At 36.2% G+C, this 63,034-nt stretch overlaps 2 protein-coding genes across 2 annotated transcripts; one reads left to right on the top strand and one right to left on the bottom strand.

The window, feature by feature from the left end:
- The first annotated feature begins 31,123 nt into the window (after positions 1-31,123).
- LOC132637982 (PHD finger-containing protein 1-like) lies at positions 31,124-43,778 on the top strand. Its single transcript, XM_060354982.1, has 6 exons — positions 31,124-31,225; positions 40,277-40,417; positions 40,524-40,609; positions 42,313-43,071; positions 43,167-43,388; positions 43,472-43,778. Exons 1-6 carry the CDS (start codon positions 31,124-31,126, stop codon positions 43,776-43,778), a joined length of 1,617 nt encoding a protein of 538 aa, XP_060210965.1.
- An 11,197-nt stretch (positions 43,779-54,975) lies between these two features.
- Positions 54,976-61,524, bottom strand: LOC132636821 (GDSL esterase/lipase At5g33370-like). Its single transcript, XM_060353853.1, has 5 exons — positions 61,217-61,524; positions 60,431-60,558; positions 59,527-59,769; positions 56,723-56,975; positions 54,976-55,435 (listed from the first exon to the last, which is right to left on the bottom strand). Exons 1-5 carry the CDS (start codon positions 61,467-61,469, stop codon positions 55,203-55,205), a joined length of 1,110 nt encoding a protein of 369 aa, XP_060209836.1. The 5' UTR covers positions 61,470-61,524; the 3' UTR covers positions 54,976-55,202.
- Positions 61,525-63,034: the final 1,510 nt, after the last annotated feature.

Raw genomic sequence — 63,034 nt, 5'->3', positions numbered from 1 at the left:
ATGGATAGCTTCAATGACAATATCAAGATAAGATAAGATTCACTGATTAAGTCTTAATTGAGCCTTGGTATGAAAAGATTCTGTTAGAGTTTAAATTAATTAGATGCAACAATAACAACTAATTAATTATATGCATTGCAAGAATTTTTTTTATTATCAAATCACTCAAATAATATTTATAAATAAGCTAGGTTCTTTAAATTGTAAAATTTGTAATCTAAGGTAGGTCAATTGTTAAAATAAGTATATATGACATGATGGTATATAATATAATTTCTAATAACACTACTAAAAAAACACGATTTTCCGACAAAAAAATGACAATTTCCGACCTCATGAGGTCAGTTTTGGGCAAAAACCGACCTCAAAACCAACCTCAAAATCAGGTCGGAAAATAGTGGGTCGGAATTATTACCGACCTCATGAGGTCGGTAATGTTTTTTTAGCCGGGTATTAATTAAATAAAATACCGACCTCATTAGATCGGTAAATTATATTAATAATATAACGGAAAAGGTCCAAAAATACCCTTAAACTATTGAAAAAGGCTCGTAAATACCCTCCTTCCATCGTTTGGTCTAAAAATACCCTTCCATCCACCTTTTAGGTCTAAAAATACCCTTAAGGTTTGTTTTTGGCTCAAATATACCCTTTAAACTAACAGAATATGTTTTTTTTGTTTTTTTTTATCAGAAAAGGTCCAAAAATACCCTTAATCTATTGAAAAAGGCTCATAAATACCCTCCTTCCACCTTTTGGTCTAAAAAAATATGAACGAAATATGTTTTTTTTTTTTGGGTTTTTTTTGCATTTCATGAATAAAAAAATGAAATAGGAAATTATAATTTTTTTTTTGCATTTCGTGTATTAAAAAACAAAATAGGAAATTATAATTTTTTTTTTTGCATTTCGTGTATTAAAAAACAAAATAGGATAAAAAAAAAATAATTTCGTTCATATAAAAACGAAATTGGAAAATATATATATATATTTTTTTTATTTATTTCGTTGGTATATATATTTTCCAAGTTCGTTTTTATATGAACGAAATTAATTTTTTTTATCCTATTTCGTTTTTTAATACACGAAATGAAAAAAAAAATTATAATTTCCTATTTTGTTTTTTAATACACGAAATGCAAAAAACAAAATTATAATTTCCTATTTCATTTTTTTATTCATGAAATGCAAAAAAAACATATTTCGTTCATATTTTTTTAGATCAAAAGGTGAAAGGAGGGTATTTATGAGTCTTTTTCAATAGATTAAGGGTATTTTTGGACCTTTTCCGATAAAAAAAACAAAAAAACATATTCTGTTAGTTTAAAGGGTATATTTGAGCCAAAAACAAACCTTAAAGGTATTTTTAGACCTAAAAGGTGGATGGAAGGGTATTTTTAGACCAAAAGATGGAAGGAGGGTATTTATGAGCCTTTTTCAATAGTTTAAGATAATTGATATGAATATATGATATATTGTTTTAGATAATTTGCAATTTCTAGATAATGTTGCAGAAAACCGACCTCATGAGGTCGGTAATTTGCAATTTCTGGGAATATTTTGCATAAAACTGACCTCATGAGGTCGGTAATTTGCAATTTCTGGGAATATTATGCATAAAACCAACCTCATGAGGTCGGTAATTTGCAATTTCTTGGAAAAATTTGCAGAAAACCGAGGTCGGTATTCTGTAAAAAAATTGGTAGGAACCAGCTGCTATTCCAGCCGCCCCCCTGTCAAGATGAAACAATTTTATATTCAACTAAAACCAGCTCAAATAGCTGCCAACAATTCACCAAAGTACTGAAAAACATAAAACATTAAGCTACTTCAACAAACACATATATTACAACCAATAATACGTCAAATTCAATTCGAAACTACTTCAAAGTTGAATCAAAACGTCATTCAAACATTCCGAAGAGACATTAAGCTACTTCAACATTCGCAAACATCTACACAACATTAAACTACTTCACAACCTTTGCAAACATCCACAAAACATTAAACTAGTAGATCTACACTAAGTTAGTCTACAACATTAGACTACTTCACCCCTCGCAAACATCCACAAAACACTTACACAATCCACAAATCCATTCTTCGGGTTCTTCACTGTTTTCTTCTTCTTCTTCTTCTTCTTCTTCTTCTTCTTCTTCTTCTTCTTCTTCTTCACATGAGTGATTCTGAATGTCTCATATTGAGGCAATATCCTCCCTTGTTTGAGTTCCTGCAAAAAGAATAATTGAGTAATTAATAAAGAAAATGAAATAAATTGATTATGCTATAATAGGACTTAAGGAGCTGCGCAGAAGGAATCAGGATAGATATTGTGTGTGTGAGTGTTAAAGAGAAGGACAAACAACCTGGTCACTGAAGCCTGAATTGCGTGACATAACAACAATCTGCATTTCCCTTTGCATAGAAAAAGACCCTCCACAACCATAGGCACCAAGCATCTACAAATCAACTCAATAGAATACTATAGAAACAGACACACCAAATACTAATGTGATTCCCACAGCGCACAATACCATCACTCGTCTCAAGCACATTTCCAGCATGTTAGAATACTATGTCAGGAACATCTATCTGTATCAGTCACCAAAATTACCAACTTTTTTTTTCTAATAAGCAATCAAGTTTATTTTATAACAAAATTACCAACTTTAAAATGTAAGGCAATTAAAGATATCTAGCTGTATTTTTGAAAGGTGGGTTAAAAGATCAAAACAAGCACAAAGAATTAACCTACAGCATGTTAAAGAGAACCCACCTTTTGACATTACTACTAAAGAGCTTCCATTGGTGGCACCAGCAAGAGAACTGATATAATAGTTCTTCTCCCACTGCTCCATAATCCACTCATGTAAATATGCATTAGAAAGATTAGATAATTACATCTGAAATGAAATAATTCACAGCAAAACAAATCAAAACAGCAAAAAGAACAAAAAAAAAAATCAATGATCATCTCTGCCAAATGCTAAAAAGTTGACATCCATGCAATCAAATGAACATCACAGGATGAAACTTCTTGAGAAGTGGTGTATACAATTGGCAAAATACAATACTACTGGTACCGCAACTTCCTCTGTCTCAAATTCGTTGTCATGTTTCACTTTTCGAGAGTCACATGAACTTTGACCAATATTTTAAAATGTATTTTTTCATCAAATCGACATAAGAGAAAAGTTGCAACTTGTAGTACTTTTCGTACATTCTTGAATCTAATCCAATTTTGGTTTGAAGATTAGTAGAATTAACACTCGAGAAGCCAATTTGGAATAGAGGGAGTAGAACACATGGATCAGAACTACTACTAATTACCTGTTTGTGGCGATTCAAGATGTCTGGATTAACCCCATGATCCAAGAGCACACAAGGCACCTATTCATAATCAAAACCAAGAAGCAATATGGAAATGAGTTATCAAACATCAAGAACCATTAACACCCCCACCTTTTTAAAAAAAAAAATAAAAAAAAATGTAAAGACTACATTTTTTTTTCAAAATTCTCAATCTAGTAATGTAATTTTCCATAGCTAAAATCAGCTCTCTCTCAACAAACAACCACAGTTCCACTCTGGTAAAAAAATCTCAAATTATGATAAGACAGAAAATATGTAACACCCACAACAAGAAAAACAAACAGATCTTTCAAAAGGGTAAGTAAGCAGCCAAGTTAAAACAAAAAATAAAGTAATATAAATCGAATTACCAGTAAGAAAATAGCTTGTAGCTACTCAACACAAGACTAACCTAAACATGTTTATACTTCTACAAATTCAGTGGAAAAAGAGAAAATATTCTTTTGCTTAGTTTAAAAACTAGATGTTTCCATTACCTAAATGCCATAGAGTTACGACTAAATGCTCGTTTGAACAAGATACAGGAGCTGGAAATAAATTACAGCCAAAATTATAACAGTAATCACTGGTCACTAATATTAATTTTGTTTAACTATAACCCAAAAAATAATCAACAAGACCCACAAAAAAGGGAGCAAAAAACCAATGCACATTAACGTTTCCAACTGTAATCAACCAAATACACTAACCCATAAAACCAAATCAGTGAGAAACTTACCAAAGAAGCAAAAAACTAAATGTGTCTTGAAGAACCCTAAACTAGAACCCAAGCAATTAAAAAACATACCTGGAATAGATGGTGGTGGCGACGAAGCCGGATCTAGCTGGCTGGCGGCGGAGCTGGCTATCGGCGAAGGTACGGCGATGTCGGTGAGGATACGGTGGTGGTGAAAGGAGGAGAGAGAGAGAGAGGAGTGGGCGGGGGAGGGGGTGGGGGTTTTAAATTTTGAGTGAAAAGTAAAAATGGGGGTAAAGGAACAAAGGGTTAATAAATTAAGTGATCAGATTTTTATTTTTTTTAATTATATTTATCGACCTCACGAGGTCGGTAACTTAAATAATTATTTTTTGACAAAATATACTGACCTCATGAGGTCGGTATATTTAATAATTTTATTTTTTATTTAAAATAATACCGACCTCACGAGGTCGGTATTATCATCAAATAAAGTTATAATATTTATCATCAAATAAATTTCCGACCTAGTGAGGTCGGTACATTATTTTTTCAAATTTTGGTACAATATTACCGACCTCATGAGGTCGGTTTATTTTTAAAAAAATTAAAAAATAAATATTACGACTTTACCGACCTCATGAGGTCGGTTTTTTTCCGACCTCAACTGAGGTCGGTTTTTTGAGGTCGGTAAAACCTGTTTTTTTACTTTTTATAAAAAGTATTCAGCTGACCACTCTTCAACCGATATAGCGATAATCATGCTACTATTCTTCAAATTGAGGAAGTTCCTATGGAATTGGAGCTGGTAAGAACTCCGACAAAATACTGTACCGTCTTCATTTTATGCTTTGACATTTGAATCATAGGTATATTTGATTAAACACAAAGTTTAAGAAAGAAAAATGATTATCTTATATATGCTATTAAATTTTTATGATCATAAAAGCATGTCATAGTTAAAAGTGAAATAAAAAGAGTTAAAGTTAACTAATTTTAAAAATAGAAAACTGCCCATTATTTGAAATAAGTTAGAAAAAAAGTGTCATACAAATAGAACAAATAAAATATTACGAAAAAAAATCATTTTTGAACATGAACTAGAATGTTAAATCTTATTCTAGAACTTTCTTAATTTGATAAACTCCATTTATTTAAAAATAAATTTAGTATACTTTAAAAATTATATATATACGTGATGATCATGAACATGTAACATGAATTTTAATAGCGTTTGGCCTAGTTGGCGACGGACTCGAAGGTGGTTTATGATTAATAGATTCCTGTAGGTGGTTTTGATGACTTTCTCATCCTCTTCTTGACACGTTGCTCTCAAATACGCAGAAGTACAAATTTCATACTGAAAATGGTTGTGAACATTTGATGTACAACTAGAAAATCACTATTTTCCCACCATGATTTTTCCACATAATTATATACCATGCAATCATCTTTCATTGAAAAACAATAACAGTTGGTGACGGCCATGGTTTTATTTCCTTTGAGGGTTTCTCACGTAAAATTGTATGTTGTTTCTTTTTGTTGTTATTGCTTTCATAATTGTTGTCTATCGCCTTAATTATGTGAAATTATGTGTTAATCACATTCGATTTGTCATTATTGAAGCATCCTGTTGGGACCGAAATAATCAGGGCGTCATGCGGAAGCTAATAATTGTAAACCTTGAATGACGATAAATTAGACAACATAGAAAAATATACTAAAAAGGCATAATATTATAATATGATTTGGTCAAGTGACCTACATATTGAAAAACTAGTATTAAAAAAAACTATAAAAATTGTAGAGAGAAAAAACTTCCCCCTAAACAAAACTCAACCCTAAAAGACTACATTGTGGATGCTATTGTGTTTGTTGTATGAGAGGGAGTTTTCAATATATAGAGGTCCAAAACCTTTTCCTCCCAGAAAAAGAATAGCAAAATATAAAAGAGAATTATATTTTCCTTTCCGGAGAAGTATATGAATTATGGTTATACTTTGACTTACCTTCAAGAGAAAAATAAAACTGAAATATGATAAGAAAATCAAGGCAAAACCCTAACACATCCAACATGACGATACAAGGGCGCGTAGATCACATGAGTTTACGTTAATGATTGATGTTTGAATGTTTGCTCGCTCGACGAGAATTGGATAGTCGAGTCAGTCATGAATTTCTCCCTAAATTCGAAGCGTGATACAATCCTCAGCATATTATATTCCTAAAAATAAAAATTAGAGATTTTTACATTCCATGTTAATTAGGAAAAAATAATTACCCAGTTTACCCTTTTTTTTTTACCCGCTTTAGCCGTCAGAGATTTATTTCCTTCATCTTCTCTGCTGAGAGCACGAGAACCAAATCACAGTTGAGCTCCATCCTTTGCCTTTCTTTCTCACCACCACTAAAGCACCATCTAAGAACCTCGTTTTCAGCTTCCAGATCCATCGTTTTTCACCCCAAAACACCTGTCAATATCACCACTGAAATCGAATCCACCACCATCAAAGCAGTGAGAACCTCATTTTTCAGCTTTATCGTTGAGCTATCCAGATCCATCATTACAACATCGAACTACCCCTACCACCGGATCTGCATCCATAAACCACAAATCTTTATCTTTATTTCGATTTACCCCGTCATTGATCTTGAGTTTGATTTGATCCGGTCTTAGCAAAAACAAGTTAACTGAGTAAAGTGTGTATAAACACTTCGCATACATTATTATACACTTTATACAGTGCAGAAATTAGGGCTGGGCGTTCGGTATTTGGTTCGGTATTTTTAAAGTTCGGTTTCGGTAATTCGGTATTCGGTAATTGAAAGTATATACCAAATACCGAACTTTCAAACCTCGGTTCGGTAATTCGGGAATCGGTAAATTAAATTTCGGTTCGGTTCGGTATTCGGTAATACCAAATTTTTTGCTAGCAGCTGCATTCATTCACCATTAAGCTTAGAGTTCACATCATAACTGCCAACTCCCAAAACTTAAAAAATAAAAGTCAGCACCACACAGTTCAGATATATAAGATCTTGACAAGGACATTCATAAGCATAAGAACACAAGAACTACAAACCATCATAAGATCACTCTCAGAATATTATTTTCACACAAGTGATGTAGACGGGACAATATATGAAACCGCCAATAACCAAAATTCTGCAGCACAATGTACAAAATTGGCTACTAAAACAAATTTAAGCAGACATTAGATAATGGTTGAAGGGAATGTTCTCTACAGCTCATTCCCATCATCATAAAATTATTTTACCTTATCATAAAGCAAATGTTCTCTAGAGCTCCTCTTGCTACAATAAATTGAAGATACAATTCACAACGTTGTAGGTACTTAAGAAAGGAAAGGATGTCAATGGCTCAAACCAAGATCACCCGAAAGTAGCAGCAAAGCGCATTAGCAGATTAGGGATTTTTTGTGTGTGGGTCGAAATTGAAGAACTGATGGGTATTGAAGAAAAAAAGACTTGAAAGTTGGAGCTGAGGTGAAGTAGAACTGATGGCCATGAAAGTGGTGAGACTGGTGGATGGTTGGACATGGGGAGAATTAATAGAGAAGGAGACTGGTGGATGGTGAGTGGTTTTTAGGGATTTGATTTAGTGTGAAGTGATTCAGTGAACTGATGGCATGGGCTATGGGTAATGGGTATAGATAGATTTAGGACTTTTACTCCTATAGTCTATTGGGTTTGGGCTAGACCGGAAATTTATTTACAATGGGCCTTTAGTCCTTTACTCCTTTAGGCCTTATTGGTATTAATTTCGGTATTCGGTAAATACCGAATACCGAACGGTATAATTATAAATACCGAATACCGAAACCGAAATATTAAATTTTATATTTCAGTCCCGAATACCGAACCGAATACCGAATTACCGAATCCCAAAATACCGAAATAGCCGGTTCGGTTCGGTAATTCGGTTTTCGGTATTTTATGCCCAGCCCTAGCAGAAATGCATATACACCTCTTATATGCTATGTATAAACACCTCTTGTATAAGTTTGTATAGTATTGTATAAAAGGGAAGAAGTGTGTATAAAAATCTCTTATACATTATTTTACACTTTTATACTAGGTTGATACATTGTCTACGGTAAGTGTATAATGTTGTATATCGTGTGTATAAATATTATTGCAAAAAAAAAAAAAAACTGGTTATGCGGATGTAAATTAAAATTTTGGCTACGTGGATGTAATAGTTATGTTGTATTGTATATTATTGAAAGAATCCCTAAAAATAAATTAATTAATGAACTTTGGGAGGAAAGGGTAAAAATGACATAAACTAAGCATAAATTATTAAATTTAACCTAGATACCCATGTGAATTTATTGAACTCCCCACATTTGGGCCATTGTGGCCAAAATCAGTGTGGCACAAAGACCTTTCATAATTAAAAAAAGGGAAAATGACTTAATAATACTACTTAAAACTCTATATTACAAAACATAAAGATATTTTTTCTTATTTACAAAACATACCGACAAAATTACATAGTATACCAAATAGAATACCAGATTTGGACTTAATGAGATATCCACGATTTTGGGCATTTTTTAAGGAAAATAATCTGATTTTAAATGTGAACTTAATTATAGGATAGTTACCAATCAACTTCTTCTCCCTTTTTAAAAGATTCTTCTCTCTCTCTCTCTCTCTCTCTCTCTCTCTCTCTCTCTCTCTCCCTCTATGATAGACACCATTTCTAGACCTAAAATTCATCTTCTCTCATTATTTAAATTTTCAAACCAATATTACAAAATATTTTTTTATTACTGACATGTGTATTAATTGTATATAAAAATTGTAACGTTTTGAGATATGTAAGATCATTGTGTGTTTGAAATCTGTATAAATATTGAAAACTAGTATATGTATGAAATGTGTATGGAATCTGCTATATACTATCATTTTTTAGATATATGTGGCATAGTGTGTATGGAATGCGAATAAATTCGATATAAATTTATCTAAAAAATGTTGAAAATTATACGGGTGTGGAATGTGGTTTGTATCAATCAAAAAACTTAATATACATATATACTTTCTCATAATCTATACATACTTTGATTAGATTTTATACAATTTATATGTACTTTATAATAATCAAAATATACATACAACTTTTATACATATTTCATACATAAATATTATAACGAATTTATACATTTATACATATTGCATACACAAATTTATTTTCTGGTGTATGAACTTTGTATGGAATATGGTTTGTATCAATTACAAATTTATTATACATATTTTCTCAAAATTTATACATACTTTGATTAAATTTTATACAATTTATATGCACTTTATCATTAAATTTTATACAATTTATATGCACTTTATCATAATTAAAATACACATAATTTTAATACATATTTCATATACAAAAATTATAACAAATTTATACAGTTATACATATTGCATATAGAAATTATACATATATGTTATCTGATGTATATAAAACATATATGTATAATTTCCTCTCTTGTTCTCCTCTCTTGAGCCGAGGGTCTTTCGGAAACAGCCGCCCTACCTTTCAAGGTGGGGGTTAGGTCTGCGTACACTCTACCCTCCCCAGACCCCACATGGTGGATTATACTGGGCTTGTTGTTGTTGTTGTTTTCTGATGTATATAAAAACTACCGATTAGTATTGACTTTTTGAAAAAAAGTTGAAGAAAATTAGAGAACAATATCTCTTAATTTTGAATGGGGAGATAAAAGTGGATGAAATAAGGGAGCATGGAGAAAATCAGGTAACAATATATTTTAATTTTGATTGGAGAGAGAAAATTGGATAAAATAATGAAAGCAATCTCCTTACCTTATTTAATGTGTTTTATTTAATTCTTTTTAATTTACCTGATTTGTATAGATTTTGTAACAAATCTATTGATATATTTTGTAAACGGAAAAGTATCGTCATATTTCGTAAATATAACCTCTTAGTATGTACATATATGTTTTTTGCCCTTAAAAAATAGTTATCTTAAATTATTTGTCATTTTAAAAGTCCAAGACAAAATTAATTATGTTTTTCTTGTTTTACTCTCAGTGGCTATTTTTTTCTAAGACTACAAACACCTCAATTATGGGGTGATGTTATGATTGTCTAAATATCAAGTAAAATAGCTAAACTCCCTCCTAATTATTACTATTTTTTAAGGGGCGTGTAAAAAGGAATCACGACAAATAATTTGAGACGGAGGGAGTAATTAACACCATATATAGTCAAACCTCTCTATAATTATGATTCGTTATAATAATATTTCACTGTAGCGGCCTGATTTTCTCCATAACTAATTTTTCATGTTATATTTACTTCTTTATAACAACATTGTACCTATAACAACAGTGACATTCATTATAGCGGTACATTCTTTGTAAAATTACCTCTCTATAATAGTCATGCTCAAATATTGTGTAAGAAATATTATGTAAATAAAATATTAAAATATTTATGGTAATCATCGTTAATTTCATGCACATAGTAACTATCAAATACGTATATCTAAAAGAAAAAAAAGTATTTTTTCAGACTAATCTAATCTAGTCTTGCAAAATTTCAAATTCACCTATTTCCTATCTACCGATTTTGTACAAATTTTATACTTATTTCCCTGATTTTTCTATTCGTAGTTAGTCTATTTTAAGTTTGAAAATTTGCAAGACTAAATCAGATTACTATGAGAAATATATTTTCTTCTTTTAATATATGCAAACAACAGAATCTTATGGTTTAATGTAGTCTTAATAATGAATTGGTATGTAATATCTCTGATTTTGCATTTGCAGAACTTTAATTTTGCTATCTTCCTTTTATGATGTGAATTAATTTTGAATTTTGTAACTATATACTGTTATGTTTCTTCTAGTCAAAAATAACATTATTCATCACATATTCTTTATTCACGCAATATGGGGCCTAGACTTGAAATATTTAATTTTCAACTAATTTTAAATGCATATGTTTCTTAGATTTTAATTCTTTATCTGTATGGTACAACTAGTTATGGATTTATTAGTAATTTAGTAATCTTTTCAATTTTAATTAATGAAATATGAAAATCAATTGATATTTTAAAATTAACAAGTATTTTGTTTTCTTTTATAACATAAAAAGTGCAGGAAAATAATTTTTTGTGTACTTTTGTTTATAATAGCTAAATGAGATCTAAACATCAAATGTCATATACATACATAACAACACTTCACAATAGCAGCAATAAAATTTTCAGACAAACAATGCTATTATAGAAAGGTTTGCCTATATATTAGGGTTACAAAGTAGGACATTAATGAGAAACAATTCAATAACAGAAATGTGTACTTCAGCGCCAGGTCCTCATTTTCAAGTATTCAAGTTTTTATTTCTATTTTCAAGTTTTATAATGTTAGACCTTTGCCTAGTATTTTAGAAGATCAAATTCAATTACTCAAATATCTAGATATGTTTAAAAGTTTTTTGCAATAAAAATCAAGGTTGTGTATTGAACCATATGTATAACATTTACTAACTTAAAAGAACCCTTGGAGATGGTTGTTTGTCAAGCTCACTTATATATAATAATAACAATAAAATTTCTATTTTATAATATTTTCTTCATTTCAATATAAATAAATTTCCGGCACTTTTTTTATGGTCCAATATGAATGAATTATTCAAAATCCAAAGATGTCTTAGTTGGCTTCCATTAAAAGCACACCATCTAATAAGTACCTGCCAAACGCGAATAGAAATCAAAGGTTAATTCGTGAGTGTTTATCTAAATTAAGAAACTTCCAAGAATTCTATATCTACATACTTCAAAATAGTTTTTGCGCTTTAACATTCCTCAATTAAGGTCATGTATCCAACTTCTTCCCCAAGTTGCACATCCATTTGTTCAGCAACATCACGAGATGTTTCCACTATCCTCCGTGGCTGGTACATGCTACCTGCCACCTCTACGTCTTCCTGCTCAAGAATGTATTGTGAGATCTGTAAAATAAAAAAAGAATGAATGTTGCACCATGACAAACTAATTAGGAAACTGAATTTACGACACAAACCTAAGTATTTCTGCCGCTTTCGGGCGGTGATACCAAAAGAAGTATTTGATTCTCACGGAAAGCACGGATGAAATCCATTTTCGTCTCCCATATGGGAAGCCTCTTCCTCTTTTCTGAGAGAATTTGCTATTTATGAGAAAAGATCTTTCAATCCACTTGTTTATATTCATACCTATAAGAAATAACTTTTGCACATTAGAGTTATAAAGACATGCCTTAATAAAGAAATTTGTCAATACTAAAAGAAATAACTTTTGCACATTTGTCTTTCATTTACAATTAAATATTGATTTTTATAACTTTGAATTAGAACTCTAATTCTTATAGAAATAAAACTCCTGAAGACTTACAACACTGTCAAGCTTTCACTACATTGATTTGCATATAATGGAGAACAAGATACAATATTTTTTAACAGATAAACTTTGATGGATTGGGTTTCAAAATTCTATGCTAGTGAAAAAATAACCAACAAACTCCAGAAATTCTAATTATAAGAGATAGAGAAACAAAGATAGAAACTTCACAAGTTGAAAAATCCTAATATGACATCTCTATGCTCCTCCCTCCGTCCCAAAAAAATTGTCCTAGTTTGACTTGACACGGAGATTAAGAAATAAAGAAAGACTTTTGAAATGTCTTGTCTTAAACAAACCTTAGATATTTGTGTGGCTGTAAATCATCTCATAAAGTTAAATTGTTTCTAAATATAGAAAGGTGACAATCTTTTTGGGACAAACTAATAAGGACAGTAGGACAATCTTTTTGGGACAAAGGGAGTATTTATTATCAGATATGAAGGTTACTACTATGTTTTCTCTGAACCTTAGCATTTTGATTCTTTTGTGTTGTTTGAGAATTTTGGATATTAACTACAATTTAGGTCATGCAGTATTTTTTTAGGGAGTTACAAAAAATACCCATCTTGATATTTTAGTTCTAGAATTCTGATGAATTGGGTTTCAGAGGAAAAAATTACCAACAAATTCTAATTACAAGAGGGAGAGAGACAAAGATTGAAACTTTACAAGTTTAATCCAATCTTGAAAAATCCTAATGTGGCATCTCTATGCTAGTATATTTATCAGGTTTATTTGGTTTTTGGGATTCTTAAGTTTCTCCAATAAGTCTATGTTCAAATATAGTTGTGTTCCAATGATGACAAAGGTATTTCAAGCAATGGTGTGTTGAGTGGAAAAAATGGAGTATCAGACGAAGATGATGAAAGAGGAAAAAGTCTTCTGAGTATACGAGGTGATGAAACTTCTTCAACACATACTGTAACGACCCGTTTGGTCGTTATAGTATTTTGACCCTCGACCCTTTCCCTGAGTCCCGTTAGTATGATCTATGACTTAATAAAGTCATTGAGTTGGGTTCCGCAAGGTTCGAGTGTAAATTGAGTCACTCATGGAGAAACTAGTTAAGTTGACGAGTTAGAGTTGACCATGGTCAACGTCGGGTTAGGATGACCCCGTTTCTATGTTTTGGAAGTTCCAATATGTTATTATGATGATTTTGAATTTGTCCACAAGTTTTGGTGAGGTTCCAAAGAGCTTCAGATGGGTTTGGGGTTTTGTCGCGCTCGTATTTGGTATTTTCGCCGGAGGTCTGTGGATATAAATGGCTCCATATTGATCATCCGACCTTTTTTTTAGTGAGGTTTGAACCATTAGATCTGTATCGACATTACGAAGCTATAGGAAAAAGAATCGACGCGTTTGGCCTCCGGATGAGGGAGTTATGCTCGTTTTCGTTCGGGCTGTTCCAGTTGGCCGCTGGCAGCGACCAGAGGACAGCTATAGCGGCCTAGTGACCACCACAGCGCCCCAACTGGGCAGTAGGTCCGTTTTTAATGTCTTTTTTTCAAGTTTTTCCCATCCTAGACCCAAAAACACTTCCTTAGAATGTGAGAGGCTATTTTCCTAGGGTTAGGGCGAAGTTCTTCCTTGAAGGTAAGTGCAAACCCTTATGTGATTGTTTATCATTCCTTCTTAAAATCCCATGACAAGCTTAAGCTCTATTAATGGTGGGTGCAAGATTAGAACCCAAGAATTGATGAAACCTTCAATAGTTGAAGGATTGGGAGATAACAATGGAAAATCATTCAAAAGTACTTTGGGGTAAGATTCTAACCTAGTATTCATTATTTATGTGTCGATTATCATCATCTTATAGTCATTCCTACACACTAATTGTGAAGAACTAATGGGTTAAGAACCCTAGGGCTAAAAATAGAAAAGATGAATTTGGATATCTTGTGATGAATAGAATTCCATGAATTTAAGATTGAAGGTTAACTAGATGATGGGTAACATAATTGTGCACTAAATTTCCCATCTTACCCTCATGAACCTGGATTCACATTGTCGGGGTATTTTAGACATTTTTTTAAAAGTATAGCAGTACTGGTATCGATGGACTCGTTTAGACCCGTAGAGTATTATTTTCACTATGTTGTATCTGAATTTTTAATATAATTCCAATTTTGCCCTTGTGGCTCGGGTTTAGCTATTTTGGGTCCATTTTGGGGGTTTCAGGTAAAACTATGGCAATATGGGTATCCTTAGATTCGTATTCTGACATAGAATTCATAATTGATAGACGTTATCGTTTTGAGGTCCTCCAAAGAGGAAGGCAAGGCTATGGTTTGGCAATTCGAGACTGTTGCTCGGCATTCCAGGCAGGCTATGGTTTACTTTAGTTAGACTTTGATTAGCGAAACGTATGTATTGTGTAGAATTGACGGGAGAAAGCATGATTAGGTATTCGGACATGGTGTTTTGGTTGGACATTAGCTAGGTTGGTATGACTTCTGATTTTTGTATGTTTGCTGAAACGGCTATTGTGGTATTAATATGATCATTGACTGAGTTAAATTGTGGATTAGTGGCTCTACCTAGGGAAGGAACTTGGACCTGTGATTATCAGGTGAGGTTATTGAAACTTGATAGACTTGTGGTTTAGAAGCTTCATCTTAGGTTGTGACTTCGTTATGGGATATTATGTGACTTGGATTTGAGTGTTAAGTGCCTATCTGTTTATCTTGTTGATTTTATACTTATATGAGTGAACTAATCTTAGTCGGCCTATGATGCTTACCGGTACATAATGTTTGTACTGATACTACCTTGCTGCACCCTTTTTTAGTGCAGATTGTGTTCCGGAGATTTCATCCAGACTACATCTCTAGCTTGAAGCTAGTTTGTTCGATCAGATCCGAGGGTGAGCTTCTATCCATGCCATGCCACCTGAAGATCTCTCTTCCCAGGTGACTATTTTTATTCCAGACATTCTTTGTTATTATATTTGAGATATACTTCATTCTTTAGACATTGTTAGTTAGAGTCCTTATACGATGACTTTCAGATCTTGGGGGTGTAATAGTTAAGACTTCCGCACTTATATTATCTATTAATTATGAATTATTTTATTTATTCATTCGTTCACTTATATATCGTTTGGTAATTGATTAAAGAAGTTGAAATTGGCTAATGATTAATGGATAAATGGGTAAGGGTTCGCTTACTAGTGATAATAAGGTAGGTGCCCGCACGATCGGTAATTAGGGTTGTCACACATACATAAAATTGGTATTGGCCCTTTGTAATAAGTTATGGGCTCAACATCAATCTTGGGTCATTTTCTGAAGCAACAAGGAGCGGCCCAATGCAATAGAACAACCCAAATGACAAAAGCACAACATATTTATAGTGTACATAGTCACATAGAAAAAATGGCACTTTGATTATTTTACGAGCTGTACAAAATTCATGATTAGTTAGTTACGTAGTCTAGGAATTTAGCATTTAGTCCCTAGAATAATTGTATAAATTAGCAGCTACACTGTACAGAATTTTTATTGAGAAATACAAGGAATTTCTAAATCTCATTCTTGAATATCCAACATGGTATCAGAGCAATAAGGCTCGATTCAATTCCTTTCATCTTAATCACCAAATCTTCTTTTTCTTCTCATTAAAACACCAGTTCTTCAAACCTCTAATTCACAATGACTGATGAAACCCCTTTTGCTGTTGGAGTCAGAGTTGTGACTGGAAAATAGAACAACACCATTGATCCAACTCACTCTTACTATCTTCAACCTTCAGACTCTCCTGGTATGACTCTTGTGCACTCCATTTTTTATGGAAAGGGTTTTCCATCTTGGAGAAGGTCCATTTTGATAGCACTATCTGCTAAAAGGAAACTGGGTTTCATCAATGGATCATACTGTGAACCAGATCTAGATTCAACTGACTTTCTTCAATGGAGTTGCTGTAATGATATGGTGACTGCATAGTTATTGAACTCAATTTCCAAGGACATTAGAGACAGTGTCATCTATTCAATATCAGCTAAAGATCTGTGGAACAATTTGGAGAATAGGTTTGGGAAATCTAATGGAGCAAAGCTCTAGCACCTGTAAAAAGAACTAAGCGGGTTAGTGCAAGGAAGTACAGACATTTCTGGTTACTTCACTAAGCTCAAAAAATTGTGGGATGAGCTAGATTCATTGAACTCAGATGTGATTTGCACATGTGATTGGATTTGTGAAGGAAAAAAAGAAGTTAACTAAATCTCTAGAGGATCAGAGAATGATTCAGTTTCTAATGGGATTGAATGATGTTTATGCATATGCCAGGGGAAATATTTTGATGCTCAACCCCTTACCCAACATGGGTCATACTTGCTCTTTGTTGTTACAGGATGAAAATCAAAGGGAGTTTCATGCTAATACACAAATACCATCTGATTCAAGTTTCTTCATGGTGGGAAACCAAGGAAGAAATATACAAAGAACAGGAAACCAACATGCATACAGAAATGGAAACACAAACACATGACAAAGGTTTGGAGGAGGATATCCCTAGAAACCAACATATGCACCTAAGAAATTTAAAAGAAGGAACAAATACAATCCAAATGTGTCTTGCACAAATTGCCACAAGTTAGGGCATGTTGAGGATGATTGCTATAGACTAATAGGGTATCCTGATGACTTTGAATTCACTAATCAAAAGGGAAGTGGATTTTCAACAAAAGCAAATACATGTATGATTGAGGAAATTCAGGGAAACAATGGGGTACAAAATGAACCATCCACACTTAACTAGCAGAATTTTAGCAAGGTATAGTGCACAAAAATTGCACAGATGATCTGCAAGCAACTGCAGATGGGAAAAACAGGAAACTCTAGTTCAGAAATCAATGTTAATGCATGTGCTGGTACAATTCTAAATTATTTTGGATCTTGTTTCTCTGTTTATAACTCTAAAACCTGGATTATAGATTCAGGGGCATCAGAACATATGTGTTTTGATTCATCTTCCTTTTTATCATTAATTGCACTTCCTGTTCCTGTTAATAGCAATTTTCCTAATTCTTTCAAAATAACTGTCACACATACAAGAAGTGTACCAATTCTACACAATCTTATTTTTAAGAATGTGCTCTATGTCCCAGATTTAAAGTATAATTTGCTTTTAGTCCATAGGTTGTGTGTTCAGCTTGTTTGCTCAGTATTTTTTACATCACTGAGTGTATATTGCAGGACCATTCTTTGAGGAGGGTCATTGTCACGCCCCGAACCATGGCCTGGACGTAACACGGCACTCGGTGCCTGACTGCATGTGACCGAGCGAACCACATGGCTTGCTTAATCATCATGATATATAACATAAGCGGAATACAACGTGAATGCATGATGAGCCTTTATAAAACGTAGTAAGTCATAATACTTAATAAAAATACTTGTTTAAACATGAGTGCGGAACTAACATGAATGAGCCAAAATGGCTATACGACTCTGAATATCTGACATGGCATAACTGACTTGTCTAGTCTATGAAACCTCTATCATGAGTCTGAACATAAAACGTACTTGCCGGGACAAGGCCCCCAACATACCTTAGATGCATAACTAAGCATAAAACAAAAGTTGACTAAACCTCGAATGAGATGGGGCTCACCAATAAGCTGATACGAATGCTGTCTTACTGAGCAGATGTGTCGTCCTGTATATCAGTACCTGCATCGTGAAATGCAGGCTCCCGGGCAATAAAAGGGGACGTCAGCACATTGAATGTACTGGTATGTAAAGCAACTAAAAGAAATAACATGGGACAAGGAATAACATGATGAGAACTGAAACTGAAAACCTGGACATGAACATGAGCATGAGTACATATATACATAAAATAAGTAAAACATGATAAGTAGGGAGAGCATTTCATAAACCGACACATGATATCACCACGTGGATACGTGGAGTCTGGTACCTTGCCGGACCAGCAGAGCCCCTATACCTTGCCAGGGTATAAGGTGGTAACGTGCCTGATGGATCCATTCAGTGTAAAATTAAGGTATCGTCCTAACTGGGCGGAGCGATCCTTGTCCTATGGTGGCTGCATAGTTTCAGGCTATCTGAGCCTTCTCGGTAATTCGTGCAACTCCCAAAACATGAACATGATATAGTTGGCTAAGAAGCCCATGATTTTCGTGAATTAACTTGTACTTGTCTTGTAATCATGACTTCACGAAAATAACTTGTAAACATGGTTTCATAAAATAGCTTGTAAACATGGTTTCATGAAATAGCTTGTAAACATAGTTTGATGACATAACTTGTAAAATAGTTTCATAAGATAACTTGTCATAGTCTTGCAAACATGTTCTTGATTCCTGAGTAATAAGAATAGTTCGTAATCATATATATAATTGACTTGAAAACATGCTTGTAACTTGCTAGATAAAATCATAAAGTTTCATGTAAACATAATGAGAACACATGAGGAAGAATTCATGATTCATGGATTAAGCTAGGGTTCCTGATAACCGTAATGGAAGATTAGGAATACAATGACAAATATAGATACAAAATTCATGTACATAAATACATACATACGGGCTACCAATATATTGGGTTTAATGCCCTAAGATTTGAACTTCATGAATATCAAGGAAACGAAACATGGGGAAGAACATAGAGATTCCCACATGTGGATGGAAGTTCTACATACCTTAACTTCCTGCTTTTAAGCGTATCAAAATTTCCTTCAATCCCTTCAACTTTAATCTATAGCAATACAGGTCATAGGGACTCTATATTAGCAACAATATTCATGCTTTGTTCATCTAAGCATTTTATCAAACACTTGGTGGGCATGAAGCTCCACAACCTTCATTAATGATGTTTTCTTCACCAAATCCCCACTCTATTACTTCTAGTTGATTCTACAATCTCAATTAGGTGTAATTAACATCATTCTTCATCACCCACATGAATACAACAATCCCAAGTCAATAATCCAAAATTCTAGCATAGTTCATATAATCCTCTTTATCAAACCCATTTACTATTCTCCTAAGAATTAATCAATTCACAACTATAAATGATTAGGGAGTAGAAACATTACCTTTTTGAAGTCCAATCCTCTTGAATTCGGGTTCTAGGGTTTCCACATCCAACAATAATATTCCAATCATAACCCTATGAATTTGAAGGGTTTTGGGGACTTGGATTCAACCTAGAATCATGATAAAACTTACCTTGGAAGGTTCTTGAGGTTTGGGATTTGTTGTCTCTGAGTTTAGAGAGAATTTTCATGAATGGGGGGCTGGGGAAATAAACCCCAAGTCCTAAATATAGCTTAAAACACGTAAACCCGACTTTTGACCCGAAACTAACCCTGTTATGCGATGGTCGCGCGACGCACATGAAGCGCACGACCATACTCAGATCATTAGTCAGAGTAGGGGTTTTTGTGCGATCGGCGTGCGGCGCGGGGCTAGGGCACGCGCCCTCACAAGCGGCAGGTGTCGGTTCTGCACAGCGTTCGGTAAAATAGGCATAACTCTTTGTACGAATCTCTGTTCAAGACCCATAATATACCGTTGGAAAGATATTTCAAAGGGATACAACTTTCATCAAGGAAGTTTTCCCAAATTCCAAATTAATAGAGGGGTTATGGTCGTTGGAAGTAAGATCTTCTACAAACTCACTTGCAAACATGCCCCGTAGAGTGGCTTCCAACTTTGCTTTGCCCAAAGACATTTCTTATGACTTAATTGGTTTTCAAAACACTTCCTATAACTCTCATATTGGTTCCATTATATTATCATCTTACGAGTCAAACCTTCGCCCGAAGCTACGAGGTGTTACAGTCATAGTTTTTGGTGAAGCAAAAGATGGGCTATATCTACTGTAGCATAGAGTTTCTAGCATTAAGTGTTCACCCAATGTCAATGTAGTTTCATTTCAAAAAGGAAGTCATTCCAATAGTCTTTCTAGTTTCTTTTCATTTCCAGTTTCTGCTAATGCTATTTCAAATGAAAAGCTTTGGCATGTTAGACTTGGGCATTTACCCTTTGCAGTAATGAAGAAGTTTCATTTCATTCACTTTCCTTCTAATTTTGAATATGTGTGTGACATATGCCCAAAAGCTAGACAAACTAGATCTTTCTTTCCTATCGGCCAAATAAAATCTAAAAGGATATTTGAACTAATTCACATTGATACAAGGGGACCTTATAAAACTTCAACTCACAATGGGTATAAGTATTTCCTTACTATAGTAGATGACTATAGTAGAGGAACATGGACTTTCTTATTGACAACCAAATCTAATGTTTTTCCAGTTTTAAAATCCTTTCTTTCTATGGTGGAAAGACAATTTGAAGTACAAGTGAAAAGCATCAGATCTGATAATGCTTTTGAATTGGGAAGAGGATCCCAAGAAGCACTTTTCTTACAAGAAAAAGGAATTTTACATCAAAGAAGTTGCACTGGTACCCCACAACAAAATGGGGTGGTTGAAAGGAAGCATAGGCATCTTTTAGAACTTACTACAAGATTATTTTTCAATCTAAAGTTCCTATATGCTATTGGGGTGAATGTTTATTAAGTGCAACTTATTTGATTAATAGACTGCCTTCTAAAGTTCTCAAAGGGAAGAGTCCTTTTCAAATTCTATTTGGCAGGAAACCTTGTTATACCTCTCTTAAATCATTTGGTTGCCTTTGTTATGTATCTACTTTATCACAAGAAGAGGGAAATTTGATAAAAGAGCAAGGGCATATGTTTTCCTAGGGTATCCTTCAGATCAAAAGGGGTATAAAGTGTTGGACCTTAATACCAAGAAAATATTTATCTCTAGAGATGTGAGTTTTCATGAGCATACTTACCCTTTCACTGTCAATCAATCTACCCCTCACACTCATTTTCCTCCTCCTGATATACCATTAGTGCTAGAAGATTTTCAACCTATTTCATCTACTTCTCCTTCACAATCTGCTTTTGATGACATTACCACTCCATCACACCTTGCATCACCACCACATTCACCAGTTCCTGATCCTATATCACCACCTCTAAGTCCATATCCTCTACCACAAAATCCTAATTCTCTTCCTACTAGGAAAAGTGACAGGATCTCTCATCAACCCTATTACCTAAAAGACTACATATGCAACAGTATCTATCTCACAGATATCACCAATTCTTGTCATCACAACCTCTCAGTCCCATTGTTTACTCTTTCACTGCTCTTTCTTCTAATAATCAAAATGTACTACAAACACTCTTCTCTCTTTCTGAACCTAGGAATTTTTCTGAAGCATCCCTTCACCCAGGTTAGCAGCAAGCCAAGGATACTGAGATTGCAGCCCTAGAATAAAATCACACATGGGGTTTATAAAGTAAAGCATAATTCTGATGGTACTACTGAAAGACTCAAAGCAAGGTTGGTTGTGAGGGGGGATACTCAAAAGCAGGGTATAGATTACAATGATACTGTCTCACCAGTGGTCAAGATGACCACAGTGAGATGCTTATTGACCATAGCAGTCAAAAAAGGATGGGATGTATTGCAACTATATATTAACAATGCCTTTTTGCATGGTGACCTACAGGAGGAAGTTTTCATGAAGTTTCCTGCAGGCCTCAATTCTTCTAGTCAAAATCATGTTTGTCTACTCAGAAAATCCCTCTATGGTCTTAAGCAAGCATCTAGGCAGTGGTATGCTAGACTTGCAGGTGCACTGAGTTTTAACGGGTATTCAGCTTCCTTTAACGACTATTCTCTTTTCTTTAAGAAAACTGGTACTCTTATTTCAAAAATAGTTGTTTATGTGGATGACATGCTGGTTGCAGGAAATCATACAGAAGAAATCACTCAAATTCAACTCTTTCTCAACTTAGAGTTCAAAGTCAAAAATTTAGGCAACATTCATTATTTCTTGGGTATGGAAGTTCAGGGAATCACATGGATTTATTACCAGTCATAGAAAGTTTACCTTGGACTTGTTGCTTGAATTTGATTGTTCTCATATTCCCAAGGTTTCATCTCCAATTGATCCTGCCAACAAATTCCAAGATAAAAATCAAGTCTTGCTGAAAGATCCTACCATTTATAGACATTTGATTGGAAAACTAAATTACTTGACACATACCACACCAGGTTTGTCCTTTGCAGTGTTAAAGCTCAGCCAGTATATGCAGCACCTACCAATTCCCATTTTTCCGGTGCTCTCAGAGTTGTCAAATACTTATCTTTGAACCCTGGTCAAGGGATTTTTCTCTCATCCAATCCTTCTTTTTCTTTGAGTGCATTTTTTGACGCAGACTGGGCATCTTGCCTTGTATCTCGTCGGTCTATCTCAGGTTCTATATCACTTTAGGTAGTGCACCCATTTCTTGGAAGTCGAAAAAGCAAGCATCGATCTCTCTTTCCTCTGCAGAGGCAGAATATAGATCGATCTGACGGGTTACAGCTGAAATCACTTGGTTAGTTCGTCTTCTTGATGATTTGTCACTCTCGCCATCCTTGCTGGTACCAATTCACTCTGAAAGTAGCCATTCACATAGCTCGTAACCCCATTTTCCATGAACGAACTAAACATGTGGAAATCGATTGTCATTTCGTTCGACAACAGTTTCTATCTGGGTTGATTTTTCTCTCTTTTGTTCCGTCCAAACTCCAGCTCGCCGACCTTTTTACTAAACCACTCACTGGAGCATCTCATCATCAAATACTTCGCAAGTTGGGGGTTTCTCGTCTCCCCTTCAACTTGAGAGGGGATATTGAAATACAACAGTGTTCCAATGATGACAAAGGTATTTCAAGCAATGGTATGTTGAGTGGAGAAAATGGTGTATCAGAAGATGAAAGAGGAAAAAGTCTTCTGAGTATACGAGCTGATAAAACCTCTTCAACACATACATAAAATTGGTATTGGGCCTTTGTAATAAGTTTTGGGCTCAACATCAATCTTGGTCATTTTCTGAAGCAACAAGGAGTGACCCAATGCAATAAAACAACCCAAATGAAGGAAGCACGACATAGTTATAATGTACATAGTCACATAGAAAAAATGGCACTTTGATTCTTTTGTGAGCTGTACAAAATTCATGATTAGTTAGTTACATAGTCTAGGAATTTAGCATTTAGTCCCTGTTGACACCCAATTTTGGCCCTCATTTTTTTGTTTAATTAATTTCACTATGCTTTTCAGTCGTGAAAATTCCCCAAAAATGAGTTTGGAATATTTTCACTAGTTACTACGATATTTTTTAAGATATTACTTCTCTAAAATTAAGAAAGGTTTCTATCATTTCTTAAAAAAAAATCACCAAACATCATATTTTTTTTTTTTACTAAACATCATTCTTTACAATTAAATCACTCAAAAATAGTGTTGGTATTCCTATATCAATATTGGCGTTGGCATTTTTCTTTTAATCCTATTTATTACTATGTTTATCATCTTCTTACTATATTTTTAAAACTAAATACGTATATTAAATTACTTCTATTGTAATTTATATAGGTATACATTTTGTGTGAATTAATTAGGATGAACGAGCATATTTTAATTAATTGATTGAAGTAAGAAGGGAGGAGAAAATAATTCATCTACCTAAAATTTGGGCCAAATCCTATTCCCATCCTACAAAAATCTGTGGCCCAAAAATGCCCCAGCCCAAAATCCCCAACCCGGCCCAACACCTAAAGTACCTAAACTAAAACCCCTGAACTTTTGCACTTTAATCAGTAACCAATTAAATGACCCCTCTTCTCTCTAACAAAACCTAACTAGCCATCACCTCCACCCCTCTCCCATTCACGTCACCCTCCACCCTCCACGTCCCCTTTTTCCTCTGATTGACGTGGTGGCAGAACTGAATAAAGTCATTTCAACCCCTGTAGAAGAGGGATGCGATGAACCTCCGGTTTCAAGCTTGATTCAGTGGGTAATAGAGAAATCGATCATATTATACCCCAACAGCTCTTCTTCTCTCAAATCGAAACTGAAAAGGTGAGGTTTTTCACCCTTTTTCTTGATATTATCCATCAAAATCTTCCCATCAGAAAAGTGTCACCTTTTCCCCCTCTTTTGTTAAAGTTTGAATTCCGAATTTTTAGCTTCCTGGAGAAGCTGTTGAAACCCTCAGTTGCTAGCCATAAATAGAACCCTTAGTGAGCCATTTTAGACAGGTGGAACAACCATGAAAAATCCCTTTTATTTTTCACAAGCTTTCCCCTCATAAAGTTCCTTTTGCTAAAAAATTGGATTCTCAGAAAATTTTATTTTCTTACTCTTAAGTTTTTTTTTTTTTTTTTCGAAATCCCTTCTTTTAGTTCTCGGCTGAGCAAGGACCACATCGAGCGGATTCGGAGACTCAACGAAAACAAGCAGGTGATAGTTCTGAATATAAGATAAATATAAATATAAATCTGATTGCGTGTTGTTCTCGTTCATGTTCACGCTACAAAGGGTATGGTTAGTTAACGTTGTCATGTATGTGAATAGTTAAGTCGTTTGTAGAGGATCCATCGCACGCATGATAATAACTGTTTGAGCATAGTTAATTTGGCTGCTTGTTCCCAGCTTTGTTTTCACGTGACTGTTTTTGTCACGATTTTTGTCAAAGGGTAGTATAGGATGCATCTGTTTTTTTTTGTACCATTATGATCTTAATCTGTTGCGACATTGTCTACATGTGTTTCATTTTGGTCAAGACTTTGTCACTTTCCATTTCCGGAAACTATCCTGCTGAAATCCCTATTTAGTGTAATTGAAATTCTGGTGAAACATACGTGTCCTTGGTAGATTTCCAGTGATAAGTGATAGTGGGGCGCTTAAAACTTGTTCAAATTAATACTACATCTTGTTCATGCTTAAAGAAATGAGTTAGCACATAGGTATACCACCTTTGTATTGGTTTAGCTAACAACTTGGGATTAAAAAAAAAAAGGTGCCATGTGTTTCTCTTAATTAAAAAACCTCTTGAGTTAGTTAAGCAGCATGTTAATAATAGTCACGGATAACTTATCAAGAGGACTATTATTATGGTTTTGTTCTTACTTGTCGCATAAAAATGGTTTTGTGCTTGGATCCAGTGTTCTCAAAATATAGAGTTCTTTGCGTGCTAAGATGAAGGGGCTGCATTGATGTAATTTTTACTAAAAAAAAAGGTTGCTGCATTTTACTCCTTGCTCGATCTAAGTTCATGTCCTGCTCATGTTTGATCCCTTTTGTGAGTTTTACATGGAAGAATTTGAGTTCGGGTTGGAAAGAATGCCTTTTGCTAGTTATATGGAAACTGAACGTAGGCATCACGACTCTAGAATCTTATAGCACTTGGATAGAACTAATTGTCGAGGCAATGTACTGCTAGGTGCATTTTTCTATTTGGCTTGGACTGTTTCTGGGAACACTTGACACACTTGTTTCGGGTTGATCTTGTTTGTAGTTGGAGTATGTTTTTGGATTAATCTATCTAAGACTCACTAAGTTGCTAGGAGTACACTCATGGTTTAGTTTGCTGGTGTGTTTCTTTTAAATTAGTAAAATGTAAGTTGGCTAAGGCACTTTGCTTTGTCAAAAAAAAAAAAAAAAATCTTTTTGAAAGATTTAAGCTTGATCTGCTTGTTCCTCTTATTCATGAAGTATGGATTGTCCAGTAGTGTTTTTTCCTTCTGTTCTTATTTGATTATTGTCAAGTCTAAATACTAAGCTAAAGATTTCGTTTAGTTTTCACCACATCATATTTGAGATGTGACCAATTTAGATTGAAATATGGTTTCTAAAAATGTAAAGTGTTAAAATGTTAGTTTAAAATATGTTGACACTTATCCCTTCTGCGTTCAGTCTCCTATCTAAAGAAAACAGTTTTGTCCAAAGACTGCACTCATTTTCTTTTACCTATTAATTTCTAATATTCACACTTACATGGCTTTAAAACATAAAAGAAGGCCTCGGATGCGATCATGGGTTAAATGTTTGTGAGCTAATTTTCCTTGAGGCTGCATACTAGATTTTTGATGTAGGATATCTTTTATGATTCAACTAGATTCTGAAAATAATTGGTATATTTTGTGCTTAATTGTTAATTACAATATATAGCGTTTGATGTTAATTATTTCCATCTCTAATTGTTGGGACTCTAATCTTTTTCCTTCCTTTTATTATGCATGAGTTCACTTGGGAGCATTTGGAGTTGTGCCATGACTCCATTTTCTGCTCGGAATTAGAAGAGCACCAGCAGCCGCATTGGTTGACTAGAGTCTAGCAGCCCCGTTTGTGTCAAAGCGTCCACATCCATGTCCCTCTTCCTCTCTTAAAATTTATATCTTTTATATGTTATTTGCACCCTTTGACTAACATCTTTCATGAGTTTGTATTTGTAGTATTTTGTTTCTTGTTTGTTTGTGAACTCGTGAATGCCCAAGCTTTGTCATTGGCCACTTTTCCTTAGATGTAAATCTTGGTTCAAGGATAGCTTAGGATGAAGAAGTGACAAACGTCCCTTTAACTTTGCATATTTCACTGGTTGTAAACATTTTTCTAACCTATAGATAAGGCTGATATTTTTTCTTTCTTTAAAGTTAACTAACATTTTTTTTTTTTAAATCCATTTTAACAAAAATGAGTGATTTAAATAGGGTTTCAAAAGGGAATGATGCATATTTCATGGGCAATCATTTTCTATTTAATGCTAACATATGGAACATGTCAGATTATTTAAGTTTAATTAAGAACATTATATTAGGGCTGAAGTATAGTGGCTCAAGTTATTTTATGAGAGCCACCGGGTACATACTCTATTTTTCATATGCATATATATACTTTATTTCTTATTAAATCATCCAATCATCTTTACACTGTGTGTGTACTTATATATATCACGGTACTTATACATATTATTATATTTTTCATGGCTATTTCTAAAAGTGTACCTCTTTATACTATTTTTACATATGATAAACGTACTTCATGTATATGTTATTTTCTCATAATAAATATGTATTTTCATACTCTACATTATATATACTGTCCTTATATACAATAACCATATTTATACCTAATCTTCAAAAAATACGCATGTACTCTCTTTGTAAACAATATACATCCCCAGTACATATAATTTTACAATTCGTATTAATTACTTTCCTTTACGATGAGTATATCCACATACTATTATTTTTTTGAAACACGTACCATACATATACTACCTTATTTCCATTAATTCCCTTGGTCGTCTTTACATTATATGCATCTATATAGTACTATCATGTCATCAATAACTATTTTTAGTTACTCGTGATATACATATCACATATATACATTATTTTCTTATAAAAAAATATATCTTATTCTATGTTATACATACTGTTCTTACATAAAAGAAATGTCATACATATTTTTCTCGTGCATGCATTAACATTTACTACTTCCTTTATGATTATGCATTTACTCATATAGTTATAATTACTTTAAAACCCCCTTTTGTATACACATAGTTTTGAGAGAGTAGCTTCTTTTTCGCAATTCTTTAAATAGGTAATAATAAATAATAAATAATCCCCCTCTAGTGTTAATTAAACTAAGTTTAAAGACTGTTCTCGGATGGGCTCTGAGGGATGCTTAACACCTTCCCCTCGGGGTAAATAAAACCCTTACCTAGAATCTCATAGGTTTCAAAGACTAAAAAATGGAGTTTACTTTTTTTGTATGGTTTCCTAATATTAGGTGGCGACTCTAAGAATTTTTCAAAACCAGAGGAAACATAGCCTATAAGTTGTGAACTAGTTTTAATCCGTTAAAAACAGGGCATAACAGAATGGCAACTCTGCTGGGGATCATACCTTAGGTTTTGACTTTAGTAGACTTAGTTTAAGAAGTAGATACTCGAGAGATGTTTGTTTATTTATTTTATCACCTGTTATTTATGAGTTGCTACATTGCTATATTTGAAAGGACGCAAGCCAAAGCCTAACTTGTGCTCCTTATTTGTTTGAGAAACCACTATTTGTTACTGCTTTCCTTATAATGTCATTGCACTTTCTATCGAGTCTTTGGCCGTACACTTACACATACTGTGGTTCACGCGAGGTGTTGTTTGACACACCTCCACCCCTTCTTTGGATTCTCTAGTTTCAGAGTCGGTGCGGTAGTTTACTGCTTACCTTCTCGCAGACATTCAGTCCCACTCCGAAATTCTTAGGAAAAAATCTTATTCTAGAAAAAATAAGTCATGCCGCATACACCTTAGGCAGGACAATCCAAGGTATTGTCGCTGCAAATTAGGAATCCATCATTTTGTCACAGGTTTGAAACCTGAATGACATAACCCTTTATGTGAATTGATAAAATGATCCCTAAGAGACACAAGATGATTTTTTTTTAACAAACAATACTTATCATAACCTTTACCTTTTTTTTTCAGATGGAAATTAACCAAAACCTACCAAATATCCAAATGATAGTCTCATCTCCTCACGACCTGCAAACTTCGTGGAGGAACATAAAAGTGGCACACGGAGAGGAAATTCGACAACATCTAGGGTCATTAATGTCATTAATGGGTATCACAGCTAACAAAACTCTCACCAAGCTGCTGATAGAATTTTGGGATCCCGCCAGTGTAACCTTCAATTTTTTGGATTTTGAGGCAACCCCTACTTTAGAGGAAGTTTGTGGATTCACCGACTTACCATTTGAGGGAAGAATGCCGGTGTTACCATCCTTCATATCGGGAGAGAAATTCTTGCGCATTTTGGGATTTAATGTCTACCCGGTCTTGAGGAACGTGGAAAATGATCGAGTGAAGTTCGACTTTCTTTTTCAGAGATTTGGGCGCCGAGAAAGCTTTGATCGATATCGGGATGAGTTTGCGTGTGATCGCGGAAGGTGGGAGAAAATGCGGCCACGAGTCTTCGCCATTGCCTCGTTGGGAGTCTTGGTCTTCCCAAAGAGAGCCTATCGAATCAATATTAACCTTTTGCCACTTGTTATGAATATCTTCTCGGGACCGGATGAATTGACATTGGTCCCTATGATCCTCGCGGAGATGCTCCGAGCTTTATTGGCTTGTTCTAGAGGGCATAACTTTTTCGAAGGGTGTAATCTTTTGCTGCAGTTATGGGCCACAGAACACTTCTATACTCCCCCCCTAATCATGGATTACTGCATAGATACTCGTAGCAGAATTCAGAGCCACAAGGAAAGGATGAGGTACTGGCCTGAACCTATAGGAGAGGAGGAGTGGTGCCCATTCTTGGTTCAGCTCACGGGAGATGCTATTCAGTGGAAATACCTCTGGCTGTCAGGGAGACCTTTGGTAAGAACTGCGAATCTGTACTTCGTTGAGTTGATCGGGTTGGACGGGATTCAACCGTATGCGCCTCTTAGAGTCCTGAGGCAGTTTGGAGTTACACAAGATGTCCCAGTCTGGTCCCATATGGCACTGCATGAAGATAACTATGATAGGGTGGTTCCAGTAGCACGAGTGAGAATTCTTCAAAGAGAATGGCTGAACATGATCACAATTGGTATGGGTGACGAGAGTTGGTGCACACCCGAGTATTACGCCTGGTATAATGTGGGAGGCCATAAAGGCATACAAAAGGAATGGGTCGATGGAAATTTGAAATGGAAATGCAAAGGGTGGCCACGAGGGCGTACAAAGGGATTGGGCCATACAACACTCTTTTGGAATGTAAATAAAACAAAAGGAGGAAAGAGAATAGTCTAGGGCCATGTCGGGCCGTCATTGTCATCCCCATTATATGCTGGATCATAATCGGGCCCTGGGTCGTACTCAGGTTCTTCCTCTGGGTCTGTCTCTATCTCCCAACTTGCCTCTGGCTCATACTCAGGTCCCTCCTCTATACCACGTACTGTAGGCCTGTACTCGGACTGCACCTCCAGTTCCTCCTCAGAATATCCTACTAGAGTATACTCGGGTGATTTCTCCGGCTCTACCTCCATTACAAGATTACGCTCTGATTCTGACTCTGGATCTTTTTCCGGATCCTCTTCCATTGGTTCATCTGGCTCTGTCGGATCTTCTTCGGGGTCCTCTTCCATCTTATCTTCCGGGTTCAGTAAACCATCTGATACAACTGGTAGTGTTCCGTGGCCCATAACTGCAGCAAAAGATTACACCTTTCGAAAAAGTTATGCTCTCTAGAACAAGCCAATAAAGCTCGGAGCATCTCTGCGAGGATTATAGGGACCAATGTCAATTCATCCGGTCCCGAGAAGATATTCATAACAAGTGGCAAAAGGTTAATATTGATTCGATAGGCTCTCTTTGGGAAGACCAAGACTCCCAACAGGGCTATGGCGAAGACTCGTGGCCGCATTTTCTCCCACCTTCCGCGATCACACGCAAACTCATCCCGATATCGATCAAAGCTTTCTCGGCGCCCAAATCTCTGAAAAAGAAAGTCGAACTTCACTCGATCATTTTCCACGTTCCTCAAGACCGGGTAGACATTAAATCCCAAAATGCGCAAGAATTTCTCTCCCGATATGAAGGATGGTAACACCGGCATTCTTCCCTCAAATGGTAAGTCGGTGAATCCACAAACTTCCTCTAAAGTAGGGGTTGCCTCAAAATCCAAAATATTGAAGGTTACACTGGCGGGATCCCAAAATTCTATCAGCAGCTTGGTGAGAGTTTTGTTAGCTTGGATACCCATTAATGACCCTAGATGTTGTCGAATTTCCTCTCTGTGTGCCACTTTTATGTTCCTCCACGAAGTTTGCAGGTCGTGAGGAGATGAGACTATCATTTGGATATTTGGTAGGTTTTGGTTAATTTGCATCTGAAAAAGAAGGGTAAAGGCTATGATAAGTATTGTTTGTTAAAAAAAAAATCATCTTGTGTCTCTTAAGGATCATTTTATCAATTCACATAAAGGGTTATGTCATTCAGGTTTCAAACCTGTGACAAAATGATGGATTTCTAATTTGCAGCGACAATACCTTGGATTGTCCTGCCTAAGGTGTATGCAGCAGCATGACTTATTTTTTCTAGAATAAGATTTTTTCCTAAGAATTTCGGAGTGGGACTGAATGTCTGCGAGAAGGTAAGCAGTAAACTACCGCACCGACTTTGAAACTAGAGAATCCAAAGAAGGGGTGGAGGTGTGTCAAACAACACCTCGCGTGAACCACAGTGTGTGTAAGTGTACGACCAAAGACTCGATAGAAAGTGCAATGACATTATAAGGAAAGCAGTAACAAATAGTGTTTTCTCAAACAAATAAGGAGCACAAGTTAGGCTTTGGCTTGCGTCCTTTCAAATGTAGCAACTCATAAATAACAGGTGATAAAATAAATGTACAAACATCTCTCGAGTATCTACTTCTTAAACTAAGTCAAAACCTAAGGTATGATCCCCAGCAGAGTCGCCATTCTGTTATGCCCTGTTTTTAACGGATTAAAACTAGTTCACAACTTATAGGCTATGTTTCCTCTGGTTTTGAAAAATTCTTAGAGTCGCCACCTAATATTAGGAAACCATACAAAAAAAGCTCCATTTTTTAGTCTTTGAAACCTATGAGATTCTAGGTAAGGGTTTTATTTACCCCGAGGGGAAGGTGTTAAGCATCCCTCAGAGCCCATCCGAGGACAGTCTTTAAATTTAGTTTAATTAACACTAGAGGGGATTATTTAATTATTTATTATTACCTATTTAAAGAATTGCGGAAAAGAAGCTACTCTCTCAAAACTATGTGTATACAAAAGGGGGTTTTAAAGTAATTATAACTATATGAGTAAATGCATAATCATAAAGGAAGTAGTTAATGTTAATGCATACAACAACAACAACAACCCAGTGAAATCCCACATCCTAGGGTTTGGGGAGGGTAGAGTGTACGCAGACCTGACTCCTACCAAGGTAGGACGGCTGTTTCCGAAAGACCCCCGGCTCAATAAAAGCATAAAAAGAAGTCAGATACGGTTAGATAAGGTTAAGAGATTCGGATAAGAGATTTAAAGCGATATGGAAATGAAATAATGCAAGCGACACAGATAATACAGGATAATCAGAGCACAGAAAATAACCGATAATAGCAGAAATCATTGCAGATGACACAGGATAACCAAAGCACAGGAAATAACACATAATAACAGATAATAGCAGAATTCGGAGCACAAGAAATTATTTTGCAATAATGCGACTACTAATAAGAACGGATAACGAGACTATCTACTAGCCTTCTACCCTAATTTGGGTCCTCCAAACCCTCCTATCTAAGGTCATGTCCTCGGTAAGCTGTAATTGCGCCATGTCGTGTCTAATTACCTCTCCCCAATACTTCTTCGGCCTACCCCTACCTCGTCTGAAACCATCCATGGCCAACCTCTCACACCTCCGCACTGGGGCATCTGTATCTCTCCTCTTCACATGCCCAAACCATCTCAATCTCGATTCTCGCATCTTGTCTTCCACCGAGGCCACCCCCACCTTATCCCGAATATCCTCATTCCTAATCCTGTCACTCCTGGTGTGACCACACATCCATCTCAACATTCTCATCTCGGCAACTTTCATCTTTTGAACGTGAGAGATCTTAACTGGCCAACACTCCGCCCCATACAGCATAGTCGATCTAACCACCACTTTGTAGAACTTGCCCTTAAGTTTTGGTGGCACCTTTTTGTCACATAGCACTCCGGAAGCAAGCCTCCATTTCATCCACCCTGCCCCAATACGATGTGTGACATCATCGTCAATCTCCCCGCCGCCTTGCACAATAGACTCAAGGTACTTGAAACTACTTTTCTTCTGGATGGCCTGGGTACCAAGCCTTACTTCCAAGTCAGCCTCCTGAGTTGCTTCACTGAACTTACACTCCAAGTACTCTGTCTTGGTCCTACTCAGCGTAAACCCTTTAGACTCCAGAGTATGTCTCCAACACTCCAGCTTAGCGTTAACTCCGCTACGAGTCTCGTCAATCAGGACTATGTTGTCCGCGAAAAGCATACACCATGGCACCTCACCTTGAATTTGCCGTGTCAATCCATCCATCACCAAGGCAAATAAAAACGGACTAAGAGTTGATCCTTGATGCAACCCCATCACAACTGGAAAGTGCTCTGAGTCTCCTCCTACTGTCCTCACCCTGGTTTTGGCTCCCTCATACATGTCCTTGATCACCCTAATGTACGCCACAGGTACACTTTTAGCCTCCAAGCATTTCCATAGGATCTGTCTTGGAACTTTGTCATAAGCCTTTTCTAGGTCGATGAATACCATGTGTAAGTCCCTCTTCTTCTCCCTATACTGCTCCACCAACCTTCTCATAAGATGGATGGCTTCTGTAGTTGAACGTCCCGGCATAAATCCGAACTGGTTTTCTGAAATAGACACACCTCTCCTCACCCTCATCTCCACCACCCTTTCCCACACTTTCATAGTATGGCTTAGCAGCTTGATACCTCTATAGTTGTTGCAACTCTGGATATCTCCCTTATTCTTGTATAGAGGGATCATTACACTCGCCCTCCATTCTTCGGGCATCAATGCCGTCTTAAAGATGACATTAAACAACCTAGTCAGCCACTCCAAACCTTCTGGGGCCGCGCTCTTCCAAAATTCCCCCGGAATCTCATCAGGTCCGGTTGCTCTTCCCCTGCGCATCCTACGAACAACACCCTTAACCTCGTCAACCTTAATACTCCTGCAATAGCCAAAGTCGCGACGCCTTTCTGTATGTTCTAAATCACCCAACACAATGTCTCTGTCCCCTTCTTCATTCAAGAGTTTGGAGAAGTATGACTGCCATCTCCGTCTAATGACAGTTTCCTCTAGCAATACTTTGCCATGCTCGTCCTTGATGCATTTTACTTGATCCACATCACGTGCCTTTCTCTCCCTTGCCTTGGCTAGCCTGAACAATTTCTGTTCCCCTCCTTTCTCTTCTAGGTCAGCATACATGCGTTCAAAAGCTTCCGTTTTTGTCGTCGAAACCGCCAACTTCGCCTCCTTCCTCGCCATCTTATAAAGTTCTGTATTCGTCCACTTCTCCACCTCATCCTTGCTTTGTATCAACTTCGCATACGCCACCTTCTTTGCTTCCACCTTCCCTTGAACTTCTCCATTCCACCACCAGTCCCCTCGATGCTGACCACGACTACCTGTCGAGACCCCCAACACCTCCCTTGCTACCACCCTAATGCAATTAGCCGTCTTATCCCACGTACTGGTCGCATCCCCACTACTATCCCAGGCCCCCATATCCTTCAATTTCTCTCCCATCTCCAGGGCACTAATAGTGGTCAAACTCCCCCATCTGATCCTAGGTCGGTCCTCCACGACCCTCTTCTTCCTCGTCATCTTGATCGCTAAATCCATCACCAAGAGCTTATGTCGGGTTGTAAGATATTCGCTCGGGATGACCTTACAATCCTTGCACAGACCTTTATCATCCTTCCTAAGGAGTAAAAAGTCAATTTGAGTCTTAGCCACCGAACTACGGAAGGTTACCAAGTGATCCTCCTTCTTTGGGAAACTCGAATTGGCTATCACCAATCCAAAAGCTCTTGCAAAATCCAAAAGTGAGACTCCTCCTCCATTCCTGTCCCCGAAGCCAAAGCCTCCATGCACATCATCATAACCTCCCGAAATAGGTCCGATGTGTCCATTGAAATCACCTCCCACGAATAGCTTCTCAGTAGGCGGTATGCCTCCCACTAATTCGTCCAAATCCTCCCAAAAGCGCCTCTTCTCCTCGTCGCCTAAGCCCGCTTGCGGCGCATATACACTAATAATGTTCAAAGTGAGTCCTTCAACGACCACCTTAATCGACATCATCCTATCAGTGACTCTCCTAACCTCTACCACCTGATCCCTTAATTCACTATCTACTAAAATGCCCACCCCAGAGAACCACAACTTATACCCGTCTACTTCCTTAGCTTTAGGACCTACCCATTTGGTCTCTTGGATACAAGCTATATTAATCTTCCTCTTCTGAAGAATCTTAACTAGCTCTATGGACTTCCCCGTTAACGTTCCAATGTTCCAAGATCCTACTCTCAACCTAGACGCTCCTTTAACCCACTTACCCCTCCTAACCCTCGCTCCCGTCCCTGAACGAGAACATGACCCTAGTCTACCATCACTAAGTAAATCCACGAAAATGAGTATGAACTAATAAACTATTCAAAAGTCTAAAGTTAGCAAAAAATGTAACTACAAGTGTATGGACAAATAATGAATATGGCAACCGGAGGTACCAACGTCCGAGTATTGTTCACTGCCGGAATTATTTTCACAGAGTCCTGAAACAGGAGCAGAGAAGAGGGGGAACAAGAAAATAAAAAGAAAAAATAAAAAAGGAGAGAGAGGGCTGGCCGGAAAATGGTGCCGGAAAAAGTCTCCGGCGATGACGCAGCTGTGTTCTAGCAGCGCCAAGAGCAGATAAAAAAAGGGGAAAAGGAGAAGAGAAGGAGAAGAAGAAGAGAAGAAGAAGAAAAGGAAAGAGAGAGAGAAAAAAAATAGATCTGGCCGGAAAAGAGGCCGGCGTTACCTGATCGCCGGAGTTACCTGGTCGCCGGACGCGGTCTGATCGCCGGGTGTGGTGGCAGGTGGGGTGGGGGGAGGGAGATGTTACCGTTAATGCTAATGCATGCGCGAGAAAAATATGTATGACATTTCTTTTATGTAAGAACAGTATGTATAATATAGAATAAGAAGATATATTTTTTTTATAAGAAAATAATGTATATATGTGATATGTATATCACGGGTAACTAAAAATAGTTATTGATGACATGATAGTACTATATAGATGCATATAATGTAAAGACGACCAAGGGAATTAATGGAAATAAGGTAGTATATGTATGGTACGTGTTTCCAAAAAATAATAGTATGTGGATATACTCATCGTAAAGGAAAATAATTAATACGCGTTGTAAAATTATATGTACTGGGGATGTATATTGTTTACAAAAAGAGTACATGTGTATTTTTTGAAAATTAGGTATAAATATGGTTATTGTATATAAGGACAGTATATATAATGTATAGTATGAAAATACATATTTATTATGAGAAAATAACATATATATGGAGTACGTTTATCATATGTAAAAATAGTATAAAGAGGTACACTTTTAGAAATAGCCATGAAAAATATAATAATATGTATACGTACCGTGGTATATATAAGTACACACACAGTGTAAAGAGATTGGATGATTTAATAAGGAATAAAGTATATATATGTATATGAAAAATAGAGTATGTACCTGGTGGCTCTCGTGAAATAACTTGGGCCACTATACTTGAGCCCTAATATAAAGTTCTTAATTAAACTTAAAGAATCTGACCTATTCCATATGTTAGCATTAAATAGAAAATGATTGCCCATGAAATATGCATCATTCCCTTTTGAAACCCTATTTAAATCGCTCATTTTTGCTAAAATGGATTAAAAAAAAGAAATGTTAGTTAACTTTAAAGAAAGAAAAAAAATCAGCCTTATCTATTGGTTAGAAAATGTTTACAACCTGTGAAATATGCAAAGTTAAAGGGACGTTTGTCACTTCTTCATCCTAAGCTATACTTAAACCAAGATTTACATCTAAGGAAAAGTGGTCAATGACAAAGCTTGGGCATTCACGAGTTCACAAACAAACAAGAAACAAAATACTACAAATACAAACTCATGAAAGATGTTAGTCAAAGGGTGCAAATAATATATAAAATTTTAAGAGAGGAAGAGGGATGTGGATGCTTTGACACAAACCGGGCTGCTAGACTCTAGTCAACCAATGCGGCTGCTGGTGCTCCTCTAATTCCGAGCAGAAAATGGAGTCATGGCACAACTCCAAATGCTCCCAAAGTGAACTCATGCATAATAAAAGGAAGGAAAAAGATTAGAGTCCCAACAATTAGAGATGGAAATAATTAACATCAAACACTATATATTGTAATTAACAATTAAGCACAAAATATACCAATTATTTTTAGAATCTAGTTGAATCATAAAAGATTTCCTACATCAAAAATCTAGTATGCAGCCTCAAGAAAAATTAGCTCACAAACATTTAAACCATGATCGCATCCGAGGCCTTCTTTTATGTTTTAAAGCCATGTAAGTGTGAATATTAGAAATTAATAGGTAAAAGAAAATGAGTGCAGTCTTTGGACAAAACTGTTTTCTTTAGATAGGAGACTGAACGCAGAAGGGATAAGTGTCAACATATTTTAAACTGACCTTTTAACACTTTACATTTTTAGAAGCCATATTTCAATCTAAATTGATCACATCTCAAATATGATGTGGTGAAAACTAAACGACATCTTTAGCTTAGTATTTACACTTGATAATAATCAAATAAGAACAGAAGGAAAAAACACTACTGGACAATCCATACTTCATGAATAAGAGGAACAAACAGATCAAGCTTAATCTTTCAAAAAGATTTTTTTTTTAACTAGTGAAAATATTCCAAACTCATTTTTGGGGAATTTTCACGACTGAGAAGCATAGTGAAATTAATTAAACAAAAAAATGAGGGCCAAAATTGGGTGTCAACAGGGACTAAATGCTAAATTCCTAGACTATGTAACTAACTAATCATGAATTTTGTACAACTCACAAAAGAATCATAGTGTCATTTTTTCTATGTGACTATGTACACTATAACTATGTCGTGCTTCCTTCATTTAGGTTGTTTTATTGCATTGGGCCACTCCTTGTTGCTTCAGAAAATGACCCAAGATTGATGTTGAGCCCAAAACTTATTACAAAGGCCCAATACCAATTTTATGTATGTGTTGAAGAGGTTTTATCAGCTCAGCTCTGAAGACTTTTTCCTCTTTCATCTTGTGATACACCATTTTCTCCACTCAACACACCATTGCTTGAAATACCTTTGTCATCATTGGAACACTGCTGTATTTCAACATCCCCTCTCAAGTTGAAGGGGAGAGGAGAAACCCTGCAGGGATTTACTGAGTTGCCTTCCGAATCTCAGCAGCCAACGTCTATGGGTACTATGGAATCAGACCTGATCATATCATTCCGTATCAGCTACTTAACTATTTAGGCTATCAAGTCTTTGCCTCCAAGACAGTAGCTCTAAGCCCGGCACTCCTGCCACACATCAATCAGTTGCACATGATAAGGATGCTTCACAGCCTGGCCTGAGGGATATGTACAATAGGCTCATCATCGAGCCTGAGGGATTCATGTATGATTTATCTTTTTGCACAACATCTTATGTTTATGTATATCTCCTATTTTTTTTTATTTTTTTTTAATTTAACCTCTTAATGTTTTAATTGTTGTATTGTAGTTTTAATCTAGGGCACAAGACTATGACGATCTGACTTTAGTCTTGTTATTAACTCTTTATGATCATCCTGAATTCCTCATCGTATTCAGGGGATAATGGGAGTCTATCAATTCTTGAAACACTTTCTTCATAGTTTCCTTTGAACCATGTGTATTTTTCCCATAAGTGGTGGATCAATAAGTTTTAGTTCCTCTTTACCATTTGAAATTCACTCATTGACATAAACTCCAAATTTCTTAGCTCATTTTTCCCTTGGTCTGGTTGCTTCCACGATTGGTCCGAACTACTCTCTGTCTTGTCTCTTCTTATCAATATTCATGAACATTTTCAGTGATTCATGTTCATAGCCTTGAAATTCAACACCATATTGTTTTCTCAAAGACAATACATTCTTGTGGACCATAAAGGTGCCTCCATCTCAACTTGTTGTCTTTGAAGTTCCTATGCTTCTTGTACAAATACCTTTCTTATATCATGCTGTTCAACTGACAATGGATGCTCATCGATTAATATAATTTCTTTGCCTTAGCTTGCGATAGGAATAATTGTCATTACGCTGTTATCCTTGATTGTGAGAGAATTATGTTGGTCTTTGAGGAACTCGTCATTTTAGACCCCTATAATCGCAAGACTTGAGCTATTTTTGCTGTAATAATTGTTAGCTGTAATTCAACCAGATAGAGGGTTAAATAGGATGTCTGGATTATTGTTCACTTCATTTTGATCGACCCAGATTAGTGAGTTTGGGCCCAAAATAATTCTATTCTGTGCTATGGTCTTATAAGATCCCTGAAATTGGCTGCTGGTGTTGAGGTTCCTTCATATAGACCCTTGAAAATTAATAGGCCTTTCGGAATTGCATGCCCAACACGTGTTGCCTCATCTAGCCCAAATGGCAATTCCAAATTTGAACTATTCCCTGGGTTCGGCACTTGTCCAGATCCATTAATAGTTTTAACCGATGGTTCATGGCCCTTTATGCCCAATTGACTGGTCCATGGTGGGGCTTTGTGGACTAATTTTTCTGGCGATGAGATTCCAGTTGTCTTTGTCGGCGATATGCCTTAGCTCTTTCCATCGCTTCTTATTCTTTGCATGTATTGGCAACATGATTCTGTTCATTTCTTACTGTAGCAGACATTTCAATCCAGATTGATATAGTCAAAACTTAAACTCCAACTTTGGTTTCAATGTGTCTTGGAAATTTCTTTGGTGGCCTATTAACTTTGATTCTAGCCGGTCTGAGATAATTTTTCATGCTATTTTCCTCCATCGTTTCAATTCACTTGCCACATGGATTACCTGCTTCTTCCAAAATGTTTTGTGACCATAGATTTAAAGGAAAACCAGGAGGAAAGGATGGGAGGGCACTAGTCCAGCTCTGTATATGGGTTTTTTGCCCAAACAATTCAGTAAAATTATTTACGTTATAAAAATACAAAGGTTTCAGTCTTTTTGGAACATCCTAAAGAGAAAAAAAAATCCACATAAAGATTGAACAGATAGCAGAGAAATCTTACTTTTTCTTCATTAGGCTCGAGAGCTTGGTGAGCTATGTTATAACTTCAAGCTGGGAGCGCATTTTCCTCAACTTGAACTCAGCAAAAGATTAGATGAGCCAGACTACAGGCTACTCAGTGCTCTATACCTCAAGTCTGCATCTTTGCATACTATGGTTTCTTTCCTCTCTAACAAGAAGACTTGGATTCTCTGCATAGTTGTATATGTATTGCATAATGATATTATGTATCTTTAATTAGGTTTATTGCGATTCACTGCAGGGCACAATATGTTTAAATTGTGGTGGCAAAGGTTTCACTAACGCATATGTTTTCTGTGTGAAATGCCTAGAAGTTGCTGTGCACCGGTAAGTTAGATAAACAACTGAATATCATTGTTATAGTTCAAACGTTGTACTATCTCTTTATAGCAATTTTAGTCTCTTGCTTGTCTTTTCAGTCACGGCTTGGGTCGCGACCCCTACTAAGTGAGGCTCGACTCACCTAGCATTCCTACCCATTTTCATTGCAAAATTTTGGTTGCGATTCCTCTGTACCAAGAACCTTTCAATAATCCTTCTTTCAACCAATTACCTCAACACATATAAGATCCGACAACATCAACAACTACAAATCAAAGACAATGATGATCAAATATTCAATAGTCAACCGACACAAAACTCGCAAAAGCAGTTCTACAATTCTCATGACCAACTTGTGGCATATAACTCAAGAAAAATGTCAAAATATCACGACGGAAAAGTCTAACAAAACAATAAAAGATGATTCTCTCTCCGCTCTTGCAATTGGGTTGTTGGGATTATGGGTTGGATGTCTAATTGTCCAGGCAGTAATGATATATCTTGCTCTCTATTAGCGGGTCACATATCCGGTGCAGTCCAGGTCAGCTAACAAATTGGTAAAGGATGAGAAGAGGGGTTCAATTAATGTGAGGGGTGTGTGGACAATCAACCATAGTATCTGCGTAATATTGAAATTATTTGATAAAAATGAAGATATAATTACACGTTTAGTGCTAAGTTTAATTTGAGGCTTTATTCTTCACATGTAAACTTTTGGTGTACAAAAACTTTTTTGGAAAGTAAGTTTACTGTTTCGTGCAAAAATATTATAGGAATTATGTTTAAGTGAAGGGTAAAATAGCAGCATTAAAGACTTTAGCACCAAGTTGAGTATTGTGATCAACCAAAATTTGAGTAAATTGGGGTTGAACAAAGCAGCTGCACGCTGCAGTTCCACTGCACATTCACCAGTTCGGCTCCTCTGTGTCACTCTTCTTGTTCCCAAGTCATACAGTTCTGCATTTTTAATTTTTTGTTTTAGTAAGTGATAGGAAGGAAACAAAATGAGCTCTCAAAAAGAGAGAGAAAAAAGAAAAGAAACACCAATAATGTAACAACTTCTTTGAAGATACTACTCCCTTTGTCCCAATCTATGTAGCACATTTCATTTTGTATGTGTGTATGTATGTGTTTTTATTTGGTTTTTAGCATTGGGGGGGATTTTTTACATGAACCTATGATGGAATTAAGATTTATTGCTGTAAAATCAGTGGAAACCTTTTTCCATGTGAACTGTAGTTATGTAATGGAGTAACTTACACATGTACTTGTGGTGGACAGATCAGTACTTGTAATAACTTACACATGTACTTGTGGTGGACAGATCAGTACTTGTACTGACTTTTTTTTGCTAGCCTTGAGTTTGAGCAAAGTAACGGGTAAAACTTATAGTTGATAGTTCATACTAATTTACGTTTTCTCCTTGGATCGGACATTCTTCAATGTGTTGGCTTGAAAAAACCTGCCCCTGTTCCTCACAAGCTCTGGTTGTTTAACTTATGGATGGTTGTCTTAAGTCAAAATTTCTAAACGCACAAGATGGGAGATGGATTTGAGCACTTTCAAAATTCTAGTCGATTCTTAAGAAATTTAGTCAACGATAACCAGATACACAGTTAAGAGCAATTGAAAACCAAGATGGATTACAATTTACAGGTTATACTTTTGTGTTTCTTTATATCGTTTGTTGATCTTTGCTTATTTTTCAGCTACTGCCTTGAAATTGTGACATTTGATGAAGATGTCTATTGGGTTTGTGATGACTGTGAAGTGAAGGAGCCAGACGAACTAAACATCAAGAAATCTGATGCCATCTCAGAAGAAAATGGGGATTGCACTAGTTCAAGACATTGTAAAGCGAGCTCTGAAGTAAAGATTGGTGTTCCTGAGACAATATTAAAGAGGTGTGATGGTAGGCTTCAGGAACTTCTTCAGCCTCCTGGGATTGATTTGGTAGAGCATTGCCAGATAGTGGGTGATACTTCATGCGTCAAGGAGGAAGGTAGTCCTACTTCATCGAGAGATGAGAAAAATGAGCCAAGACTAGTACATAGCTCTTCTGAGCAATCCCATGAGTCACAGACAAGCATTGAGTGCAATGAACGAACTCAATCAGCTAATGTTTCTCTATTGCCAGCTAAGCGATCAAAGGAAGAAGTTACTGTCCCACTGGCCAAGCGAGCAAGAGAAAATTTTCAAGCTCGCCATTTGAAGCAACCTTGTGACACACATATTCAGCCTGGCACACAGGATAATTCTTCTGGCATGACTGAAAAGACAAAGAGTATATTTTCGTCTGGCAATCATCATGAAAAGGAATCAGCGAATGGAAAAGATATAATATTAACACCTCAAACTAGAACTGTTTTCAATGAAGATACTTCTCAATTTTTGAAAGATGAACAGTCAATTGAACCCAAACATGCTGGCCAGCAACAAGCGATGCCTCTTATCGATTTTATTTGGAGGTCAGGAGATATCTCATGAATTTTAGCTGGAGATAATCTAACTGAGGATTTATTGTGGTGTTAATGAAAATTTATCCTTTATGGTGATCTGACAGGGGTAGTTTTAGCATATGGAACAAAGAGTATGAGACTCTTGATGGACTTGTAGCTCACCTATCAGTTAAAGCATGTCAAAAGGTTTATGAAGAAGCAAGCTTGTTTCCAGCTTTGCTTCAACTGGAAATGCTCCCAAAATCTGACATATGGCCTAAGAGTTTCACTAAATCAGAGCCCACTGATGATAACATCGGATTGTATTTTTTTCCATTTGACACAAGGTAGTCACTTTTATATTTTCACCGTTGACCAGGTTTTTTAAATCAAATTTTGGTTTGTTATCCTCCTGTTTTTCTTGCTTTAGATGTGAAAAGGAGTTCGATCTGTTGGTGGAGCAGATGATCACAGAAGAACTTGCTCTACGAGCAATCGTAACAAATGCTGAGCTTTTGGTTTTCACTTCCACAGAGCTGCCCGTGCTATACTGGAGTGAGTTTTTATTTGATCCTTTGTTTCGCTGTCTACATGTGCTTTCTATTCTGGTTTCCCCCGAAGATGATATGCTTGCTAAAAGTGAAACCATATTTTTGTGCTTCTCAATATTTAGTCTATATTGTATTGCTAAAAAAGTACTTCAGGTCCACTTCTATGTTAGTAAGAGTTCAAACTGATGACGAAGTTAACTGGAAAAAAATAAAAGAAAACTTGGAGAATTTTTGTCGTTGATGGATAGGAGATAAGGTAATTGGACGTTCCAGAAGGTATGACTCCCAAAAAATGTTTAGGCAGAGAGACAATGCCTTCCTGTGGCTTTGAAAAGGGAGACTTCAAATGGTTCATTTCTCAAGCCAAAGCACAGGGCAGAGTGAGCTATGCCTATGCTCATATTGGATCAAGGCAGTTTCTTTAGAGAGTTGCTTCTTATTATATCCTTTCAGCAAAGTGAACAAATTAAACAAGCATCTTTCGTGCTTATCAAAGATGAAGGCTTTTTTAAAACTATCTCGTAAATTTGACTGAAATTATTTCTCCTAAAAAATTTACCAGGAAGTTTGGACCCACTTTTAGTATAGTATAATAAAATAAAATTTCAACTTTTACCTTTATAAGCGTGCCAACTCGGATGTGGCAATATAAACATGAGTTAAGGGTGTCTCAGATTAAATATGACCATTTGTTCTAGTTTCGCGTTACCTTAGTCATCTGAGGTTCATTGTTAAGCTGCTTGAAAAAATCAATTGGCAGGATTTCGGAGCAAGTACTACCTCTGGGGTGTTTTCAGACCGAAGCGGGATTCCAGAAGGAATACTATGATGCCAAATAGGAAGAGTGAACCTGCGACCTAGTATGCTGTTTAACTGGTTGTTGACGCATATCTGTCGGAGTGCTGAGCATCTGGTGATTAGGATGAAGCAGCTTTCTTTTATAGCCATCTTGTTGGGGAGTTTTGCTCGGTTGAAGAACCTAATTTCCTGTGAAAGATACCTGATTTAACAAAAGCTTTCTGTTTAGCGTTGATCCGAGGACTAGCTAGCTTGATATATGCAGGAGCATGGTTTTACATGGCCATTTATTTTGTAGTTGCTCCTACTTTGATTGTCAAAAGTCTCATTTTGTATAACAACCGATTTAGTGTTACCTTGTTTCTTTTTCTCATTTTCTGCTTTACGTATTATCTAATAATCCTATTTATACTTGATCCTACCTTTTTATAGTAGCTATATCTAGTACCCTACTTTTCTCATAGATTTATCCTTCGAATTAATGATATGTGACATTATGTAACGACGGGAAACAATACAATCTAGCCAAACATCATATTCATTAAAACGATACAGTACGGTACAATACAATCTCTCTATATATATAATTGCACGACATAGACCCGGTGACGTGACACTCTCCTAAGTCAAGATTGACACTCTCCTAAGTCAAGATTCACATTTATCTTTTTCCTCAATTTTTTGCCTTTTTCCCCTATTATTCTCTTCTGTCTTATCTTTAAACTCAAAAGTTACACCCCTTAATTCGGTTATAAACTCAAGAGTTACGTCCCTTAATTCATCCCTTCGGTTAAAAAGTCACAACTCACGTCTTAATTACTAGATCCCATTCTTTCTATTAATCTATACAGATTTCGCCTTCTCTATCTTTCTTCGTTGCTTTCGTTTTGAAAGAAAATTTTACCATGCTAGATTCCTTCTCCAAACTTCATCACCCTCAAATCAATCCCTTCGATCAAATATTTCCACTTAATAACACTTTAAAAAAATTATGCCCTATCCTCTGAGAAAATTATCTCCCGTCAGTGCTTCGTGGATTAACATCCTTCATCAAATGCATGGCCAGCAGCCCAGCACATTACCTAAGTCGCTTTTCGAATTTGAAGTTTATATGATGTCCGTGTAAAGTTTTTTCAAGATATAAGAATGCATGCCCTAAAGATCCTAAGCAAAACCAGGGAATATTTTATTTCTTTCTCTTACATTTCTGTGTGAACAATATGCTTAGGCATCGATATAAGCATGTATCGTTGAATAGTTTGGTCTCTTTGTTTGTGTATGTGAAATGTGTTTATGTTTTCTCCTCATAGATACATTCTTTTTGTATGTTATTATAATTCAATCATATCTTTCTTCTTTTTGATGTGTCACTGTTCGTAAATGAGAATGTTAAAATTAGAGAATTTTTCCTTCACTCTTTCCTCTTGATCATCTTTATCACGTCTTTAGGTCCTTATTATGCTTTGATGTAAAGATCTATGAAGTAGTATTTTAATTTTGTTTATTTCTCTATAATCGAGTAAATAAACATCATGATGAATTAGGAGTTGTCACTATTTACAGTCTAATAGTAATATCATAAGTTCAAACTTCTTGGATAGAACATCTTTGTTCCATACTAATCATGTGAAAGAAAGATTTTTTTTTTGAAATGTTATTGTAGTTAGAAAAAGAAAAAGAATTTGAAAGTGTTTGGTTAGACAATTTTTTACTCCATATTAAATATTTATGTGAAGGGAAGAAGTTATCTTGTAATGTTCTTGTGGACAATAATGAGCAGCAAGAAGAAACAATCTTCCCTTATTACGGGCATACATGATTAAATTTGCCTTTCTCCTTTTTCGAATTCTTTGCTTCTAGGCTTTGGTACATGGATCTTTCTTCCACTTTTTATTTTTTTTTATTTTTTTTGGCGAGTTACTCTTCTTAATTAAAAAAGTCTTAAGTAATGAAATCAATCATTTTCATTTGATTTCAGCAATATCAGAATTGATTTTTAATACATATACATAGAAAATATTATCTCTTCTATCTCAACTCATTTATAAAAAATATTTTAAATATCATTTGTGTCTTTTATTACCGCGCGAAGCGCGAATAACTTTACTAGTACAATATAGTATGATACACTACAAGAAAATAATGCTAAAAAAAAAATGAATCTTACTAATTGAACAGAAGATTCTTAAAGCTCCAGCTGTCATGTGTTGTCAATGTAGGATTTTATCGGTGCATTATGTGTGACTACAAAGAAGAATCAAGAACCTGGATTTTGCACTTGGTAAGCTACTGCTTCCACAGGTCAAACAATTTACTCCACTAATCATCAGAAAAAGAAACATGTATTGCCAACAATCAACATTACCCCTAGTAAATCTTTGACGTGGACATTAATTTCTTTTCTGTTCTTTATTTTTCCTTTCTTGAAGAATGTTTGTAAGACAATGACGTAGTTTCTTGTTTAAGCTGTTTTATTCAGTAAGTAGCCCCAATAAATTGCTTTCAAATTAATGTCAGTATCATTTACGAGGATGGCAAAGTATTGGTGGAGGAAGCTCTCATTAGACGAAGATGGCAGTCATACTTCCATAAACTCTTGAACGAGGAAGGTGATAGAGACATTGTGTTGGGAGATTTGGAGTACTCTGAGAGGCGTTGCGATTTTGGGTATTGTAGGAGTATAAAGGTGGAGGAGGTTAAGGGTGCTGTTCGCAGGATGCGCAGGGGAAGAGCTACCGGTCCTGACGAGATCCCTGGGGAGTTTTGGAAAAGTGCGGGAAGGGCAGGTTTGGAGTGGTTGACTGAATTGTTTAATGTTATTTTTAAGACGGCGAAGATTCCTGAGGAATGGAGGTGGAGTATAATGGTTCCTTTGTATAAGAACAAGGGTGATATTCAAAGTTGCAACAACTATAGAGGGATCAAGCTGCTAAGCCACACTATGAAAGTGCGGGAAAGGGTGGTGGAGATGAGGGTGAGAAGAGGCGTGTCCATTTCAGAGAACCAGTTCGGATTCATGTTGGGGCGCTCGACTACAGAAACCAACCATCTTGTGAGGAGACTGGTGGAGCAGTATAGGGAGAGGAAGAAGAACTTGTACATGGTTTTCATCGACCTAGAAAAGGCTTACGACAAAGTGCCAAGAGAGGTTTTATGGAGATGCTTGGAGGCCAGAGGTGTACCTGTAGCGTACATTAGGGCGATCAAGGACATGTATGAGGGAGCCAAGACCTGGGTAAGGACAGTGGGAGGAGACTCGGAACACTTCCCAGTGGACATGGGGTTGCACCAGGAATCAGCTCTTAGCCCATTTTTATTTGCCTTAGTGATGGACTGTCTGACGCGGCGAATTCAAGGTGAGGTGCCATGGTGTATGTTATTTGCGGATGACATAGTCTTGATTGACGAGACACGCAGCGGAGTGAACGCTAAGCTGGAGGTTTAGAGACAAACTCTGGAGTCTAAAGGGTTCAAGTTGAGTAGGACCAAGACAGAGTACATGGAGTGCAAGTTCAGTGACGTGACACATGAGCCTGGCATGGAAGTAAGGTTTGATATGTCACGCCCCGAACCTGGGCCTGGACGTAACACGGCACCCGGTGCCTGACTGCATGCGACCGAGCGAACCAACTGGCTGGCTAATCAACATGTGATATCAAAATATAACTGAATGTAGAAACAACTAAACACATGCTGATATACTAAAGGTCTGACTGAAATCATAATGCGGAAATACTTAGACAATCTGAAATATATCTGAAAGTGGCCAACATGGCTAAACCAAAACGACTAGACAACTGCCAACAAGGCTAACATATCTGACTGTCTGAACTGTGTCTATGAAGCCTCTAAGAGTACTGAATGATAGAACTGTCTATAAACTGAAATAACTGGATAGCTGACATCGCCCCGAATGAATTTGGGGTTCACCAGTAGCTGATACGTGCACTCCTAAATAGCTGAGTCATCAACCTGTGTATCGTTACCTGCATCGCGAGATGCAGGCCCCCAAGCAAATAAAAAGGGAAATCAGTTCATCTAGGAGGCATGATTTAATTTGGGTGATTGTGGACAGACTTACGAAGTCAGCGCACTTCTTGCCAGTTAAGACCACAGATTGAACAAGAAGATTATGCCAAGTCATATGTTAATGAAATTGCCGGATTGTATGGGACCCTAGTGTCCATTATTTCAGATTTTGGTGCTCAGTTCACAGCGAACTTCTGAAAATCCTTTCAGAAAGGATTGGGTACAGAGGTGAACCTTAACACAGCTTTTCATCCTCAGACAAATGGTCAGACAGATACGCTATTTAGATCTCATGTTTTGATATTCATGTTAGTTCAATACTCAGATATTTATGTCAGCTTAGTACTCAGATATCAGTCCAATACCTAAGTATGTCAAGCCATGTCAAGCATGGGAGGGGGCTACAGCATGCATGGGTTACACCTGTAGTCTACTCACCGATCCTGGGCGACCCAGGCGGTGGGGTCCTCACAAAAAAGACTACAGGTGTAACCCATGCATGCTGTAGTCCCCTCTCATGCTTGACATGGCTTGACATACTTTGGTATTGGACTAATATCTGAGTACTAAGCTGACATAAATATCTGAGTATTGAACTAACATGAATATCAAAACATGAGATCTGAATAGCGTATCTGTCTGACCATTTGTCTGAGGATGAAAAGCTGTGCTAAGGTTCACCTCTGTACCCAATCCTTTCTGAAAGGATTTTCAGAAGTTCGCTGTGAACTGAGCACCAAAATCTGAAATAATGGACACTAGGGTCCCATACAATCCGGCAATTTCATTAACATATGACTTGGCATAATCTTCTTGTTCAATCTGTGGTCTTAACTGGCAAGAAGTGCGCTGACTTCGTAAGTCTGTCCACAATCACCCAAATTAAATCATGCCTCCTAGATGAATGAGGTATACCTGATACAAAGCCCATATTGATCATTTCCCATTTCCAGACAGGAATATCAACATTCTGAGCCAAGCCACCAGGCCTCTGGTGTTCGGCTTTCACCTGCTGACAATTCGGGCACTTAGCTACAAAATCTGCCACATCCTTCTTCATATCGTTCCACCAGTAAATCTCCTTGATATTATGATACATCTTAGTGGAACCTGGGTAAATGGATTACCTAGAGCTGTGAGCTTCTAACATGATTCGCTCTCTGAGCCCATCAACATCTGGAACGCATAATCTGCCTCGATATCTCAAGGTACCATTATCTCCCTCCTGTTCAAAAGCTAAGGCTTTCTATTCGTGAATACCCTCTTTCATCTGCAGCAAGTAGGAATCGCCAAACTACTTCTCTCTAACTTAAATGACCAAGCAGGAATGCCATGTTCTGGGCAATAACTCCACCCACTTCGGAGTCTGAAAGTCGAATTCCTAGCTTGGAGAAGTAGTTAAATTCTTTCACCTTAGTTCTCTTATCTGCCTAAATCATGAGTTGTACTTCCCAAACTTGTTTTTTTTTTTTTTTTGAGATACTTCCTAAAATACTCATAGTACAGTTGTACGCTAAGTCTTTTACGAGCACCTTAGAGATTAGAGTCTTGTGCAATGGCACTACCCTTATGACACATAACTGGGCATGATCTCATAGCTTTTCTGTGATCGCCTAATCGATAGTAATTGAACTTGACACGATTCGTCCGACAATCATTCTACTCATTTCGGGTTAGGCATATTCCCTATGGAGACTATCTCATTATGCCAACCTAACTGAATTAAGGTTCTTCATATCTCATACTAACCCTTCGGGTCTTCAATTATCTCACTGGACTTACTAGCGATTTATGCATCTCCCCCTTAGACCAAGGCTAACGTCTTATACTTACAAATTCTTCTCTTTTGATGGGATCCAATTAGCCTTCCTTATCTTCTGTAATTCCTTTGTACTCTACAACATTGACAATTTTTTTTTTGACTCACATCTGAGCAATTTCTCATAGGGAAAAATTAAATTTACTTACATGAACGGGTTGTTCCTGTATTCATAACTGGCATACTCCATCTTAACGACTTAACTCTGCTCACACTGTAAATCTTAGGACAAACCCCTTGTTGACAACTCTTAAAGGTTATTCTTCTGTAGTTTGCTGTCATACGACTTAGCTGATTTCTTCTTCCACTAATCACTCTACTCTGAACTTAACTTAAGCCCTTGGTTTCTAACACACATTCGGATGTATCCGAACTGCCACCCACTCAAGGTGTTCATCTGAATAGGAAATCAAATTATATTTCTCAAGGTCAGCCGTACTCGTAACTTAGTCAAATCTTATCATTACTGTTGACATGGCTTTTCCAGACATATTACGAACTTATATCTTATTCTCCTTCTATTTCTAGGAAAAATTTGGCAGAGTTTCCTCTATATTTCTTACTATCCCAAAACCTGCACGCAGGAAATACCAACAACGCCTCACAAGGCCAGCATATATACATATATATCATATCATATCATAGCCACACAGGGCTCCCAATTTCAACAACAGTATAAAAATGATGAGTTTACCTCATATGTCCAAATCAAACTGTACCTGTTACACTTTCCTGTTTATTTTCCCTTTCAATCTTTAACTGCAGATGGAGTGGGTCCTGATGACCTCCGGTAGAAAACTGTCTGCCATCACTTCCTTGAGATCCTCCATGATTTACCTTTTTCCTGTTGACTTAGCTCCTTTTCTAATTTCTCTAATATCCTCTCTCTGTTGTATTCCATTCTTTTTTCTGAAGAACATCATTATCATTCAACATACCATTCATTCCACTACACCCCTTCTCGGGCAACTTACATTGTATTCCACTTTATATAGCACTTGAAGTCTCATTCGTTACCAGTAAGTATTGCACAATTGTACCCCCTACGGGTAAACATCCTTACTTGGACCTTGAATTACCTGTTCATCTCCTGCGCATTCGAAACGTACGTAATTCGAGAGGAAGAGAAGTTACTTATTGCTCTAAGCTTTATGGCACGATCTAGAGTAGAAATAAATGAGACAAATCCTGAATGTCTTGGTGGTCAACTATTTATATGTATGGGGCCCTCACACATATAAAAGAGACCCCACTGGACACAACTTCATAGACTCCCTAAGACACTTGAACCTGGGGCTTTGATACCAAGCTTTGTCACGCCCCGAACCTGGGCCTGGACGTAACACGGCACCCGGTGCCTGACTGCATGCGACCGAGCGAACCAACTGGCTGGCTAATCAACATGTGATATCAAAATATAACTGAATGTAGAAACAACTAAATACATGTTGATATACTAAAAGTCTGACTGAAATCATAATGCGGAAATACTTAGACAATCTGAAATATATCTGAAAGTGGCCAACATGGCTAAACCAAAACGACTAGACAACTGCCAACAAGGCTAACATATCTGACTCTCTGAACTGTGTCTATGAAGCCTCTAAGATTACTGAATGATAGAATTGTCTATAAACTGAAATAACTGGATAGCTGACATCGCCCCGAATGAATTTGGGGTTCACCAGTAGCTGATACGTGCACTCCTAAATAGCTGAGTCATCAACCTGTGTATCGTTACCTGCATCGCGAGATGCAAGCCCCCAAGCAAATAAAAAGGGACATCAGTACATTTGAATTGTACTGGTATGTAAAGCAACTGAAGCAATAAAATACTGGAACTGAAACTGAAACTGATAAATGTAACTGTACTAAACAGGAAAGCAAGAAGCTGAAGTACTCCCTGTTCTGGATGAAGAATCACCTGTAAAACTGTAAATATAACTGTGGCCTCGGGCCCAAATAATGTGCACAAAAACTGTGGCCTCTGGCCCAAGCAATACGTATGCATAAACTGTGGCCTAGGGCCCAAAAGTACAGATACAGGTGTTCAACATTAACAATTTACAAAACTGAGACTAGCTATAGCTGATAGCATGATAACTGTTTCTGATTATGGGACTCATGCAAATAACTGGTTATACACTGACTGAGACTCATGTGATAACAATGCATAAATCTATAAAGATTACGTGCTGAGTTCATGATGTTCAAAGTGACAACCATGAACGAATTCTATAACTGCAACCCTAGAAGATAACAGTTCTATATCATATCATGAAACTAGGGCTAAACTATATTCTGAGTCAAATTGCGGACAAGTATGAAAAATGAGGCGTAGGGAGAATCATGAACATTCCCCAACGTAGATAGTTAGCCTCACATACCTTAATTCCAGCCTTTGAGCGTAATACAATGTTCGTCAACCCTTTCAACTTTGATCTATATCAATACAAGTCAAAGGGATTCTATATTAGCAATAATATTCATGCTTTGGTCATCTAAGCATTTTATCAAACACTTAGTGGGCATGAATCCATTAATGGTGATTTCTTCACCCAATTCCCATTCTATTACTTCTAGGTGATTCTACAATCTTAATTAGATGTAATTAACATCATTCTTCAACACCCATGTGAATACAACAATCCCAAGTCAACAATCCAAAAACCCTAGCATAGTTCATATAATTCTCTTTATCAAACCCATTTACTATTCTCCCAAGAATTCATCAATTCACAACTATAAATGATTAGGGAGTAGAAACATTACCTTTTTGAAGTCCAATCCTCTTGAATTCGGGTTCTAGGGTTTTCCACATCCAACAATAATGTTCCAATCACAACTCTATGGATTTGAAGGGTTTACTTCAGTTAGAAATGGGTTAGGGACTTGGATTCAATCTAGAATCATGATAGAAACTTACCTTGGAAGGTCTTGAGGTTTGGGACTTGTTCTCTCTGAATTTGGGGTGAGTTTTCGTGAATGGGGTGTGAAGAAATGAAGTGAAAAGTGTTAAATGACGTTTTAAACTTGTTTTCAGACCCATTTTACGTCCCGTACAATTTGTACGGACCGTATATCATACCGTATAATCATTCCAGTGATTTGGAAATTCTGGACCAATTATACGGCTGGAATATACGGCCCGTATAATTTTTACGGTCCGTATGTTCCACCGTATAATTTTTACGGTCCGTATGTTTCCACCGTAAACTGACAGAACACGGTTTAGTAAAACGGGCATAACTCTTTGCACAGATGTCTGTTTGAGGCCCATAATATACCGTTGGAAAGCTATTTCAAAGGGATACAAATTTCATCAAGGAAGTTTTCCCAAATTCCAAATTAATAATGGGGTTATGGTCGTTGGAAGTAAGACCTTCTATAAACTCACTTGCAAACATGCCCCGTAGAGTGGTTTTCAACTTTGCTTTGCCCAAAGACTCTTCTCATGTATTGATTGGGTTTCAAACATCATTTATACACTACTCAAATTGGGTTTATTATACCCCCATCTTATGATACAAATCTTAGCCCGAAGCTACGAGGTGTTACATGATACCCAGGCCATCCCAAAGAAAGGAAGTTTCAAATATCTTGGGCCTATTATACAAGAAAATGGGGATATTGACGATGATGTCTCATATCGTATTGGTGCAGGGTGGATGAAATAGAGGCTTGCTTCAGGAGTGCTGTGAGATAAGAAGGTGCCACCAAAACTTAAAGGCAGGTTCTACAAAGTGGTTGTGAGACCGACTTTGTTGTACGGGGCAGAGTGCTGGGCAGTCAAGAGCTCTCACGTCCAAAAGATGAAAGTTGCGGAAATGAGAATGTTACGATGGATTTGTGGGCACACCAGGCGAGATAGGATTAGGAATGATGTCCGGGATAAGGTTGGAGTAGCATCAGTGGAGGATAAGATGAGGGAAGCGAGGCTGAGATGGGTTGGGCATGTGAGGAGGAGAGGCACAGATGCCCCAGTGCGGAGGTGTCAGAGGTTAGCTATGGATGATTTCAGAAGAGGTAAGGGTAGGACGAAAAAGTATTGGGGAGAGGTGCTGAGACAGGACATGGCGCAGGTTCAGCTTACCGAGGACATGACCTTAGATAGGAGGTTTTGGAGGACTCAGATTAGGGTAGAAGGCTAGTAAGTAGTCGCGGTTTCAATCTATAGTCTGTTGTCCTTTGTTTCTTGCTATTATATATTGTTTCTTGTACTTCGATTATCTTATTTATCTGTGGTATCTACTGCTCCCTTTTTTAGACTGCTCTATTTTGACTTATTCGCTTTCTTTAGTTTCATTTGCATTTTGCTTTGAGCTGCTTGTGCTTATCTAACCTTTCTCGTTGTGTTTTCTCTTAAGCCGAGGGTCTTTTGGAAACAGCCTCCCTATCCTCCGAAATAGGGGTAAGGTCTGCGTACACTTTACCCTCCCCAGACCCCACATTGTGGGATTTCACCGGGTATGTTGTTGTTGTAGTAGTATCATTTACATAGTTAATTTCATGCGCTGATTAGAGCGCATTGAACAGGTATTGTCATTAGGCCATGTATCTGATGCTCCTTGTAACTTACCTTTTACAGTTTACCACAGTGAAGAATGTTGTTAGATAAATGTGAAAAACTGAACTTGAATGGTAAGATTTGTAGTAAGGTTAAGTTCAAGAACAATCATTTAACCAATTCAACACATGCTTACTCTCCAAAGGACACAACGCTTTAATATGGAAAACTTGAGCACAGAATGAAACTGAAATTCCATTAACAATGAAGGCCATAAATCAAGAACCATTCTCGCACATACATATATTAAACCAACATCACTCCTCTAGTTTTATGACATTTTAATAAATATAAAAAAAAAATAACGATCCAATAATAGTTTAAGATCGATACCACACTCAAAATGAAGCACGACACAAATAATCATAAATGGGAGAAATTAACAGAGGACACTTAATTAGGTCCTAGAGTCCAAAGCCATAATGGTGCTGAGGTTCATTGGGTTCATGTACTGGGGTGAACCAGTCAAAATCTGCCGCACAATGATCCTATTGGCCTTTTCAGATGGATGGAATGCATCCCAAAATGCATATATGTCCCTGTTTGGGCACAGGTTTGATAATGGTGTGCACAGCCCTATTCCATTGAATGGTCCTTGTCCACAACATGCTATCTTTGATGTCACAAACCCTGCTCAAATCAAATATGCATATGTTAGTCACTATGTTTCAAAAAGAAAATTGAATCCACACCTATTGTTTGATTAATTTCCTGCCGATACCGTAGACTATGGGTGGCAGGGGCGGGTGTAGCCTTTAGGTTGCAGGTTCATCTGAACACATAACTTTCAACGCGGCGTGCAAATATGTGTAAAAATCTACTAAAATCTCAACAAATATTAAATCTTAACCTTCTACAATGAATTCAATGTTGAAAATATTAAAAGTTGAACTCTTCACATTCAAATCTCATTTCGTATACAGATGCAGATTGGGGTGGTTGTCCGGATACCAGGCGTTTGACTTCTGGTTATTGTGTCTTTCTTGGTGATAATCTCATTTCTTGGTCCGCCAAGCGGCAGGCCACCATGTCTCGATCTAGTGCGGAGGCCGAATATCGAGGGGTAGCCAATGTTGTCACTGAGTCTTGTTGGCTACGCAATTTGCTTCTAGAACTTCATTGTCCAATACGAAAGGCTACAGTGGTGTACTGTGATAATGTTAGTGCCATATATCTATCTGGCAATCCTGTTCAACATCAACGCACTAAGCATATCGAGATGGATATTCACTTCGTCCGTGAACAAGTTGCTCATGGTCATGTACGTGTCCTACATGTCCCATCGCGCTATTAGCTCGCGGATATATTTACTAAAGGTATTCCGTTGGTTCTATTTGAAGATTTTCGCGATAGCCTAAGCGTCCGTAAACCTCCCGCTTCGACTGCGGGGGTGTGTTAGAATATTATGTAAATATTTAGTTACCATGATGTAAATATATTAGAAGAATATTCTAGGCCACCATGTAAATATATTAGAAGAATATTTAGTTACCATTATAATTAGGTGTATATGTAGTTACCTTCATTATAGCCTAGGATCTTTGTATATATACACATGCTGACATAGATTAAGGCAAGCAGATTATTACCTTCTTACACTGCCTTTGAGCTGGGTGCTAACATTCAATGATGGAGTCAAGATTTCTTACTAAAGAAAGTCAAAATATATAGAAGTATATATGTACTGTGTCAAAGGAAGTCAAACATATCATATACATATATAAAAAAATAAAAAAAATTAACCTATCAACATATGTAATTTTTTGACAAAAGGGTGTCAATTGACTCCGTTTGACAGGGTAGCCCTCGGGTAACAATCATTTAGTTTTCGTTAAAGTTTTCGAGTTCTCAAACATTATCTATTAGGATGTACTATAAATAACAGAAAAATGGAAATTTGGTGTATGTTGAGATTACCATAAGCCTGAGGATTAGAGACGAAATCCATGTTCATGGTATAGGTGTTAGCAGCAATAAAGACATTAGCACCAAGTTGATTATTGAGATCAGCCACCATTTGAGTCAATTGAGGGTTGAACAAAGCGGCTGCACGTTGTAGTTCCACTGCACATACACCAGTTGGACTCCTCTGTGCTAATTCTGCTGGCACACATCCCAGTGGTCCAGTACCTGTCACTAACACTCTTCTTGATCCCAAGTCATACAGCTTCTGCAATTTTAATTTCTTGTTTTAGTAATAAGTGATAGAAAGGAAACAAAAGAAGCTAAAAAAAGATAGAAAAATATCGTAACAACTTCTTTGAAAATACTACTCCCTCTGTCCCATTAATGCAGCGACTTTTGTTTTTTGAGATTTAAACAATGTGAAGTTTGACCAACATCTTAAAATGTTTTTTTCAAAATCATATGATATGAGAAGAATTGCAACTTATAGTACTCTTTGTATGGTTTTTAAATATATAAATTTTAAATTAAAAATATTAAGTTGATCTAATTTAATTTAGCTTTAAAGATTTGTCAATTTGACTCATAAAAAATGAAAACGTGTCAAATATAACGGGATGGAAGGAGTACTTAGCTTGTACTCCCTCCGGTCCTTTTTAGGTGTAGTTTAAATTTTATCAGTGGCTCCGCCACTCATTGCCAAGGGTGGTCACCTGCACACCCTTGGTTGGAAAATGGTACTAATACATGGATTAGATATTATAGTTAACTGGATATAAATTAAATTTTGAACACCCTTAAAATAATTGAGATAGATAGCTTAGAGGTAAAGGGTGTTCAATTTTACCTAATAATCACAGTTTAAAGCTTGCGTCAAACGCTGGTCATCTTCTTTCTTTAAAAGAAAACATACAAACAATGTCTGAAGTTACTTGGTTGATTTGTATTTGCACTTATTTTCTTCCATGTTCCGACTAAACTTATTTGTGTTTGAGTTATGATTTGGATTTGATTTATTCCTATGTTGGTTTGGAGGTTGGACTCATTTGTTGAAGCTTCTTAGTCTTTCTTCTTTCCTTCCTATTCCCTAGAAAAGAAGAAGGTGTATTGTTAAAAAGAAGACAATGAGATCTAATAGGAAGTTAGCTACCACTTATTTTGTTCTCTTTTCTTTTTAATTGCTTCTGTGAACATTTTAATTATCCAACTTTTTTCTCTTTCTTTCTCTCTCTTTTTTTTCCAAAGAAAATTAATTAGTCATTATCTCTTGCTTTGTAACATTCTCGGAATGCCCCTTGTTCTCCACTTGGGGGATTACGTATACTGGGTATATTATTGCTGTTATTTGATACTGTAATCGCCGATAGAGTTTTCTAGCAATGAAATTTATCAAGAATAACTTGCGAAATCAAATGGACCATAAATTTTTAGGCGGGTGTGCAGTGATGATGTTAAAAAAAATTCGTTACACTCATTCATCGAAAAAAAATTATATACTCATCAATATTTGAACAACCTTACCAAAATTTCTGGCTCTGCCACTGAATTTTATCTTGCCCATTTTAGTAGCATCAATTAATCAGAAGGGATATTTGATTAAATAACCGTAGTATCTTTCTTATATGAGTAAATATTGACTATATGCCTTATTGAAGTAGTCGGGCACCCGGGGTAGAATTTGAAAGGAAACAGTTAATGTGTTCTAGCTTGCTTTTTCTTTTTCCTTCTAAAAAGAAACAGTTAACAATGACAAATTTTTCCGACCGTGGTGACAGATGATATGGGGAGTATTATATACAGTATTTTTATTTTTGTTAGTGGCGTAAAATTAAGACGACAGAGCAAATTTGGTAGGTGATATTGGCTGGGAAATAAAGTGTTAACTATAAGCTAAAAGCTACCTTGAAATTATTTCAAAATATGACTATTGTGGAAACAATAGTACGTACTAGTATTATTCTTGTGCCTTCGAAAATTTTGTCGTAGGGGACCTAAGTGTGTGGGTGGGGCATATTTTCTCTAATAAATGCACGTTTTTTAGGGGTATTCAGTGGCGGAACTAGAATTTTTACTAAGGGGTGTCAAAATATAAAACAGTAAATATACGACGAAATTAAGGTGATTCAACACATAGTATGTATACATAAAAAAGTTCTTTTTACGTATTTACACAGTGTACTTTATCGGCGAAGGGGTGTCAGTTTGACACCCCTGGATGCATGTGGCTCCGCCACCGGGGGTATTAATGATTATTTGGTGAAATGCTAGTCTGTCGCACCAACCAAGCATTCATCACATTATGGCTCCACTATCCGCCCGTTTGAATTGGCTTATAAGTTGCTTATAAGTTGTTTTCAGTTTTTTTGAGTGTTTGACTGGCCGGCTTAAAGTCATTTTGTGCTTAAAATAAACTTAAAAAAATAATTGGGCCCATTTAACTTAGCTTATCTAAAACAGCTTATAAGCTGAAAACAGCTTATAAGCCAAAAAAAAATAAGTTGGATTACCCCAACTTATTTTTTTTAGCTTATAAGCTGCAAATAGCTTATAGGCATAAGCCCATCCAAACAGGCTTATAACTTGTCATTTGCATGCATAAATGCATAGCCACCTTTCATATATAGTACTACTGCAGGATGCGTCTATACCACCCTGCATAACTTCATTATTCTACTATCTCTTCCTTGCAATCTTTACTAAAACACAAAAGCTTGACTAAATCAACAGACTTCACTTTTCAGAATTAGAAAATATGTGATACCAAGTTAGTTACCATTTTATCAGGTTGTCAATTAACGCTTATTATAAAAATTTACCTGTAATACTTTTCTATACTCGGAGATGAGATAACGAACATAATCAGGGAGGGAAAACTGTCGAGATCTTGCTGAGAAAGGGACCAAATAGTAGTTATTAACAAAGTCATTGCCTCCAAGTGTGATGAGGACAAGGGCACTGTTCACTAGCTGTTGAGTTTGTTCTGCTCCAATTAAAGCAGTTACCCTCCTTTGATATTGTTGAAAGTACTCCAACTGTTTTCCAATTCGGATTATATTCAACTGCAAATGGTGTCATAAGATCCAATTTAATTATTAAAATGATAAACTAATTGTAAAAAATAAAATAAACTAAATAAAATAGAAAGTCTATACATACTTTTTACATTAACGTTTTTTATATTAAATGACATAGAGCTTTAAATGTACGTCTTAGCTTTAAATTTACCTCTTTGTTTTATTGCCCATGAATATTATAATATATAGTTGACATGACCAAAATCTTTCTAGTGGTATGTGCATGCTATTCAATAATTCAAGAATTCATCATTTAAATTTTGACGAGAAATAGGAATTAAGATAATTAAAGGTACAACTTGCTTCAAACAACAGTAGTAATCTGGGGTTAGGTAGTTGAACTAGACTAACCAAACAAATCTTCCAAAATTAATTGTAGGTAATATGGAAAAAATTCCCAGGTAATTTTGAAATTTTCGAAGGAGAACATACCTACTTGTACGAAAAGAAACGAGAAAAACAGAACAGTGATATATATAAGACAGATATTATAATGTAGTAGCTTAGCGTAGGAACATGGATGAAATGTTGCACTTGGAATAAAACAAGCAACATTATATTGTAGTTTCTTCCAAAGAATTAAATAACAATAGAACGCCAGATTGAAAAATATGAGGTTAAATCTATAGGCTTTAATTGCACTTACAAACTGGATGCCCGTGTCATTAAGGATTCCAACTCCAGCAGAAGCAAAGTTTGCCCCAACAAGAAGCCTATCTCCTGTGAGCTGTGGAGCCAAGTATGGCAATGTTGGCTCCATACCCAATTGCTCACCTTAACATTAAAATCAACATATTATTAGCATATTTATGATAAATATTAGTACTTTTTTTTCTTTCATTTTATATGCCACTATTTCCAAATTATTCTGCTCGAAAAGAGATTAAGTCATTTTATATACTTAAAAATAATTTAACTTTAAATTTTTAAATACATGGTTTTATATAGCCTCATAAATGCCATTGCAACTCTAAAGTCACAAGTTTAAAATAAATGTTCTTTCTTAAACTTCATGTTGAGTCAAACTTCGCTATACAAATTGAAAAGAAGAAAGTACTAAAAGGTAATATATAAAAAATAGTTATGTTTTGTGTTCTGACAGCTCAATTATTTTAACACATCAAGTTTACTTGACCTAACATCAACAAGTGACTCTTCCTATCAAATTAACTTAATGTAGTAAACTAAAAAATAGAGTAATAACATGTGATAACCGGTCAAATTGTACCGATAGTACAATAATTCTTTTACATTATCGGTGTGTATAAACTTAAACTTAGTAAAGAATGATAGCTAACATACCACAACATGTTAAGTTGTATTGATAGTATAAAAAAATTCACACGATCAAAGTATATAACTCAAATACTTAGCACAAGTGTTTAGAAAAATGAATTACTTGCTACTAACTAGAAAAAAATAATGTTCATACTTATGATATCAGGTATGTTGAGGCCATTGGAGAAGCGACCAGTGGCACGGCGAGTAGGGTAGTCAATGCCATAAGGTGGAGAATCAGCCCTTGCAGTAGTAATTAAGTAGTTATTGTTACCATTATCCACAAGTGAATCACCAAACACAAAAAAAGCTCGAGCTTCAGCTTGAAGTGAAAAAGCAGAAAATGCAAGCACAGAAAGTACTATACATGAAAAAGAAGAGAATGAGAAACTCATCATGTTAGTCATGAGTTTTGATAGAACAAATTCTTTTTTGTTTTTTAATTTGCTGTGAGATGCAAGAATGATAAGTATTTGGTGGCCATTATATAGTAGAAAGGGCTTGAGTAGTGAATCATGAGTGAAACCCTCAATAAATGTTATGATCTAACTTTTGCTACTACCATTAAGTGTAAGAGAGTACGGTCAGGGGCGCAGAGGCAGAGGGTGCACGGGGTTCAGTTGAATCTCCTAATTCGTTGAAAAATTATATACTATGTAAATAGGATTTTTTTTAAAATTATATATATATATATATATATATATATATATATTGTTGAATTCTCTTAGAATAAGAGTTTTTTTATATCCTCGTATGAATTTCTGACTCCGCTACTAAATATAGTAGATGGAAATAATGAAGCCAAGAGGACCACTGCATAAGCAAAGCTGCCTAAGAGCAGTTATTTCCCTCATTCTAAAATTGGAGTGGACGGCTTTTGGGTATTGTCCTTTACTCTTTAAATTCTATTTTGCCTGATTAATGAGCCAAAAAAAGTTGGAGGGATCCAGAAGGACATTTATGCAGCTTCCCTTATATTGTTCTTATTTTTGCTATTTGGCACTCCGATATCATCATCTTTTTTTTTTTTTTTTTTGGGAAAAGTAAGAAGTCATTATGATAAAGTATCATTCAAATTAACAAAGAAGATAGCTGCCTCATTTACAAGCAATGTTGGAAATTTATCCTTCCATGAAACACCGTTTACAAGCAAACTTCTCTAGCATGTGATTACAGCCGTCAAATTTCCTGCTAATATATTCACTCCTTTCGTCTCAATTTTTGCCACTTTTTTACTTTTCTTGAATTAAATTGGCTAATTTTTTAGGCTAAATTGAATTAGATCAACTCCATATTTTAAAATTAAAATTTATATATTCAAAGATTATGAAAATTACTATAAATTGCAATTCTTCTCATGTCAGTATGATGAAAAATACATTTTAAAATGTTGGTCAAATATACATAATTTGAATCTTGAAAAGGAAAAAGCGTTACATAAATTGGGACAAAGGGAGTAACTCTAACATCTGGGCGTAATTGACCTTAATTGATGAGTAGTTTGCTCTAGATTCATTTTATAGGATAGGATAAGATAGACCTGGAAATTATATATCTTTTCTTATTACTTCCTTTTTGCTTATGCTTTTGTTTTTCAAAAACTCATATTAGAATTCTAAGTCATATGAAAATACTTTTAATGGCCTACGACAGAGATTCATCTTTTATTGATCGAGGCAAAAGGAATGAACCTGACTGAAAATCATGTTTATGTGACGATCTTGACGTATTAAGAGACAATAAACAGTTAGAGGTCTATTTTTGGCTGGTTTGCAATATTAGCTCGTGCAAGGATTTGATTTTAGGAAACTCATTTTAGAGTTGACATCAAATGCCAATTTTAGTCAATATCAATCACCTAATTAGGAACTCATGATCACCACAATTATTACGAGGAATCAATGTCTAGGTTAGTTGATCCCTTTAGCTAATAATTATGCTGTTGGAAGTTTCAATCTAACGCTAAAATGTG

The sequence above is a fragment of the Lycium barbarum genome, chromosome 4, assembly GCF_019175385.1.
Source record: "Lycium barbarum isolate Lr01 chromosome 4, ASM1917538v2, whole genome shotgun sequence".
NCBI lineage: Eukaryota > Viridiplantae > Streptophyta > Magnoliopsida > Solanales > Solanaceae > Lycium > Lycium barbarum.
Note: the sequence above shows the minus strand (reverse complement) of the source record. Positions and strands in the feature narration are given on the sequence as shown.

Coding starts and splice junctions, on each gene's coding strand:
- LOC132636821 (XM_060353853.1), bottom strand. CDS start 61,469: ATGACTAACATGATGAGTTTCTCATTCTCTTCTTTTTCATGTATAGTA. Junction 60,559..61,216: donor CAACATACCTGATATCATAA/GTATGAACATTA, acceptor TTTAATGTTAAG/GTGAGCAATTGGGTATGGAG. Junction 56,976..59,526: donor AGTATAGAAAAGTATTACAG/GTAAATTTTTAT, acceptor TTAAAATTGCAG/AAGCTGTATGACTTGGGATC.
- LOC132637982 (XM_060354982.1), top strand. CDS start 31,124: ATGACCCTAGATGTTGTCGAATTTCCTCTCTGTGTGCCACTTTTATGT. Junction 40,610..42,312: donor CTAGAAGTTGCTGTGCACCG/GTAAGTTAGATA, acceptor CTTATTTTTCAG/CTACTGCCTTGAAATTGTGA. Junction 43,389..43,471: donor TTTTTTCCATTTGACACAAG/GTAGTCACTTTT, acceptor TTCTTGCTTTAG/ATGTGAAAAGGAGTTCGATC.